This window comes from Cornus florida, unplaced genomic scaffold (genome assembly GCF_030987335.1).
Source record: "Cornus florida cultivar Cherokee Brave unplaced genomic scaffold, ASM3098733v1 CherokeeBrave_3.0.0_Hap2_Chr10, whole genome shotgun sequence".
NCBI classification, from domain to species: domain Eukaryota; kingdom Viridiplantae; phylum Streptophyta; class Magnoliopsida; order Cornales; family Cornaceae; genus Cornus; species Cornus florida.
Genome location: NW_026775580.1, coordinates 116009402 through 116081490, shown reverse-complemented (window position 1 = coordinate 116081490; position 72089 = coordinate 116009402). Strand labels below are relative to the sequence as shown.

At 35.3% G+C, this 72089-nt stretch overlaps 6 protein-coding genes across 7 annotated transcripts in view; 5 read left to right on the top strand and 1 right to left on the bottom strand.

The window, feature by feature from the left end:
- LOC132277962 (pentatricopeptide repeat-containing protein At4g30700) overlaps positions 1–488 on the top strand; it is a 3273-nt gene extending 2785 nt beyond the window's left edge. Inside the window, exon 1 of the mRNA XM_059779799.1 lies at positions 1–488. This exon is cut by the window's left edge and continues 2785 nt beyond it. The gene's annotated coding sequence lies outside the window, so the exon portion shown is untranslated.
- A 3487-nt stretch (positions 489–3975) lies between these two features.
- On the top strand, positions 3976–5658 carry LOC132278452 (uncharacterized). The gene is made up of 3 exons (XM_059780237.1): positions 3976–4017; positions 4543–4659; positions 5167–5658. Exons 1-3 carry the CDS (start codon positions 3976–3978, stop codon positions 5656–5658), a joined length of 651 nt encoding a protein of 216 aa, XP_059636220.1.
- A 14669-nt stretch (positions 5659–20327) lies between these two features.
- On the top strand, positions 20328–22855 carry LOC132277930 (heat shock 70 kDa protein-like). The gene has a single exon (XM_059779771.1). It carries the CDS (start codon positions 20560–20562, stop codon positions 22513–22515), a length of 1956 nt encoding a protein of 651 aa, XP_059635754.1. The 5' UTR covers positions 20328–20559; the 3' UTR covers positions 22516–22855.
- A 25658-nt stretch (positions 22856–48513) lies between these two features.
- Positions 48514–58482, top strand: LOC132277909 (eukaryotic translation initiation factor). 2 transcript variants are annotated; one of them, XM_059779750.1, is made up of 10 exons: positions 48514–48668; positions 48790–48976; positions 50529–50600; positions 51260–51355; positions 52242–52469; positions 55637–55731; positions 56057–56144; positions 56264–56614; positions 56715–56957; positions 57038–58482. In XM_059779750.1, the coding sequence occupies exons 2-10, from the start codon at positions 48806–48808 to the stop codon at positions 58082–58084; spliced, it is 2391 nt and encodes a 796-aa protein (XP_059635733.1). In that variant the 5' UTR covers positions 48514–48668; positions 48790–48805; the 3' UTR covers positions 58085–58482. The 2 variants fall into 2 exon arrangements, with proteins under 2 accessions (XP_059635733.1, XP_059635732.1); XM_059779749.1 differs by having other exon boundaries at positions 48514–48976.
- A 397-nt stretch (positions 58483–58879) lies between these two features.
- Positions 58880–64754, top strand: LOC132277911 (protein MULTIPOLAR SPINDLE 1). The gene is made up of 10 exons (XM_059779751.1): positions 58880–59217; positions 59320–59377; positions 59488–59634; positions 59734–59799; positions 60109–60188; positions 60288–60342; positions 60655–60768; positions 61562–61754; positions 64049–64119; positions 64362–64754. The coding sequence occupies exons 1-10, from the start codon at positions 59047–59049 to the stop codon at positions 64544–64546; spliced, it is 1140 nt and encodes a 379-aa protein (XP_059635734.1). The 5' UTR covers positions 58880–59046; the 3' UTR covers positions 64547–64754.
- Positions 64755–66631: 1877 nt separating this feature from the next.
- LOC132277907 (F-box protein SKIP1) lies at positions 66632–68452 on the bottom strand. Its single transcript, XM_059779747.1, has 2 exons — positions 68042–68452; positions 66632–67425 (listed from the first exon to the last, which is right to left on the bottom strand). Exons 1-2 carry the CDS (start codon positions 68392–68394, stop codon positions 66852–66854), a joined length of 927 nt encoding a protein of 308 aa, XP_059635730.1. The 5' UTR covers positions 68395–68452; the 3' UTR covers positions 66632–66851.
- Between the last annotated feature and the right edge of the window lie 3637 nt (positions 68453–72089).

Genomic DNA, 72089 nt, shown 5'->3' with positions numbered 1-72089 from the left:
GGTTATTGCCAAAACTATACAAAACAAGATCTTATTGTGTCTGTGTTCTGGCATGACACTCCGCGACATTAATAGAAGTTATACTTTTTTCTCACAGCAAAACAAATTATAATTATATCTCATTCAAACCGACTCAACCCATCTCCTCCATTACATCCTACAAACTCTTTCAGCGATGTGTTGCTCAACTTGAATAAGCCCTCTTGGCAGTCAATGTGAAGGGCAAGCTCTTCCTCTTTTACTGGTAGAAAGGAGACCTGACCCGACCCATGCAAGTTTCTTACTGACATTCTTAAACGTTTGACATGTGTTTGGCAGAGATTTGGGGGATCTCAGTTTTGTGACACAGGTGAGCAACTGTACAGAGGCATTTTTCATTCTGCACTCAACTTCCTGTAATATTCTGGTTATTGTTATAGCAAATTTTTTTCCTAACAATTTTTTGGATTATTATTTTGTTTACTCAAAAGGTGCAACTTTCATGGGAATCAGGGTGTTCATCATATAAGTACGCTTTAGGTATATAGATTGGTGCTAGAAACAGAACTGGGGAATTGATTTGCTTCTAGAAACCAATCTGTAATGAATTTGAAGCAATGATGTCTAATCCAGGTTTAAACATGACATAAATTTTATTGCCATATTTGATGGAAACTATGTTTCACTGTTCGATTTTGTATATGCTAAAATATAATGATAAATAGCCTTCTCAGTTTTTATTTTTTTATTTTTGAACAAATTTTTAAATGACAACTGCTCTGCAAATCTGGCAGTGTAGAAAAAATAGGAACAAAGTTGTTTTTCCGTCTTTCCTTCTCTTCATTTCGGCATTAGAGGGAGCTGAAAATGGACTTATGATGCGCTTTTCTTTTAGCATCCGATAGTTTAAGGCTTTAAGCATTTGTTTTTGGAAATCTTGAAAGTGTCCTACTTTGTTTATATGATATAAAGCCTTTCCCAATATGGATGTATTTTTTTGACGACATAGGAGGCACTCACTGTAGCTGCATATAGGGTGCTCAGAGCAAGTTCACTTGGAAGACATGCCTGACCTTTTTAATATTATTTTACACAATGTGGTTGTTAAAGACGCAAACTCGCGTATTCAAGCTTATTAATTTTGTGTTTTGCATTTAAGCTTTTTAACAACTTCCATGCTTTGATTTTTTGCTTTTTTTCCTTAATGTTGTGTGTGTGTGTATATATATATATATTTTCTTTTTCAATAATTGTCATCAACAGGTTTCACCAATTCCATTATCCTTGTATGTTTAGTTCCTTGCATATATGAGCTAAGGGTATGTTGGGCAGCACCGTTTTAAAGCTTTGGAATTGGAATTGGATGCTCCAATTCCAAATCCTGTGTTTGGATACCATAAACTAACATGGGTTTGGGATTACATTTGAATCCCAAGTCAGTGATTTCAATACCACGGCGGAACCATGGATTTGTAATCCCAAAACCAACCCAATCCCTCTCTGGCTCTCTCTCCTCGTCGCTCATTCAACCCTAAGCTCTTGATCTCTCCCGACCACCAACCTCTTGAACTCAATCAATGGCTCATTCCTCAACCCTTCCATGTCTATTCCATCTCAATCCAGCTCCCTATTTCATCTCCAACCCTAATCAGCCTTCAAATCCTAGCTCATCCATCATTATTTTGGAACCCTAGCTCAATCGTACAGTTGAAGACGAGGATCACCAGTAGTAGCAAAGTGTATGTCAATATCTCTATGTACTGATTTTTTCCCTCTTGCTCTTCTTCTTTAAACCCTAACTGTGCATTTGCTTCTTTTCCTAATGGTGCAGAAATCAAAGAAGTCATATACAATAGATTTTCTGTTATCTTTTACTCATTTGGATATATGCAAAGAGTTACCAAGTGAATTTGACCGGTCAAATTTAGAGTTAGACTCTGCTATAATTGTTTATTTATTTATTTTTCATTTTTTTTCCCCCTGTTATTGCTGTTGCTAAGTTTATTTTGTTATTCTTAGTTTCTTAAAAATTTAGAAACCATGATTTTCATCTAAATTTTTGGTGCTATTAATTGTTTCAGCTGAAATTTAGAAGCAACTCAACAACATTTTTTTGGCAGGGTGTGTACTTAGCAAGACTTTCTGTGTTACTTTATAGTTTGTATCATTTAGAACATTAACTGCATTTTTTCCCCTCATTTTATAATGGTTCAGACAGTCAAAATTTTCACAAGAGATTTTCTTTTGCTATTTGGTGAGTTGAAAATTTGCAAAAGGGTACCTAGCGTATTTGACCCATCAATTCTGGAGTAAGATGCCACCATAGCTGCGAGATTTAGTTGTTGTTGTTGTTATATTGCTCTTAATTCTATGTTTCGTTTTTTAAACAGCAATGTGGAGGAGAGTAAGACCTCTCTGCAAGCCCTTGGTTTTAGCTATGATTGTTATTGAATTGAATCTCTTTTGTTAAATATCAATTCTCTAGTGATTATCTGATTGATGATCCTTTGTACCTTTACTAATATTAGAAGAGAGTAATGGTCCCTTTACTTTAGTCCTTTTTTTTTTTTTTTTCTTAGATGGAGTACATTTGTTTAACTAGAGAATTAAGAGAAATCAGTGCATGAAAATGATCTAACTTCAAGGTATCATTCCTTGTACTTTATGACGTGTTGTAGTACATAACACATGTCATTAAGTAAACTTTAATGGCGCTATATCTTACATTTTGTCCTTTTGCTTATAATTTTTCACATTGGAGATGGTTATATCATAAAACATTGACTGACAAAGGAACAAAGTGTGCATTTATGTTGAGTATTTACCTAAAAGAGTAATAATAAAAAAAGAAGAAGTGTGCATCGACTTGGTGTCAAGCTTTTCTCCTGGATTGAAAGCCTGGGGTTAATATTCAATTGCATTAATGGAGCGAAGGGTAGGTTGTAGGAACAACTTTCATGTTTGTCTCTGGAGCTCTAATTAATAGGTATATGGGTGCTCTCAATTGATCACCCCTTTTTTTCCATTCTAAATCTGGAACCCAATTCATCCTGGACATGGGTTTCCAATAACAGAAAGTAATGGACAGAATCCACTAACTCTGTGGTGCTGTTACTATTCATTAAACATCTTCTGACTTCAGAAAATTATTTTTACTTTTTGATATTTCTGTGTGGGTAGAAATTTTCTACTGTTTTACTTTTTCTTTTTCCAAATTAGACAAGAACAGAAAGAAAGAATTAATAGAGAGAAAAAAAAAAAGAAAAAAAAAAAGAAATCTTGTGACTAGTTGACTTGAAAGAACACATCTTTTCAATTTGACACAAATTTGTACATGACTCTTTTGCAATATAATATTGGGCCATTAGCGTAGCTGGTATGAATCCTATAATGAGTATTTGTGGGTGGGTGTGTGTGAGTAATAATTCATATATATATATATATATATATATATATATATATATATATCTGAGATACATTTTAGAATTAATGGGATTATAGTTATCATGTGGAGTTGTTGTGTTCCTCTGGCAACCCTTGGCCCTCATCCATAATCCCCCCTATCCATAATCCCTTTCTTTTCCGATGAAAAGGCCATCAATCCCTCTGAACAGAACAGAGGTCCATCTAAATGAAGCCACACCTGTAACAAGGCTACGAACATGGTTCACTAGTTTAGTTGTTGTTCCTGGTGATATTGCTCACTAGGAAGATGCCCGTCATGTCAGGATATTTGTGTGCTTCAATGATATTGTTTCCTACTATTATTTCCATATTCCATTGGCCACGGCTATTAAGTGGGTGTGTGACATCATCTTTCACTACCCTAAAGTTGTTGGTTATAATAGGTGTGTAAAAATCTGTAGAGCCTTGCGTGATTTGTTGACATTGGTTGTTTCTTGTCACAGAGTGGAAAATTATTTACCTTTATTCCTCTAATATTAATGAAGCCGAGAGAAGAAAAAAGGGAGGTACATTTTCGGGTTTCATGTAGTTATGGCGGCAGTTGCGGTTGTATGGTGGCATGAGAAGTATATGGTTAAGGAGCCCACGCAAGATTTGAGAAGAGAAAGATAATTTTATTTATGCCGCCTTTATTATGGGAGTGTGAGTGTCTGTATTGAACAACTACGCCTTAGCAAGCAAACCTTTGATAATTTATGCAACATTCTGAGAGTGAAGGGAGGGTTACATGATTTGATGCATGTTTGTGTTGAAGAAGCGGTTGCGATGTTTTTATACATCCTTGCCCATAATATACATAATCGGGTTATAAAGTTTCAGTTCATGCACTCGGGAGAGACAGTTAGTAGGCATTTCCATGCAGTGCTTAGAGTAGTAATCAAATTAAGCAAAGACTATTTAGTCCAATTGGAAAATGAAGATGAAGGTTTTGAAGAAGAGAAATGGGCTTGGTTCAGGCATATATCTTAGTTATTAGTCCTTAGGTGATACTTGTTTGTAAATAGTACTTGATTGTATTGACACCCCTACTTGTGATAAGAATGTCTTGGAGCACTAGATGGAACACATATCCCTGTATCTGTTCCACTTGAAGAACAGGAAAGGTACCAAAACAGGAAGAATTTTATTGCAACAAATGTCTTAGGAGCTTGTTCTCGTGACTTGAAATTTGTTTATGTTTTACCTGGTTGGGAAGGATCAGCTGGCGATGGCAAGGTTTTGCGAAATGCACTAGGGAGACAATATCCGTTAGTTGTCCCAACTGCTATGTGTGTGTTTATATATTAGTCTACAATGATATATTGATAAATTAGTGCTTTACATTGTGGGAAAATATTATCTTGTTAATACGGGATACCTAAATGCTCCAGGGCTTTTTGCCTCCATATAGAGGCACCCAGACCTAGGAATTTTGGTGTGTGTGTTGGGAGAGTGGCGCCATTGAAGAAAATGAATTTAAAGATAAATTTGTTTAAAATAAAATAATAATAATAATAAGAAGAAGAAGAAGAAGAAGAACCTAATTACTTAACGAGAAAGAGAGACTGGATTACTCCTAGTATCTTTTAGATTAAAAAAAAATAAGTGGGGGCAAGAGTCTATAATGGAGTATTTTAAAAAATTGAGTGGGGGCATTTTTTAAATTTTAACAAAATACATAGGTAATAATACAAATAAAAAAAAATTCAGTGACAGCATCCGTTCCTACTGGTCCTATGCTAGGTTCATGGCTACCCGTTATCACCTTATGAGTGGTCAACAAGCGGGAGCAACCCAAGAACTTACAAGGAGCTGTTTAATCTTAGACATTCAATTGCCAGAAATGTGATTGAAAGAGCATTTGGATTGCTCAAAAAGCGTTGGGCTATCTTAAGGACTGATTCGTTCTTGAAATTGAAGACACGAGTCAATATCATAAGCGCATGTGCCATCCTCCACAACTTCATCCGAATTGACAAGCCAAATGATCCATTATTAGATGAGGTAGAAGCTGAATTAGCTAGACAATCTGGTCATGGTGATGATGACGTGGTTCATGGTGATGTTGATGTGGAAGTTGGTGAGGAGGATATTGATGTTCATGGTGGTACAATCCCTATAGCTAATACAGATCGTATTAGGACAATCCGGACAACAAATGAATGGACTCAAATAAGAGATGCGCTGGCACAAGCGATGTTTGTTGAATATCAACAAAGAAGAGGAAATTTATGATAAGCGATGTTTGTTGGCACAAGCGATTTCCATCCTCTTCAGGTTCACAATTTAGAAAAAGAAAACAATGCAATTTAGAAAAAGAAGAAAACGCAACTCAGATGCACTGCATGCGGTTTTGGGACGTATGACTAACTCCCTTGAAAAAAATTTCTCTGAACCTCCAAAGTCGAGTACCAAGACCGTGTTAGAATAAGTCTCTAAGGTTTTAGAATGGACAATACTTAGTTACTCACTGGTGAGTAAGGTGAAGCTAATCACCCCTACGTGGTTCAATAATAAAATAACACATTACTTTTAATAATAGAATAATTCATTCCTTTCTCCGTTTTTTCGAATCAACCATTGAATAAACGTATATAGTATTTTTAGGTGTGGATTATTTTATTTTTAAATGTGATGTGTTATTTCATTATGCTATTCACCAGTGAGTAGCTAAGCATTATCCTTTCAGATTTGAACTATGTAAGCAAAAAAATTAATAGTCTAACAATAAATAATTAATATTTAGTTATCCATATATTTGAATGAATAGTTCATATATTTGAATAAATAGTCACCTATATATTTATGTAATACCCCGATAATTTTAAAAGATTTATTAATTAGGATTAATTATTTTATTTTATTTTTCAATGTTTTATTTTATTTTATTGAGTGCTAGATTAATTATCTTAGTTTAATTAAGTTATATTTCGTGATTATGTATGATGATTGATTGTTTGTGTGGTTGATTATTGATTGAATTATTGGTGTGTTGATTTTATTGGTATTATATGACTTAGTTGTAAATTCTTGTTTGTTTATGTGCTTCATGTAATTAGTTATTTTAATTTCTGTATTTAATTAATTATCTTATTTATTTAAATTAATTGGATTGGGCTTAAGGAAAGTTGGACCAAAAGATGTGGTCTTGGACTTGTATGAAACCTTATTGGGTTAATTAATGAAGGTCCGTGGTTATTTAATTATTTAAATGATCACTTTTGTATCAATTATATTTATATATATATATATATATAATTATATATAAATATAATTAATTAATAATTGTTATGGAAAGATATATATATAGATATATATTTATTGATATTTATAAGTATATATGATTTAATTAACTAATGAATTAATTATGGAAGGAATATATATTTATATATAATATATGTTTATAGATATAAATTATTTAAAGGTTATTATTTTAATTCATAATACTAGTTGGAATAGGATTTGGAATTTAAGGTGTATAAAAATACACATAAAGCTTTAGGGTTAAAGGTTTTACACGTTAGAAAAATAAAATAGACAGAGAGAGAGGAAGAAGAAGGGCTGCTGACAAGGAGGAGGTCGGATCTGAAAAGGAGGACGTCGGAAATGGAAGAGATAATTAAAGCTTACAACGTCGGTTTCGTTTCGAAACCTTCAGGCGAGTTTTCTCTAACTTTCCTCTTAGAACTTATAATGATTTCACCTTGAGTATCAAGGCTTTAATTAAATTTATTTGTTTAAAAATTATGGTTAGATCGGAATAATTAAAAAGTATAAACTATTATATTTGATTTTTAGATTATTGGATTTTAATTGATATATATAGGTGTTATGTATATTTTAAAATCAATCTATAGGTGGATTTGTGACCCAAGAGAGTTAATTATGGTTTCTTTATTTTCTAGAATTGTTCTGTAATTTTCTGGAATTTTTCTGATATTTTTAGGAATTTATTAGGATTTATTTTCCTATTATTTGTTAGGAAAATAATTATATATATATATATATATATATATATATATATATATATATATACTAGGTAACTGGGAGCGGCGGCACAATAAAGAATTGATCCAGTGCGGCGCGGTGTAGGATAATAGGGTGTATACGCCAATTAGGGCCATTTGATTAATTAAACTTATGTGAATTGATATGGTGCATCGCGGCGCATAAAACTTTGGTGCGCAGGTGTATCTGGACCATAGAAGTGGTCTGGTCAACTATGGGATTATTTGGTGTATTGCAGACCATGAGAAGATGGTGCACTCGCTGATCTGGACCTTAGATCTATTATAGTTAATAGAAAATAATCTAGTGTGAGCGTGTTCATTTGCGCACTCATTTATGACCATTGGATGCGGCATAAAGGAAGTGATGGATTCAGTGTGGTGAGCTCACGGTAGCTGAAAGAGCTTAGCCAATACCAGCACACAAGGAGGCTTGAATCCAGCGCGTGCAAGTGCATAGTAAGCACGTGGGCGCGCGTGGGAAACTATGTTGGCCTAATTCGACACTAGAAATTAAAACGGTCATAACTTAATCATTTTAAATCGAAATTGGGTCATTCTTGAGCTCAAATTCAAGGATTTTTCGTCTTCTTTCCAATGGTACCAATTTCATTATCAGATTCCCATCCTACTAGGAGATATTTATGTTTTAGTGAGAAAGTGTCGGAAAACTATTTAAACCAATATGGAGTATTTAAAGGAAACTATTTCTGACATATTTAGTTGCACTAATTTGTGTAAATATAATAAATTAATAATTTGTTATGGAAGGAAGTGTATATATATATATATATATATATATATATGTATGTATGTATGTATATTGATTTTAAATAATCAAGGATTATTAAAGAAGGTGTTAAACACATATATACATTAAATAACATATGTGTAGGTATATATATATATAAATCATTTAAGATGATTAATATTATCATTCTTATTTGGCATATCTTAATAGGCTGGTTGTTAAATTAATGATATGCGTATAATATGCATGTGATGGCTATGTATGATTTTGCGTATTGTTAATTTTAAAGTTAATTCATGGTTAAAGTGTGGGCATGGATGAATTGTCAAATGATTAAATATATTACCTAAATATTTGTATGAATAGAATACATATATGGAAAGTATGGATGAATTGCTAATTAAATGTATGAATAAATATACCTGTGGAGGCATGGTTGAATTGCCAATGTATAAATATACATACACGGAGGCATGGTTGAATTGCCAATGTATAAATAAATATACTTATGGAGGCATGGTTGAATTGCCAATATATAAATAAAAATATTTACAATGGCATGGTTGATTTGCCAAAACATAATTACGTTGTTATGTGTTAGATGATTAAAATATCATCTATGGTTGTTGTATGTATGGATTGGATTAGGGTTAGATATTCTTAAATGATAATAGTTTAGTACTTACTGGTTAGTGTATTATTTTACATTAATAAAATAATATTGGGGAAGACGTGGATGATTTGTCAAAACTTGGATTTTGGATATGTGATTTAAACAATTAAAATCATTATCGGGTTGGGATTAAATAGAGTATTTCTTTTATTATAATTTGTTATTTAAATGATTAAACAACTGACTAGGATGGGATTAAGGTCAAAGGAGTTTTTATAAAATGAAATGGTAGATTGGTCTAGGTATGAATATTATTTTAATAATTATTTAATAGGTATGGAAATTTAATAAACCTATTAATAGATGTGATTAGTATAGTATATAAAATTATATATAGACATGTATATCGTGCTTTATTAAAGTTAAAACTTTATTAGGTTTGGTTTTGATCAGAGATGATCTGCTTATTGGTTTTCAGAGGCCTGGTAGAGTGAACTTGCTCGTAGGGTTTAACCCACGATTTATTTTTCAGGTTATTAGAGGTTCCAGTCTCGAGGTTGAGGATCCGCAGCTGGGAGACTGTCATTCGTCAATTCATCTTGTGTACTTTTAAATAGTATTGGATTATTGGATAATGTTTTAAGGGGTCCTTGAGTTATGGGATTTCCGAATTGTAATTGTTGGAGAATCATTAAGTAATATTTATTTATTAGTTTTCTTCAGCGGTTTATTTATTCTTTATTATTCATCTTTGTATTCTGTGCTTGTTAAATACTTTAATTGTTTTGATATCCCTTGATTTTGTGCGCGGACTTGATCAACCCGTGTTTCGAAATTAGGGGGTATCACAATTTAAGAGTTGTGTTGTTTTGTTGAAGAGTCACATATGAAGAGTTGTGTTGGTTGATGGAACCAACACACCTCTTAACGTTTACTGGAACGATCCTAACTCTCATCTATATATATACGTAGAAGTCTGGAATCCATCGTCCAGTATACAGTGAAAGATAAGAGGGTTGAAGGTCGTCTTCTATATGATATAAGTAATATTTCCGCTGAAATTCTCTTTAAACTGAGTTTCTATATTCAGGTATGTCTTTATTAGATTTATGCATTGGAACAATGTATTCTATATATTGTTGAATTTTCTTACATGTGGTATTAGAGCCAACATGGACTCTGATGTATAAATTTGATTTATTTGTTAACAATATATTGTAAATAGTATAGTATGAAATTTATATGCAATACGTGTTTCAGATGCAAAAGAACACAAATATATGTGTGTGTGTGTGTGTGTGTATATATACTTTGTTTTTCATGTATACGCATACACACACACACTATGTATACGGGAAAATATCAAATATTTTAGACAAAAGTGCAAAATAACCCCCCTGAGGTTTACTCCATCGAGCAAAATACCCCCCTGAAGTAAAAAAGTGAGCAACTCAGTCATAGTAGTTCTGAAATGGAGCATATTGCCCCCCTGCAGACGCCGAATTCCTCTTTTCGGTGATATATATAAGTATAATTACATATATGTCCCGTATAATTATCATTTTAGAAAAAATAAAAAACATAAAAATGTAAAATATCGTTTATACCCTTAGTAGTTGTAAAGTCTTGTTTGACAAGATAGTTCAATTGCCCATGACGGAAGATCTCCAAACCTCATAGCCTGCAGCAGAAGGAATATGCAAGTTCAAAAACCTCAACAAAGAAGTATATTGAAGAAAATTGGAGAACGGAAAGACATGTGTGCAAGGTATAAAAATGTATTATGAATAGCCCCATGAAAAATGTAGAAAGCTCTACCAAACAAGTCAAGTTTAGACTATGTCAAACCTGATTCTGAAAAGCTTTAGTAAAGCATCCATCTGCAGCCACAAGTAAAAAATTCAAGAAAAATATAATGAATTAGAACAGCAATATACATATTTTAGTGTGTCTTAATTATGCAATCAAACAAAAAGTAAATAGAGAAAGAGAGGGATGGGTTACTTTTTTTTATTACTGAGATGAGCGAAGATTGTTTCTCTGGAGATAGAAAGACCGTGCATAGCCATAAGCCATTGATTTGGCTGATTTGTTCCCATGATGGAGATCGACTTCCATTGTTCAAATCTTGGAACTGAACTTGGTGGATTTGCTCTTCGTTTTCTTCGCTCTCTGATGATCCTCCAAACAGGTCCCTTAGAATCGTTTGGTGATCATCCATTTCTTAACAAACTCCTGGTATGGTTACGGACTCTCATAAGATAACTTCCACATCCATAAAATCTACGCCTTAGATTTTCATGTGTTGTTACTGTTCTCAAAGGCGATTTCAAACCACAATAGCAATGCAAATTATTGTATCTACCATGATGTGATACATTAACAGAGTTTCTTGATGTCATTGAGGGCTCCATATTCCTACAACAACAATAGAGAGAGAAAAAAATAATAATAATAAAGATATATGATAATAGCATGGACATGTCATACACTATATAAAATACTAAATACCAATATATATATATATATATATATATATATATATATATATATTTAGCAATACAAATAAATATACTGACCTGAGAGAACGAGGGTAAAGAGAGAGAGAGTAGAGGGAAGAAATGGGGTTGAAATGGGTTTGGTATGAGGAGAGGCCAAACATTTATAAACAACATTGAAGGGCATAATGGTCATTATGGAGGGATGTTTTGGCATTCCAATAAAGTAATCAATCACGTGCATCACTTGTTCACTGGAAAGAGGAATCCGGCGTCTGCAGGGGGGCAATATGCTCCATTTCAGAACTACTATGACTGAGTTGCTCACTTTTTTACTTCAGGGGTTATTTTGCTCGAAGGAGTAAACCTTAGGGGGGTATTTTGCACTTTTGCCAATATTTTAATACAATTATATTGTATTACAAACAAGTATGCTCAAGATCTTCAAAATTTATATACATGCAAAGATATTAATATTGATATTGATATATATATATATATACATATATATATAAGATCTTCAAAATTTATATGCATGCAAGATATTGATATTCATATATATATTAATATACGTACGTTATTATTTTGGGACAAATATTTGTATAATAAAATAATGCATATACATGTACTGAAATATGATATATATGAACCATTCTTTAGAAGGATGTTTTAACGTGAATGTGTTAGACAACAACGTGAATGCCATTAATATTTATGGGACAATAACATTTTTGGGTGTTCTTGGCACACCAACGTTTTGGTTTCTGGGTGTTTATATCTGTCAAAATGAATATTTCTCATTGGTTAATACTTTATGTCTAATAATCATATGCAGACAGAGTCATGTATGATTGTTTATGAGAGTTTTAGGTTGTTAATCACATTCAACGTACCATTACATGCTTTCTGTTCGGGTTGCAGATGTTCTCAAAAGTCATAACTTGTGGAGTTCAAATTACTAATCATGTCTGTTGGTTCAAATCCAAAAGACATGTTTGCTGATTCAAAATTACTAGTCATTTTGGGTATTCATGTCTCTATAAGAGTGTCACAGTTGTTTAAGAATGTGTTGAACAAGAACGTGAGTGTCATTTTGGGATGTGCATGACAACACCGTTTCTTGGGTATCATATATATCACGTTAGATAGCAACATAAATCTCTGACATTCATGTACTAATCTTTCGGTTTTGAGGCCGTTTCGACTGTTGTAAATAAAACAGTACCACCCATACAACGTACCCTTGCATGTTTTAATTTGGGTCACAAATGTTCATTCATGTCTTTTGAGTTTCAATTAAAGGTCATGTCTTATGGAGTTGGAATGAATAGTCATATAGGTTCATTCGTAAATATATGAGTTTTAATCAAAGGTCATGCCTTTTATATTTGACCAATAGTCATGTCTCTCCATCAATAGTTATGCGTGGTGCATGCATCCGTACATACGCTTTATGATCTCTGCACCAAGAATCATGTATATAGTATCCTAAATGTGTTCTATTATATTAGAGTGTGGGTGATTATTCTAATATATATATATTACATGACTGATATAAGATTCATAATTTAATTTTAGTCCCGAAATTCTTTATTTTATAACATGTATAAATTTAGTGCTTTAATAATTTTCATAAATATGACATTTTTCTTAAGTTATCATCATCACTAGTTGAATATTTTATATCTTTGATGATATATGTGGCACAATCAACGATTAATTTAAAGTTTTATAGTATATAAGTTTATGAAATTATATATGTTATTGAAATTAAATACATAATTATGTATGTGCCTCATGTTATAAATTGTTACAAATTGTTGCATAATATGTATATGTATATGTTTTGATTTATTCGGGAAAATTGAATCATATTTTCAATTATAAGTACAAGTGTCATTAAGTTTGATTGAGTGTTTAGTCACTAAAATGGCACATTCGTGAAAATTTTAATGATATTTGTAACTAGTGGCAAATTTTTTATTTTGTTAAAGTTAAAGGATTGTGTTGGCATTTAGTAAAGATGAGCAATGATCAAGCCCAAAGGTGGGTCATTGAGTTTGTTTAAGCGGATTGAGGTAATTAGTGTAAAACTCACTACACCCAAAGGGGTATAAGTTGTTATTGTGTTTTTTTATGATTAATTAGTTTCAAAAGGTGAAAATTATTTCACCAGTGGAAAACTAACATATGATAATTTTGGCCCAAAGGAAAGATTATTACATGTTATGCTGATCCCATTCAGAGTTAATTGTTTTGAGGTATCATTTAATTAATTCTGGAAAGTTTAGTTGAAACTGTAAATATGTGGCCTTAGTTATTTTCAAAGTCAGTGAGAGTAAAATTCATCTTTAGTGTTAAATGTGGATGATAGTGACATTATTGTACATGAGATTAAACAATTTAACTTCTCAAACATTTGAAATGAAGATCTTGGTGAAGCCTTTTATTGGCATTAAGTTTCACCGAAATGAATCTTGTGAAATTCTTGAATTGTCACAAAGAACCTACTTAGATAAAGTTCTGAAAGTATTTGACATATAACACTGTAGAGGTAGAATTGCAACCATTATAAAAGTTGAGAGATTTGGCAATCCAATTACCAAAAAAATATCTAAAGCAGTATTAGGTAAAAGGTATTTCCTACGCCTTTGGGAACCTAATGTATGCTTAGGTTTTGCATATGGTTAACTATAATATAGCATTTGCTATTGTAAAGTTAGGCAGATATCACATTGATCCTGGTTTGGATCCATAGTAAGCAACAAAGAAATTTATAAGGTATCTGCAAATAATCAAGAACCATATCTTTTTAGGAGTGGTGAAATCTGACTTTGCTGGTTGTCAAGACAGTATACAAATCCACTTCAAATATATTATGATAAGTGATAGAAGCGGAGTTTATTTGCATGTTATAAGGCCATATTTCATGCTTTATAAAATATCAATTTTGGATTTCAGGTAAATAATTCCGCTATAGTCTTGTATTAAAGAAATAACAAGAGTTCAAGTTGGTTTAAAATATGACTGTTAATACCTTGTTGTGAAATAGAGGATTTAGAACCAGCTAGTGTCTGATTGAGCACATTGATACACAACAAAACATTGTTAATCCCATGACTAAGGGTTTGCCGCTAATGTTGTACAGTAAGCATGCATATTTCTCTTTGACATACATAAATTTACTTAGTGGGAGATTGTATTTGGCTAAAGTAAAGACAGTTTTATTTTGTGATCACATTTATTATCCTCATTTGCTATATATTTTCCATATTGGTGCACATGTGTATGAAAAATTGTGATTTAAGTGTTCTGTTTTGAAACATGGTGTGTCCTTATTGAGATACGGTAGGACCGATGCATTGTATAAATATTGTGTTGAATATATGCATATGCGGTATATATGTGACTTTGGAGTTGAGTTTGTTAGTGTTAGTGACCATTGGTGTCTTATATCATTGATGATATAATAACGTCATTGATCCCATATTAGTAGACTCAAATGTACTCCAAATTGATGGAGTACACTCAATTATCATTTTGATTTTGACGTGATCAGAATTAATTACACTAAGTGGGAGAATGTAAGCAAAAAAATTAATAGTCTAACAATAATTAATTAATATTTAGTTATTCATATATTTGAATGGATAGTCACCTATATATTTAAGAGTTGTATTACTTTGTTGAAGAGTCACATATGAAGAGTTGTGTTGGTTGATAGAATCAACACACCTCTTAACGTCTACTAGATCCCAACCCTCATCTATACATATGCATAAAAGTCTGGAATTCATCATTCGGTATACAGTAAAAAGATAAGAGGGTTGAAGGTTTGCCGGGCGCTTGTGGGTTCTCCTCGCCGGTGCCGGGAAAAGAAGATAAGTAGGCGAAATCACAATGTTTTAACCGTAAGATTCACCCACGTGACCTGACGCAGTCGAACCTACCTTTGAATGAAAGCAAGCACCCGTACTTCTCTCCTTGTTATGAACCATTGTCTCCGATATGATATGAGTAATGTTTTTGTTATAATTATCTTCAAATTAATTTTTTATATTTAGGCGTGTCTTTAGATTTATGCATTGAACCATATATTCCATATATTGTTAAATTTTCTTACAAACCATACATAACTGTTATTGGGAGTAGAATTATTGAGACGTGATCAGCTCAAAGTTCGAGACATTTTGTGATCTTCTGGATGAGCTGAAACGAAAATATATAATAGAGGAATGCTATTGTCGACTGCCGCTGTCAGTCGTGTGAGGTGTCAGCAGCCTATTGGCTCCTGACTTTTGATATTTTTTATTTTCTGTTTTTTTGAGCCTCACGCCTTTTGATTCATTTTTTTATTTATTATTTTTTATGTTTCTTTGTCGATTCTCTCTCTTCTCCCTCCCCTGATATCTTTCTCTCTCTATGTCGATTCTCTTTTTTTATTACAAGAACTTGGGCAGGAACTGGCATACAATGGATCGGCGAGCATATGACGGCCGACAAAATTCGGAAGTGGGTTCGAGTCCCTGTGTGAGATCGTTCGAGTTGCGGAGAGTCACCAGCGAAACGGCGGTTGTCAACGTCTACGGTGATGGATTCAGTTGAGCCACAGTCGATGAAGTGGTGGTCAATCGGAGAGAAGGAGGCTGCGATTGCAAGGTTGATGAGAACAGATCCGGTTGTGGTGGATCGAGCTCGCGGCGGATTCTGGCGGAGACAAGAAGACGGCTGTGAGAACATATCCGGCGGTTGTGTGATGAGCTTTGGTCGGCGCGGTGAGCTTGGAGATGGAGAGCTCGACGACGGTTCACGGGTCCTATCTTGGACCTGTCTCAGTGTGCGAATCTCTTCGTTTTGCAGTTCGGGACAATCAGTTCACCGGTGTCATGCCTCCGACTCTGTGTTCTCTTCCCAAATTGGTGAATGTCTCGTTGCACCAATGTCTGTAATTTGGGGAAAGAATTTAGACATGGAGAGAGAAAGAGATCAGGGGAGGGAGAAAAGAGAGAATCGACAAAGAAACAGAAAAAAATAATTAAAAAATGGGTAAAGTGCAAATAACCCCCCTGTACTATTGACAAATTGCAACTAACCCCCCTAAACTAAAAAAAACCCCCTAAACTATGAATTTGTTGCATTTCAGTCCATTCCGGTGACCGACTTAACCGGAAAAATAAAAAGTCTGAATTGCCCTTATGATTATATATATATATATAAAGAAATAAAATAATAAATAAACATATATATATATATATATATATATATATATATATATTTCTGGTTTTAAACTGAATTTATATATATGTGTTTATATATATATATAACATTGGAGATTGAAGAGAGAGAGAAGCATCAGGCTGGAGATTGAATCATGAAGAAAATGAAGGAAAAAGATGGTGGCGGCGGCGGCGATTATGGTGACGGAAGAGGAGGTAAGTCGGCGATTATGGTGACGATGCGGAGTCGACGCGTCAAAACCCAAATCATCCTCGTCGCCGCTGGGATCTCACTGCCGTCATCTCCTGCGCCTGCCCCGCCACCGTCTCTTGCGGTGACAGCTGGAACGAGCTCGGATGGTGGAGAGGACCGGCGAGCAAGGTGGGCTGAACGGCAATGGGCTGGTTCGGCCATGGTTAACTCGCGGCGATGGGCTGGTTGCGGCTTAGCTGCACAGCGGCCGAGCTTCGCCTCATCCACCAACCTCCCTGTTCCGATCGGGACGGTCACCCACTTCTCGTTTTCATCGACCCCAAATTACTCCGCAATCATTCTCCACAAGTGCTTCCACTTGAACAGATCGCCGTTGCTGCAATTGAAAGCTTCGTTGCTCGCATACGGATCCATCGCCGCTCATACTAGTGCTCCGCTATCAGACCGGAATTCGACGCCACCGAGTAGCAGTTCCATACCGCCTTCGTTCCCGAGGGAGAACCAGAGATTGTGATTGAAGGGGGTGATGGCAGTGGGTTAGTGGGGGTTTGGTTTCACGGTGTGTGATGGGTTTGATGGAGAGAAGGTTAGGCTGTGGTTGGTGATGACGGGTGATGGTGGTGGCGGGATTGGGGTGGTGGCTGTGGGTTTGTGTACTGGTTCGATTGGGTTTGGTGGTGTGCCGTTGAGATGCCGATGGAGGTGGTAGTGATGGTGGTGGGTTTGATTTCGTTTAACGGTGTGTTTTGGCATGAGTTCAGGAGGGTTTCGTGGTGGTTATGTTGGTGGTTGCGGACGGTGGTGGTGGTTATGTTGGTGGTTGCAGAAGGTGGTGGTGGTCGTAGACGACGGTGGTGGTGGTTATAGGATAATTTGGTATTTTCATATATAGAAGGGCATTATTGTCCAAAAAACTTAATTTGTCTGTCGCGTGTGAATCACGCGCTCATTTTTGGACGGCCGGTCACCGGATGGGGTGATCTGCAACTTTTTTGTATAGTTTGAGGGGTTTTTTGCATTTTTGGTAGTTCAGGGGGTTAGTTGCAAATTTCTCCATAGTTCAGGGGGGTTATTTGCACTTTACCCTTAAAAAATTAATCAAAAGGCGTGAGGCTCAAAAAAAACAGAAAATAAAAAATAGCAAAAGTCAGCAGCCTATTGGCTGCTGACATCGACTGTCGCTAGCATCTCTTTATATAATAATACATTTTTTTTTTTTTTTTTATTCAGAACTTAATGATAATTTTGAATCATTGATGATTTTTTTTTGTCTCATTTTGAGGAGCCATGGAACTCCTTTGGGACGTTATGTGTTGGTTTTGCTTGTTAAAATGGAACTCTTGACTATGCTATGCTGCTAGTAACTTGAGCCGGTTGTACTCTCTTTCTCTATAAGAGCATATATATATATATATATATATATGTTTTAATCTATTTTTTGGAGCTCGTTGAAAAATGGTGTGGATTAGGTCTCAAACAGAAATTATTAGGTGACGTGAATCTCACTGGTTTTATATTAAGTTGTTTAATGATTTCGTTACTTCTCAAAGACACCTTCTTCTTTTATTGAATAGTATCATTGAAATCAGTTTAATTGAAGTAACATAAATTAGTTAAGATGAAAGGTTGCAGAAGAAAGATAAATATGATCACGCGTAATATAGTATGTTGGTTGAAGAAATATCATTGTTCTTCAACTTTAAAAAATATATAATTTTCTTTATATGAGTCCTGATCACACTTTTTATATAAACTGTTAGATTTTTAATGGTTATTTTACAAACCTATCTATGATTTTTTCTTTTAATACAAAATCACTCTCACCCTATTTTTAGTTTCTATAATTAATTTTACCATTACCACCTATTGTAACAATAAAAGGTAATTATCAAAATAAAAATAGAAACCTTTGAAAAAAAATTAATTCCCGTATATTTAAATTTTTCTTTGAAAGAAAAACAATACCCGCATCTTGCTAAAAGGCTTGATAGTGTCTGGGGTACCTGGTTTTTCTTCAGTTTTTTTTTTTTAAAACCAACTTTAAATGAGAAATCAAAGAGTAAGATCACTTGGGAGAGTAATGGGGTTGGTGGGTATGATAAATTAGACTTGAAACTTAATGTTTTCTTGGTTAAGCATGATATGGAGAATATGTATATGTGGGTTTTCAAGGAGAGGCTTGAAAATACATTGGAAAGATGCAGCTGAGATGTTAAGCGGTGTGCACTATTCCGGGATTTAGAGGTGTTTCATGTTGTTTCAGAACCAAAACTCTCATGGAAAACAGTATTATTGTTATAGTTATTTGTGCATGTATGTGTGGATAACAATATTATACAACTAAATAATGGAATCATATGACATTGACTTTATTCAAAATTGTTAAAGCTTAAACTAAATAAAACGAAAACAAAAATTTTCATCTCTTCATAAAGGGATGAAACTTAACAAAATTTAAAAACATTTAATCCTCAAACCCTTAAAGTAAACTCTTCAACGACAAATAAAAGTAAAGTTACGGGAATTAATTTTTTTTCAAAGGTTTCTATTTTTATTTGATAATTACCTTTTATTGTTACAGTAGGTGGTAATGGTAAAATTAATTATAGAAACTAAAAATAAGGTGAAAGTGATTTTGTGTTAAAAGGAAAGACCATAGGTGGGTTTGTAAAATGACCGTTAGATTTAATCTAACGGCCTATATAAAAAGTGTGGATTATTTTTCTTGCTCCACGGGGAGCAAGAGATCAGGACACTTCTTTATGTATAGTCCTGTAAAAATAAAAATGATAATTTATGGTCATAAAACCTTTTCATTAATAATATATATGACATTGATATAGATATTTGAAAGTTATGTAAAAAACATAATTTTCTTGTAAAACCTCTTTTAAAACAATTTTCACATTTTACTTGCTTTTTGTAAATTTTCTCATTTAGAGAGTGTATCTATTCAGGGAATTTAAAGAAAAAGTAAATAAGAAAGAAAAAGAACGAACTGACCTTTATTTTGTATATAAAAAGTAAAAAAGAAAGAAATATACCTATGAGATTTTGAACTATTTTAGTAATTTATCTAGAGACCAAATTAAGAATTGAGTTCACTTTAACTGGATAAAAATATCATTGTACTAAATCCAGGTGAAATATATATGACCAACTTTTTAACAGCTTAATCTCTAGACCTATAAAATTGGTTACAAAATATTTAGAGAAATGGCTTATTTTGAATTTGATAAAAATTAATTTAAGCCATCTCGTCAAATACAAAATTATGTTTTAAGTGGACTACAAATATGTCAGCGGATTTATTTTTATTTATCTTTCAACACTCTGAGAATGAACAATGTAGAAACATCTGAAATTTAGAAAAACACATTGTAGAAGAATCTATAAAACATAAGAAATAGCCACGTATAATTACAACTTGGCACCTCATCTACCTCTCCCCCACGTCCGAAAACCCCACCGTTTACCGCTAAAAAAAGTAAAAACTCATTGTATTCCCAAAATACCCCACCGCTCATCCAACAGAGTTAGAAATTGCGGTAACTTGCACACAATTGAGAGTGCTTTTATGTAACTTTAGCGCTGTGACACAACTCCAGAACTCTCCAGCGCGCTCTTCTACTCGCAGTCCCGAATATTCTCAGTCCTTCCTCAAAACACCTATATCTATATGTATATATATAGCAATTGAATCCGGACTCAACTCATCTTTGTAATACCGTGTTCGAAAGCAATCGATCAGCAGAAAAAACTCTTCTTTCAAATTCTTACTTTTTTTTCTCTCTTTAATTTCAAACAAAGAGCAGGTTTTTGTTTGAAGCTTCATCAATGGCTGCAAAAACTGAAGGCAAGGCCATCGGCATCGACTTGGGCACAACCTACAGCTGCGTCGGCGTATGGCTAAACGACCGCGTTGAGATCATCCCCAACGACCAGGGCAACCGGACCACGCCGTCCTACGTCGCCTTTACCGACACTGAGAGGCTAATCGGTGATGCGGCCAAGAATCAAGTCGCCATGAATCCATCCAACACTGTGTTCGACGCTAAAAGACTCATCGGCCGGCGTTTCTCGGACCCCTCTGTTCAGAACGACATGAAGCTATGGCCTTTCAAGATCGTACCAGGTCCCGGAGACAAACCCATGATCGTCGTCCGTTACAAAGGCGAAGAGAAAATGTTCTCCCCGGAAGAGATTTCGTCGATGATATTGTCGTATATGAGGGAGATTTCCGAAGCATTTCTGGGTCAGCCCATAAAGAACGCGGTGGTCACTGTGCCGGCGTATTTCAACGATTCCCAGAGGCAAGCCACGAAGGACGCCGGTCAGATTGCGGGGCTCAATGTGTTGAGGATCATCAACGAGCCCACTGCGGCAGCAATAGCCTATGGTTTGGACAAGAAAGCGCAGCGAAAGGGTGAGCAAAATGTGCTCATCTTCGATCTCGGTGGTGGCACTTTTGATGTGTCGCTATTGACGATCGAAGAAGGGATATTTGAGGTCAAGGCCACCGCCGGAGACACCCATTTGGGCGGCGAAGATTTCGACAATCGGCTTGTCAATCATTTCGTTGCAGAGTTCAAGAGGAAGCACAAGAAGGACATCGGTGGAAATGCAAGGGCGTTGAGGAGGCTGAGGACTGCCTGCGAGAGGGCAAAGAGGACTTTATCATCAACCACACAGACGACCATCGAAATCGATTCCTTGTATGAAGGAATTGATTTCTATGCCACGATTACTCGTGCCAGGTTCGAGGAATTGTGCATGGATTTGTTCCTCAAGTGTATGGAGCCTGTGGAGAAGTGTCTTCGCGACTCCAAGATTGACAAAAGTCAGGTCCATGAAGTGGTTCTTGTTGGTGGCTCGACCAGGATTCCCAAAGTTCAGCAACTCTTGCAGGACTTCTTCAATGGAAAGGAGCTCTGCAAAAGTATCAATCCCGACGAGGCTGTGGCGTACGGTGCTGCAGTCCAGGCGGCAATTTTGACTGGGGAAGGGGACCAGAAGGTGCAGGACTTGCTACTGCTTGATGTTGCGCCTCTCAGTCTCGGGCTGGAAACAGCCGGTGGTGTAATGACCACTTTGATTCCGAGAAACACAACAATTCCGACCAAGAAAGAGCAGATTTTCTCTACTTACTCGGATAATCAGCCCGGTGTGTTAATCCAGGTGTATGAAGGTGAAAGAGCTCGGACCAAGGACAACAACCTTCTCGGGAAATTCGAGCTCACTGGTATTCCTCCGGCTCCGAGAGGGGTGCCACAGATCAATGTCACCTTTGATATAGATGCAAATGGTATACTGAATGTATCAGCAGAGGATAAGACTGCAGGGGTGAAGAACAGGATTACAATTACAAACGATAAAGGTAGGTTGAGCAAAGAAGACATTGAGAAGATGGTGCAAGATGCAGAGAGGTACAAGGCTGAAGATGAGGAAGTTAAGAAGAAAATTGATGCCAAGAATGCACTGGAGAATTATGCTTACAATATGAGGAATACAGTGAAGGACGAGAAGTTTGGGACCGAGTTGAGTCCGAGTGATAAGGAGAAGATTGAGAAGGCTGTGGATGAGGCGATAGAATGGTTGGAGAAGAACCAATTGGCTGAGGTTGATGAGCTTGAGGACAAGTTGAAGGAACTTGAGGGGATCTGCAATCCAATTATTGCAAAAATGTATCAGGGTGGTGCCGGTGATATGCCCATGGGCGGCGATGACATGCCCGGTGGTGGTTCTAGTGGATCTGCTGGTGGCGCTGGCCCAAAAATTGAAGAGGTTGATTAAATCTGTCGTGGAGGTGGGTTTGGGACAAGCTTTAGTGGGTCTCTGTTTTGAGTGCTGCTTTGTTTCTTGGGCCCACTTTGTGTTTAGTTTGGAAGATATGTTTTGTTTGCTTTTTATTCCATACTTCAGGTTTTGTTCTCTTATTTTGATTAGGTTTCTTTTCTAAAAATCAATGTATATAGAGTTATGAGCTACTAGTATGTAAGAAAGTTTCAACTAATAAAGTAGTTTTTTTTTTTTTTTTTTTTTTTTCGATTACATATGGACTCACTTGCAGTTGTGAATTGCTACACATATATATATATTTGTCAATGGCTACATTGCTCACATTACTTTGTAGTGTATGTGAATAAATCACAAACCTTACCCCAAATACCTCTCAAATCTCCTCTTTATGTTCACTGCCACTTCCTTTATGTTCTTTTATAGTCACTTTCAAATCCCTAAAGAAGAGTATATATAGAAGCCATATGAGACGTGAAGCACCGTGTATTTTATATGTAGGATGTTGGAACCATTTTTAAGTTTTCAGTTTAGAGCAACTGTTGGATGATTGTTCATTGGGTGTGTGTATACAAGCAAGTTAAAAGAGAGAATCTTTGTAGTACAATCTATTACGAGAGAGTATACATTTAGATTCTTTAAAATATCCTACATAAAGAAGATCCAGTTCGTATGATTTTCTATATAACCAATTAGGGACAACGTCGATAGATTGAAAAGAACCTAGCACGAGTTCAATTTTTCTTTATTGTACTATTCGCATCACTAGATGGTATCTACTCAACAATTAGTAAGTAATTCGAATTCAGTTGGACTTCTTTTTATGCGTATCACTAGATAGTATCTACTGAACGATAAGTAATTCGAATTCAGTTGGGCTTCTTTTCTCCCTTAGGATGTATAGTATTTTCTAGGAAAATTAGGCAGTAAAATACAAGGGTATACAAAAAATAGTTAGAACTGGAGAAACAGTTCGAAGGATAAATAAATTTTTTTACATATAAATATATTACTATAAATATATATATATATATATATATATATATATATATATATATTTACTATATTATTATATTCCAACATGTGCATAAATAATTTCTAGTAATATATGTAATATATATATATTAACCGGTGTAGGGGTTCTTTTTAATTGGATGATAAACAATAATATAATAGTGATATGAGGAATACAAATATAAAGGAAAACAGAAGAGATGCTCAGTGTAGGAGGAGGAGAATAAGATCAACTATCAAGATAAAGATGGCGGTAGGACAAGCATACAATATCTTATGACAGCTTTCCTTTTCTGGGGTTGGGTATTCCTTCATAGGCCAGTGCTATTTATAAATCTGGATTTAATTGGTTATTACCTAATGGTCCCTTCCGTGCATGGTCCCTCGCATGCATTACTCCCAATCTGGATTACGTGAGTAATCCTGGAGATTTAGGAGTCTGAAGGGTCTACTCCTTTCCTCGAGCCTTGTCCTATGTTGCCATGTCACTTCTCCCTTAATCAAGGGCATTAAATGTTGCTTGCCCGTCGGTTGGTCAAGCCTGACACAACATTAATTGTAATTTTAAGGTTTGCTGTCATGACATGTATAATCCCATCATCTTGTTAATTGGGCCTTACTGAGAGCGAAGGCACCTCTTGACTTCTCATCCACCAATCCAAGATCCTCTCAAGCATAGATTCCTATAGCACGAAGACCCTACATTCGTCTCGTGCTATATGCAATCCCCTGATGGCGAGCCCTTAGAGCTCCAGCCTTTCAAAGCAATATTGTCTGGTGTAACACCAGGACTCGAGGTATTCGAGAGTTGGTCTCTCGAGACTAGATGGGCCTGGTGTGGTGCCAGGGTTTAGGATGCTCGATGATCGGCTTCTCGAGGTTTATTGGGCCTGGAGTGATTCCAGGGCTTTGAATGCTCGAAGTTTGATCTTTTGAGGCTTGTTGGACCTGGAGCGATGCCAGGGTTTTGAGTGCTCGAAGTTCGATCTTTTGAGACTTTAGGGGCCTGGAGTGATGCTAGGGTTTAGAGTGTTCGAAGTTCGATCTTTCGAGGTTTGGTGGGTCTGGAGCGATGCCAGGGCTTAGAGTGCTAGAAATTTGATCTTTCGAGGCTTAATGGGCCTGGAGCGATGCTAGGGCTTAGAGTGCTCGAAGTTTGATCTTTCGAGGCTTGATGGGTCTGGAGCGATGCCAGGGTTTAGGGTGCTCGAAGTTTAATTTTTCGAGGCTTGATGGGCTTAAAACGATGCCAGGGCTTAGGGTGCTCGAAGTTTGATCCTTCGAGCCTTTTGACTTTTCAAATTACCACGGAGGATTTGGTTAGGGTTGTATTGACTTGTCAACATACCACATAAGTTTCTAATAAATGACACCCACAACTGGTGTGTATTATTATTTGTTGAATTTTTATTTATATGTCGATAAATAATTTTTACTATATTTATAGTAATATACGTACTATATATATATATATATATATATATATATATATATATATATATATATATATTAAGGAAAATAATAATTTTAACGACATTTAATGACTTAAAACCGACACAACTAAAAAATACTAACGTGGCAAGTCACGTAATACCACATAATAACCATAAATGTTCTCTCTTGTTCTCTCTCCTCTGGTAGTGGCGACCTAGTGATAGAGATCCATCTTTGCATTATCCCAAAATCTCAGAGATCTTCTTAGTTTCCTTTTCTGCTCTTTCTATTATATCTTTTTTCTCTGTACAAGTTACTCATGTGTACATATTTTTGCTTAAAATTCTTTCTCTTTATAAAATATCTTTTCCATTAAAAGACTTTGTTACAGGAAATGAAATTTTTGACGGCTTTCTCATAATCTTCAACTATAGTTTTCACCCCAAGAAAGAAAAAAAGGAAGGGAAAAAAAAAAAAAAAAAAAAAAAAGAAGTTGGGTTTGCATATTTATTTTGTTTCTTTTTTCCGTCATTTGGATTTTTTTGGATATCAAGAACAATAATTCAGAATTGAAGAACTGGGGTTCATGAGTTAACCGGGTCTCCATAACTCATTTGGAAAAAAATGAAAATAGAGAAAGTTTAGAAAGGGAATACATATGAATATATATATATATATATATATATATATATATATATGTAAACATTTATATATAGAGAGAGAGAGGGGATGAAAAGACTTAGGGGCGTGGGTGAAGAGGAGAGAGGCGTGTTTGTTTCTATTAAGGGCTCCACTAATTACAACATGACACTTGGAAATCAAGGAGGAGTTGGTACTAAATAGGTTTTTTTAAGTCGGGTGAAATAGCAGTGCTCATTTTTTAATGGACCAGCATGTGCTCGGGGTCAGCTGACTCGGCCTAGACAATAATTACCATTTACATTAGGGTTAAAATCACAAAAATCCCTCTATACTTTCAAAATCGTGCGTAAAACTCCCAGTTGAATCAAATAGGTCCCTGAACTAATAAAATTTGTCAAATTATCCCAAACCCGTAACCGACTCGATAACTAAACTGTGAAATGACAAATTTGACATTACTATTTAATGTTAAATTAAAACTTAAAGATAATTTTTTAAATAACATTTTACCTTTTCATTATTTAATCCAAATTAACCAACACGGCAGCGTTTTTTATTTCACGTACAACTTATATAAATTGTACGTGAATCCATATGTATATAAGTTGTACGTGAAATAAAAAACGCTGTCGTGTTATATATATATATATATATATATATATATATATATATCAATAATCAAATTTTTTCGAACTTAAATTTATCGCTGCCAAAAAAAAAAAACCCACCTTAAACCAGAACTGTTACCATATTATATTACTCGAAAGGAAAGAGCAAATTTATGTAATTTGACCGAATGAATAGGGATCTAATTTGAGAGCCCGAGAGTGTAACACCGGCGAAGGGATATATCTCTATACCTATAAACAGGTCAAATTTTAGAAAAAAAATTCGGCAACCCCCATTGGGAGAAAAAGGGTCATATGTTCTTGCTTAATCGGTGCCGGGTTTCTTGGGTGTGCTACAGAAAGTCGGTGAGTGTCTTGCCGCCGATATGGACACCTCCTTTAAACTTGAAGAACACAAAACCATATGTGATTGGAACGAAATATGGAGGGAGTAGATCGACGTATTCGGGGGAGAAGAGGTGTGGGGTTGTTAGATGTGGCGGTGAATGCAATCAACAGGAGAAAACAGGGGAGGGAGAACACGTTGTTATTGTTGCTGTTGTGGAAGACCGGTAAGTGAGTCTTTGATAGACTACGATCCTGCGTAGTTGGAGAACGAGTCCAACCACTGTGAAGGTAGCCTTCGTTACGATAGTCTCGAACAGCCGATTAGTTGATATATATAGCCACAATATCTAATTTAGTGGGGGTGGAGAGAGCAAGTTGCACCCCTCTTTTCTCAATTGCCATGGATGGTTCCCCAATTGTTGGAAGATTGTAAGAGGATTAAAGACTTGGGGTCAAGGGCAATAATAAAACAATCTGGCGTGTGGTTTTATTGGTAGTTTAGTTGCATAATGTCGATTGTTGCTACCATTTTTTTGTTAAATCTCAATATTTACTCTGTTTAAGGAAAAAAAAAATTGCTTGCTTTATTTTTTTTTATGGGTCTGGTTTTAGAGAGAGAAAGGTATAGAGAGGGCTGAAGAGGAATAAGATCACCATTTTAAGGGTTAAGGCGGCATTTTTGTAATAATTTTTAAATTTTAATTTAATATTAAATAGTAAGGTTAAATTTGATATTTTACAACCCATTTAACGGGTGACGAATTTGGGGTAATTTGATAAGTTTTGTTAGTTCATGACCTATTTGATTCAACCGGGGGTTTTATGCGCTACTTTGGAAGTATGGGGGGTTTTGTGATTTTAACCCTATTTTAAATGTTACAATCCATCCAATGGATGGAACGTGTTTGGGTTATGGAAAAGGATTCAATTTCTCATTGCTATATTTGTTATTACAACACTTTCACTTTAGGAGTGCAAACAATTTTTTTTTTTTTTTTAAAAGAATATTATTACTTTGAGAATACACAATTGTTTGTGTTTAGGAGCACTAAATTGGTGTTTTTAATTTATAATTGAAGAAATTTAATACAAATTTTGTACTAAATTTCTCTTATTCCAAATCTAAGCCACTCATTCGGTATTCCAAAACAAAGCATGTCATTATTTCAAAAGTACAACATCATTACTTAAGGAAAGTGATAATTGTGACGACAGTGTTTTCTATTTCCCTTTTCGATTTTCCGTCGTGAATTTTTTTAATTAATTAATTATTTGATTTATTCTTTTCTTGTATGTGATACCCCTCGGATCCGAGACACGGGTTGATCAAGTCCGACCCGAGTCCGAGGGATATCAAACAATTAAAGTATTTTAAATCGAACACGGAATACAAAATTGTTTAAGAAATAAAAATTTAAAAGCTGAAAGGAACTAGAAATAAATATCTTCCAAATATAATTATAAAAATCCAAACTTCAAAACCTCTGTAAGTTTACAACTCGGGAATCCATCTATTGGACCCCTTATAAAATTTTCAAATAGGAGTTTAAATCATAGAAATAAATTCTACAGCTAACATAGAGAAGATTCCTACATAGTCGGAGGAATGAATATCTGTATCTGCTCTGCACATCCAAGCTCTAACCCTGGAACTGACGAATACCTGAAAAATAAAGGAATGGGTCAGGCCCACATGCAAGTCCTGATCTACTACAATCCAAACAGTAATCCGATACGCAGATACATCCTAGGAAGACTCAACCATATCTAGAGTAGTCCATATATGTATATAGTGCACACTAATAGGACGCTCGCTAGTCCAATAGGTTTGTCTCAGCCTGAATAGAAGGCAACATGCAAATACGCACCCTAAGGTGGGCATGAGTACCTAGACCTACCAGGGAACAATACCTATGTCCAGTTATCCATCCCAAGCGATATACGCTCCCTAACCAACGACTCTGAGACTCATGCCCATATCGTGGTACCATAACATATATATATAATCCGTCTAACCCAAGGTATGCCATTTTATTGTTTATTGAATTGACATAAGAATTTTAATCCAGTTTAATCATTCAACTTAATCAGTCGATCTGACTTAAACACAACCAACATTTAATCCAGGTAGTCATTCAACTTAATCAGTCGATCCGACTACACACAAACACAATTAATCCAGATAGTCTTTCAACTTAATCAGTCGATCTGACTAAACAAGGTTTAGGATTCAATATTTTACAATCCTTCCCTTAAATCCAATAGGTTAGGTTTGCGTTTTGAGCTAAACCATCCCTAGTATGACACCGTCCCATACCGGTCCATATACATCCATATAAGTAGGACTTAACCTCTTTATGGTTAATCCAACTCATTCCAAATTAGGTAGGATTTAGTGCTTGAACTAATCCATACCTAGTATGTCACCGTCCCATACCGGTACATACAATCCTCCAATTAACATAGTCGATAAAACAGTAATAGATGCAAACCAACTATACTCCAGAATAAGCATTTAATATAACCTATCAAGTTTAGGATCAAATTATGCACCCAATATAAAGTTTAGAAATCCTAAACCAATTCCTTTAAGCTGATAAAAATTTACTGAGCATTTAAGTCCTCCAAACTGCGTAGTTAATTGAACCACACTATATAATCAACATCCATCCTCCAAAATATGTATCATTATAATTTGATACATATATATCAATAATAAGCATTCATTATAGAGCTTAAACAAAATCAATATTTCAATAATGTAATCTGCAAAATAAGTATAAACATTCACATCCTCCAAGTTGTCCGTATCTGCCGTAGTTGAATAACAAGGTGAAAATTAACTTGATTCAACACAAATTCAGTTAAATTTAAGTAATTAATGTTACTTATAATCCTATTTATATATGTTTAACCCTAATTAAATCATATACAAACGATCCTCTAAATTCTCTAGTGTAAACAGTTTAATATTCAAGGTGCAACCGGTAAATTCCTTGCCTAATTGTGCATTGTCCAATCCTTAATTAATTTTTGAATTTATGTTTCTGTATTGTTTAATGGATCTACAACACTTGTATCCATCCATTAATTAAATTCAAACCATTTAAAACACCCCACGTAGCCAAACAGTACACTAAACCAAAACTGAGCGCATCCGGGTGAGAGCACTGCTCAAATTGCCTCAAGAGCCGGCTCTGGACTATTGGAGCCGGCTCCAAAACAGCCAGGAGCCGGCTCCAATCCTTTAGGAGCCGGCTCCAAAGGCTTAGAGGCGGCTCCTAGGTTTTCTGGAGCCTGCTCTTGCTCCTTTGGACACCGTCCTCCGTTCTTGCTTCATCTTCTTCGACTCCGGTAACTAACAGAGCCTCTGGAATGTTTTAATCAGTTGTTCTAGGGTCCACTCATAGTTATAGATTAATCCTAACCCACTGATATGCAACCATGATTTGAACTAGACTCAAGTTTGGAAGCCACAATTACAGAACGTTCAAATAGCAACCTTAAGCAACTTACAACAGATTTATTTTGTAAAAATCAAAACTGTTTTAAGATCTTGTTCCAGGCTTTAAACTCACTCCTAGATTAGTTACAAAGCATCCCACATATAATTTACAACCTTAGTTTACCACAACCTGAATCACAACTATAGAAAAAAACAGATTAACAGAGAAGCAGAAATAGGCAAAACAGTTATCTTACGAGTATTTAAATCAGACTCTTATATGCATAAATCCATGATATTATATTTGTTTACAATTGTTTTAGCCTTTATTAAGTCCCTGAAGTCCTCCTAGGCATGCACAGAACACAGATTAAAGAGATAGAACAGAACAGAAACTTGCCTTCAGTTTCAGGCTGTGGAACTGCAGACCTCTGTCAACTCCGGCAACGATGGTTGTCTTAACTCCCTCTGTTGCTCCTAATTCAATCCCCAACCTTCTCCTTGAATTCTTTCTTCAATCCCGAAAGGTTCTCTTTGAAACTCTCTACAACTCTCTGTTTTTCCCTCTCTGAAAACCTGATACGTGAATGCAGGTTGTGTGATGTTTGTTTGCTAAACCCTAAACCCACATGAAGAAATATATTTATAGGCTTAATTCTCTAACCCTAATCCGTATATAGCTAGAGCCCTAATGCAAACCCTTAGTCGGCCCATGCAATTGTCCAAGTTACAATACATGGCGACTTAATACAACCTAGGTCGGCTACAGTAACTCCAACCCTAACTGATATATACGTAAATCAACTTAATTATATAATTTAACCTTTAAATAACTTCCACAGAAATATAATCCTAATCGAAAATAAATTAACATTTAACTTAACCCAATTCAAAATAATCCAATAACAAAACAATAATATTAATAAAAGAAAATAATTAATTCAAATAAAAGGACAAACAAGTAGATAATCAATTATCAAGCAAATAATCCAATAAAATGACACATAATAAAATAAAATGCAATTAAATACAATAATTAAATTCCAGAACTATCCTTTTAAAATTAGGGGTATTACATTGTAACCTTGGGGTTTTGAGTTCGGATTGGACTTCCGACTTCACGTGCATCTCTATTGTTTTATTTCCATGAAATACATGTTTTTACTTTTGTAGAAAAGCATGCTAGTTGCTTACTTTTCCGTAAAGGATATGGATGCATAGTTTCCTCAGAAACATTTTGGTTTTTTGGGATAATTGTGTAATTATTATTTTGTAATTCTTTTTCCATTTTGTAATTTAATTTGCAAGATATTTGGAGGAAGGGTTTTTTTTGCAATTTTCAAAAAGAGTGTGACACTTCCACTTGTAGGCAATTGTGTGGTGACACTTGGATGCCTTGGATAATGACACGCGGATGGTAGAGATTCACCCACTTGGTGGCCTGTGATTGGTACACTTGTTGGCCTTGAATGAGTACAAGTGTAAGGCTTAAATTAAGCCTTGAGAGGATGCTTAAGATAGTGACAAGTGTAGGCTTAGGATGTAATCTTGTGAAGGGGCCTAGATTGTGTTTTGCCTTTGTGTGTGAAAAAGGTAGTGTGTGAGTGTGTGTTTTTTACCAACAATGTGAGTGGAGGAATACATATATTTTTTTTTTGGCTAAGTTTTCTTCCTCTCTCTCTTGCCTCCATTGATGAACACTTTGACCTAGCTTTGTGACCTTGATTTTGGTCTCTTTCTTCTCACCTTTTGGCTTAGTCTTTAGAAGACAAAAGCTTCCTCTTATCCTCCTCTAGAAACCCTTGAATGGTTTTTGATTTAAAGCTTGTTTGCCTTGGCTTATAGAGATTCAATTCTCTATTGAGGTAGGGGAGTTTATATTTTAAGTGTTTTAGTGTTGTTGGGGTTTAATATATGTTGATTACATGCTTTTGAGTTGATGTATTGCATATTAGTGGAAGTTCTATATGTATGACTTAAGGTTTTATAATTCAAAGCATGTTTAGTATATTTATATATTATGAAGAAATATATTATATTTAGTAACTTATTAATTTCTATAGAATTATCTTGTAGAATGATGTATTCTTGTAGAATATTAATTGTGTATATCTTGGAAGCTTAATATTATGTTGTTGTATACTTAATATTTGTAGCTTGTATAATGGTAACACGATGTAATTGATTTATAGTATACTTGTAGTTACCTTGGAAAATCTTTGTTTGACTTAACGTTTAATGGTTAAAAGCATGCTTAGTAAATATATATGTATTTACTTGTTATAAGTAAATTGTTCCATTTACTTGATTATTAGATTTTAGAGACTTGCCTTGTTGAAATGATAAACTCTAGTGGAATATCAATTATGTTTACCTTAATGAGCTTATTACTAGGTGGTTGTATGCTTAGTAAATGAAACTTGCAAAGGGTAACTTGATTTAGTTGTTTTATACTATGATCTTAGCGTGTAACGAATTGCATATTGAAGATTCGACATATTGTATACAATTGCAAGTGTAACGAATCACACATCGAAGATTCGACATAGTGTATGCCATTTTAGACATGAAACCTTAAGACATGGCTTGTGTGGTTTAATCCTATTTGTGCTTGGTAGGTAGCTTCAAGCATTGTTGTTAAATATATGTTATGAAGTTGTTGATTTTGGAAAGCTTGTGGGGACATAAAATATGTGATGGCTTGGGTTTGGCTCTAGTATGGGAAACAAGAGTTTTCCTATATCATAAGTGCGCACTAGGAAGTACCTTATGGGTTGTAATTGCCCGAAACAACTTACTTAGTCTAGAGACCACATGTCTTAACTTTTCCACCTATTTGATTTTGCATTCAATTCAAAGTTGTTAATTGTTGATTAATTGTAGCTTGTGACTTGGTGCATGAGATTTCATTTTTGGTTTAGTATACTTGAGTTTGTATACTTGTATGCCATGCATATCAATATTGCTTAGTATACTTGTGAATGTAAATATATTTGTATATATATTGCGTTTCCGTTTCAATATTGTTTAGTGTACTTGTAGATGTATATTTGTTTATATTGAGTATTTAGTTCCAATATTGTTAGTATATGTGATACCCTCGGATTTCCGGATGCGGGTTGGCCAGGCCCACGCCCGATAACCCGAGGATATCAAATCAATTAGCAATTTAACGAACACAGAATACAATATAGAAAACTGGAATGAATAAAATTTTACTGAAAAGAACTAAAATGAAAATCCTTTAATAGAAAAACCTCCTAACAAACTTTCTATACAAGAACTAGTTTGAATACACCCACTTTTCCTATACATCTAATACAACTCGGGAATCCATCTCGTGGACCCCTACTAAAAATTCCAATACTGAACATGAACAACTGTAAAGAAAAATAAATGCTCATAACGAGAAGAAAAAATACTCCTACGTCGTCAGTGGAGTGAATAATTGTATCTGCTCAGCACGATCAATCTCTAAGCTTAGAACTGACGAACACCTGTAAAAATAAGAGTGGGTCAGGCCCACATGCAAGTTCTATCCTAACTGCAATCTATACAGTGACCCGATACGCAGATACACCCTATATATCTCAGCAATAGCTATCTAGTCCATACATATATAAAAAACCACACTAAGGGACATTCACTGGATTATGTAGGGGGTCTCAACATGAATAGAAGGCAACATGCAAAAACGCACCCAAAGGTGGGCATGAGTACCTAGACCTAACAGGGTACAACTCAACCCACTATATCCAGCTACGCATCCACTGCATACACGCACCCTAACCAACGAGTCTGAAACTCAAGCTCGTCTCGTGGTACCATAATCATATATTTAAAATTCGTCCAAACGAAAGTATGTCATACAATTCTTTGTTGATCTGACATAAAACGTATAATCAGTTAACCACTCAACTTATTCAGTTGATATGAGTTAACTCCAACCACAGTAAATCCAAATGGTCACTCAACCTACTCAGTTGATCTGACCTCAACCACAAACATCAATTAATCCAGATAGTCTCACAACTTACTCAGTTGATCTGACTTAAACAAAATTAGGATTCAATATTTTACAATCCTTTCCTTTAATCCAATAGGTTAGGTTTATGCGTTTTGATCTAAACCATCCCTAGTATGACACCGTCCCATACCGGTGCATACAATCCTCCATATCCATGTAATTGACAGAATATATATTAACTCCGCAATTGAAATCCAAAACCATGTAAAAATTACAGACTATAATAAATAGTACAGCAACATAATATCCAAAACCAAAAGCCAAGTAATTGCAGAATAGTTCATATAATACTTCAGCAATTTCACTTCAAAACTATTATCCAGTTAATTGTAGAATAATATATACAATTTCACAATTAACATCCAAAACCATGTAAATTACAACATATAAATTAAAGTTTAGCAATTCACAGTCTAAACCAATATTCAACTAATTGCAGAACTGTGTTTAAAATTCAGCAATTCAAATCCAAGCTTATAACCACATAGTTGCAGGAACCGATTTAATAATCCAACAACTAACATCCAATGTATGTAAAGATCAATTATGATAAACCATTGACTTCACCATGCATTTAAAATAAGTTTTACAATCATAATATTGTCCAAGAAATTGCTTAAAATTAATCATAGCAAAACAGTTCCTTTTATCCGTCAATGGCATGCTAAGTTGCTTACTTGAAAACTGTTTTATTGTTTTAGCACCGAGTCATAAACCATGCCACAAGTGATCTATTTAACACTTAATCATTAAGTTAAGACCCTAATATACTCCCAGTATAGTTTAGAAACACTTAAAACCATCCAAACAATGCCCAAAAACTTCTGAAAATACACCCGTGGAAGAGCTTGCTCCTAAAATGGAAGAGCAGGCTCCAAAATAACCTAGAACCGGCTCTAAAGGAACTTAGAGCCGCCTCTTGCTGGGGTAGAGCCTGCTCTACTCTCCTAGAGCCGGCTCTACTCATGGGGGAGCCGGCTCCTCCCTCCATGGAGCCGGCTCTCTCCCCCTGTGAGAGCTTCGATCCGTTTCTGATTCAGTTCCGTCCTTCTGCTTCTTCTCCGGCTTATTTCTACCCTTCCGTTGGTTTCTAAAACTGATCCTAAGGGTCTTATTAATATCCACTAGCATTCCCAAGGTTTGATTACAACCATTTGAATCAATTACATAGATCAAGTTTGCCACCGGACTAGACATGCTTTAGAGACAACACTGAAACTATTTTGCAATAACAGTTCTATTCCAACCCCTCTGTTACTCTTCCATTTCAGATCTTAAGAGTCCTATAACACCCCATAATCATCCCCATGAATTATTTACAGAGGTTAAAAATAATTACAGAAACTAAAATTGCTAACAACATAACACGCTTAAAACAAAAAATTGAAACAAAACTTGCAAGCATTAAACAGAATTAATTTTTAACATGTAAAGATCATCAATATAACTTATATTAAGCATGTACGTTCCAATTCATAATTACTTAAACCCTAGAGACTCTCTAAGTGCACAGAACACAAGCCAAAGAGAAGGAGAAAGGAAAGAAACTTATCTCTTTAAAGGTTTTGATTTGAAACCTTTCACCATCTTCTTTTTAGGTTTTTCCGGCGACATTAGTTCATTGAACCTCCTCTGCCACCCTTGGTTTAGCCCACAAACATCCCTTAACCTTCCTCCTTAGTCCAGCCTACAATCCTTGGCCAAAAACTCCCAACTGTGTCTCTCAGTTTCTCTCAAAACTCTTTGTATTTTCAGTGTGCCGTGAATAGGGTTACCCAACCCTAGGGAGACGTATGATATATATATTTATAGACTTTACTCAAAACCTAATTCCAATTAACCCTGGTCGGCCCAACATAAATCTCAAACGAATTAAAACAAAACCCTAGATGATAATCACACACTTAATTTATTAAAACAGTTATGATATGCTAGAAAAATAATTAATAATTACAAAAAAAAAACAAAAATACAATTAAAGACAACAAGCTATTTAAATACAATAATTAAATAAAATAACAATTTGATACATAAACATACAATCACAAAATCAATAGACAAAAAATGCACATAGAATGAAATTTAAATCCCAATTTTATCCTTTTTAATTTTAGGGGTATTATAGTATACTTGAGCATGTATACTTATATATTACAGTTTTCATTTCAATCTTGTGTAGCTTGAGATGATCCCTTAGTCACTTTGTGACACAGACGTTAGGTGGAATGATTCCTTGTATTGATCTATATTAAACTTGCATGGTACTTGAAACTTTAGGGTATACGCATGCACTTCTTCCTACGAGTAACTTGTTTACTCATCCTAATTGTTTGGGTTATTTTTCAGGTACGGATACCTTGGTTTGGGATGCATAACATCCCTAGGTTATCTTGTTTAATTTGGAGTGCTTTGATGTATTTTCATGAACATGCAAATGTTAGCATGTATCGTTTCGCCTTTTTAAGTTGTAATGCATAGTTAGACTTAATATGTCATTTTTGCCTTGAAACATGTAACATGTACCTAAGTACACTTTTTGACTCTTATTTTATGTGTTTGATATGTGCCCAATGGCCAAATTTCATTGGAATTACATGTATGCACTAAGTATTGGAATTTACTTTTTAAAGGTAATATTGTTAAACTAAGGGTTTTAATATGCCATTTTTGCATCGGACCATGTATTGTGTGTGCAAATTACTTTTTAAGGCTCATTTTAATATGTATGAGGCGTGGCCAAGGGCCAAACACCTTTTCGATCTCATGTATGTCCATAGTTTCCATTTTTTTTTACGTTTTTAGGCCAATTTGTGGAAATTGAGGTTTGGCATGTTACATTTTGCTAGGGGTTCATTTAAAGGCCATAGGCCATTGCAACACACTCAAATAGGCATATTACGTTTGCGTGCATAGCCCTTTTTGCACACAATATCATTTAGCACAAAATGAGCACTTGACGCAAATTGCATTTTTAAGGTTTTATGCAAAAATCTAGTTTAAGGGCATTTCGGAAATTTTTTTTGAAAAATAATATTTTCTTTTGACATGGTCAGCTAGAAACATGATTTTAAAAGGGGTTTATTCTTTGTGATTTTCCAAAAAAAATTGTTTTGATATTGAAAATAGCTCTCTATTTTGGATTTTCTAATCCGAGTCTGTAGATCTCGATGGATCCAAATCAGGCGATTCTTGAGTCAACTTTATTAATTTTTCGTTGTCTTTTGTGATACCCCTCGGATTCGAGACACGGGTTGATCAGGCCCAGGCCCAAACCCAAACCCGAGGGAATATCAAACAATTAATATTTTAAAAACGAATACAGATGACAAAATGAATTAAGAATAAATATTACAAGCAAGAAGAAACTAAAATAAAACTCTTTAAAATAAAAAATTGAATCCCAATAATCCAAACACCTCTAATAGACTAAACAACTCGGGAATCCATCTCTAGTGGACCCCTAATAATCCAAACTGAAAATAATGATAACTGAAAGGAACATCCAAAAATAAACTATGGAGAGAGTCCTGCATCCTCGGAATAGTGAGTAGTAGTCTCTTGTGATACCCCCGGACTTTCGGATACGGGTTGGCCAGGCCCACACCCGATTACTCGAGAATATCAAACCAATTAGCAATAAACGAACACAGAATACAATTAAGAAAACAGAAATAAGTAAATTGCTGAAAAGAAACTAGAATGATAAACTAAAACTGAAAACCTCAGAATAAAATTTTATAAATAAATAAATATTCTGATACATCTAACTTCTCTAATTCTAATACAACTCGGGAATCCATCTGGTGGACCCCTAATAAAACCAACACTGAGAAATGAACCACTAGAAAGGAATCCAATGCTAAATCATACATGAATAGCCTATGTCGTTGGTAGAGTGAGTAGTCGTCTTTACTCAGCACGAACAAGCTCTAAGACCTGATACCGTCCGTTACCTGAAAAATAATAGTGGGTCAGGCCCACGAACAAATTCTATCCTAACTACAATCCAAACAGAAACCCGATACGCAGATACATCATAGATGTCTCAAACATATCTATATAGTCCGTAAATAGATATATACATATAACCACACTACAGAACTCTCATTAGGCTATGCTGAGGGTTTCAACCTGAATAGAAGGCGACATGCAAAAACGCTCCTAAGTGGGCATGACTACCTAAGCCTAACAGGGCAACCAACATAGCTAGCTACGCATCCTACTGCATATACGCTCCCTAATCGTCAACTATGAAACTCAAGCCCAGATCGCGGTACCATAATTTATATATATAAATACCCATCCAAACCAATGTAATGCCGCTCAACAGTTTGTTGCCATGACATGACATAAAAATTAGGAATTAAATGTTTTAATTAAATCCCTATCCTTCCTATTAACAGAAGATATAAACAATCAATCCATATGTTGTTCAACTGTTTTAGTTGACAGGACACGAAATCATGTAGGATTTAACTGTTTTAGTTAATCCATTCTGTATGTATGAATGGATAGGAATTAGTATTGTGACCTAATCCATCCCTTCGTATGACACCGTCCCATACCGGTGCATACATGCAAATGATCCGTAAATGATGCAATATTATAAGCAGTACATCAAATAAAGTCCACATTATCCATATTGTTGATAAACACAGAATTTAAACAAGTCATCAACTAAAAATCCAGAATCCATCCATGTATTAAACGAGACAAAGTTTATTAATTCGTCAAGTTATATTCCAGCATCCATCCAGATAATTGATAGAAAATATATATTTAATTCTTCAATTAATTCCTAGCCAACGTCCAATTAGATTGACAGAACCTAAGTACTAGTTCAGCAATTTAAGTCCAAACTTTAATCCAAATTATTGCAGTGTAGCGCTTAAAATTACCGCAACTAAAGTTCCAAGCTTAAATCCATGCATTGCAGAAAAGTATTATGTATTTCAACAATTAATATCTAGGATATGCATAGATCACACTTGTTAATTAAATGATCCTAGAATGCACCTACAACCAGATTTATAAATATATACATACTCCATTAAATTGCTAAAACTAAATTAAGCAATTAAACATCTTCCATTCGTTAACAACCTGCACTGCTATATGCCTTCCTACAGTTAAATCCCTGAGTACAAAGGCATTAATTTATTAAAAGTGACTCTAGCATAGCATGATATAATGTTTGGAATCCATGTTCCAACTCTTTTTAATTTATAGACCCAGTTTGCACAATTAAATCCTTTCGGTCTGCTAAGTCAGTAAACTGCCTGCGACTTGACTTAGACTTTCCTACAGTTTAAAACATTAGCCTATAAATTAATTTAATGCATCCTAGGGCTTTAATACTCTATGATTTTAATGTTACAAACCATTCCAGTAGCCTAAACACAGTTCTGAAACCCACAGTTGAACCAAACAAGACCCAAACTGCTTCAGAACACATAAAAGATCATAGAGCCTGCTCTTAGAGACAAAGAGCAGGCTCTAACCTGCCTAGAGCCGGCTCCTACAACCCTTGGAGCCGGCTCTAATAGAGTGGGAGCCGGCTTTTTGCTCCCAGAGTTGGCTCTCCCTCTTGAGAACCTTCTCTGCCCACTTTTCTTGCTCTGTTGCTCCGTTTTGACTATTAGCTTCATCTTCGGCTATTCCCAACCTTCGATTCATCTTTAATACTGAGTTTAAGAATCCTATTTACGCTCCAAGAGCCGGCTCTCCCTCTTGAGAACCTTCTCTGCCCACTTTTCTTGCTCTGTTGCTCCGTTTTGACTATTAGCTTCGTTTCCGGCTATTCCCAACCTTTGGTTCATCTTTAATACTGAGTTTAAGAATCCTATTTACACCCAATATCATCCCCATGACTTGTTCATAATAGTTCAATTCAATTACAGTGTTTAAAACCTTAACCGATTAAACATGCTTCCACTCCAAACTGCAAACCAGAGGTACAAGAATTTTAACAGAATAATTCCACACATATAGACATCTGATTTAGCATATAACAAGCATGTATAATTTAATTAATGATCAATTAAAACCCTAGAGACAGTCTAAGGATGCACAGAACACAGGCAACGGGAGAGAGAAAGAAAAGAACTTACCTTTACAGTTTTGGATTCAAAACTCTGTTGCCGTCGTTCTAAGTTTTTTTGGCGATCCAATTCACTATTAAATCTCCTATTGCTCCATCTTCCCTTCTCCTGCGTCCATCCTTCAAGTCACGGCCAAACCCTCACCAAAGTTGCTCTGTTTATTTCTCACAACCTCTCTTCGTTCTTCTCTGTTCTCTCTCAACGTAAATAAGGTCTGTGTTTACTAAAACCCTAAGGTGACATACTGTTCTATATATATATATAAACTTAACTGAAACCCTACTCCCTGTAGGATTAAAACAGAGCCCTAATCTAAATCCTAGTCGGCCCATAAACAAAGCTTACGTTTAAAATCTATGTCGGCTACACTTAGGTGACGTCTAAAAACTCACTAACCTTAATTACAATAATTTAAACCCAATAATGAAAATAATGCAACAAATAATAATTTAAACCCAAATAATTACAAATAGGTCTAATTATTAAAGTAAGAAAAAATTTAATTAATTCTAATGTCACAATTAACAATATTAACAATTTAATTCAAATAGACACAATTAAAGAAAACAATTCATTTAAATAAAACAATTAATTAAAATACCACTACTCAAATAAACAATTTGACACATAAGTACATAGTCACAAAAATCAATTTATAAATACACATAGAACCAAATTTAAATTTCAATTTTATCCTTTTGAAAACTAAGGGTATTACATCTCTGCTCAGCACGACCAGACCTAAGTCTGGAACTGACGAATACTTGAAAAAAAAATAGAAATGGGTCAGGCCCACGAACAAGTTCTAACCTATTACAATCCAAGCAGAAACTCGATACGCATATAGATCCTAAGCAATTCAACAATAGCTAATAGTCCGATACATAATTATATCCACACTATAGGACTCTCACTGGATTACGGAGGGGTCTCAACCTGAATAGAGGGCAACATGCGAAAACGCACCCAAAGGTGAGCATGAATACCTAGACCTAACAGGGTATACCTCAACCTCATATATCCAGCTACGTATCCTATTGCATATACGCTCCCTAACCGACGACTCTGAGACGCAAGCTCAGATCGCAGTACCATAATATATACTTAAAGTCCGTCCTAACCATAAAAAGTCCAATTAGTCATTCAGCTTGTGCAGCTTCTTTGACTTAACATAACTCACGAGTAATCCGAGTAGTCATTCAGCTTATGCAGCTTCTTTGACTCAATTATAAGTAGGATTTATTTTGATATCCATTCCCTTACTCCGTGTAGGTAGGATTTAGTATTTTAAAACTAATCCAAACCTAGGCATGCCACCGTCCCATACCGGAGCATGTAATCCAACATCCACAGTTGACAACACATGTAATAAATGTAATTATCAACTATATAGTATATCCAACAATAATCCAACATCCACAGTTGACAATGTGAGTAATAAAAATAATTATCAACTATACAGAATATCCAACAATCGACAGTAAATCACTCAATTGTAAACATCAATTGCTTCACATTAAACATGTTAAAACTTTGTTATTTAACAAGTCTATTCAACACTCCTCCACACAGTTCCATGATGGATAATACAAACCATGTATATAACCCTTAATTAAATCCAAGTAAGCATGACAGATTTTTTTACAAATTTACATACTTATCCTATAATACTACACAGGTGTTCTGGAGTGAATAAAACAGTTAATATAAGTATACATCTTTCATCCATTATAAGCATGTAGTTCATTTTATACTCCTGCATGCTTATAGTCCATTACAGAACCATGATCATAGCCTAACTCCATTCCCAAATAAAACTGCTACACCTAAAGTGGTGTAGTTTAAATCCTAAGTCTCTAAAACAGTCTACCAGTTTTCTTAGAAATTGTAAAACGTCCAAACAATAAAATTAATTGGTTGAATATGTATTAACAAGCCCTCTGAAGACATAAGTTAAACTCAGACATCAACCACAATTCCCATTCATAGCTCCTACACACATCTACCATGTCAGAAACCAACCCAGAACTTACAAAAACTAAAAAAAAACTAAACAAACGCAAGGAGAGCAGGCTCCCACAAAGTGGAGCCGCCTCCAATCATGGTAGAGCTGGCTCCAAACATGGTAGAGCCGGCTCCTAACCATGTAGAGCCGGCTCCATCATCCCTTAGAGCCGCCTCTTTTTCCCCCTCTCCCCTGTCTGCTTATTTCGTCTCCGGTTGACTCCACCACTTCCGTCCCTCTCTGTTGCAGCTTCTAACACTTTTATTTATGTTCAGTCCTACCCAGAGAGAACCCATCTACCTCCTTTATGCATTGATTACCAGTAATTTAAAAGAACAATTACACAGTTGAACACAAGACAAACAGTTTACAACAAGTTTCAACACATACTGATGTAATGAGTTCTAAACATGCATAGTCAATTATTTTCATTTAATGATTTCCTGGAACTACTTAGGCATGCAAAGAACACGAGTAAAAGGGAAAGAGATGAGGTTAGAACTTGCCTTTAGCATTTCCTTGTTGCCCTCCTAACTTCTCCCCTTGGCAGACCTTTCAATACTCTACTCTCAACCCTCTGTTTATGTGTTTACAAAACTTAGGTTACGTCTATGAACTAAGTGCTTTGATTGTAACCCTAGACCTATATTATTATGATGTATTTATAAGCTTTAATCCCTAAAACACTAATCCTTGTAAGATTAGAGACAGAGCCCAACTCGGCCCATAAACCATCCTGTGATATAAACAACGTCGGCTACCCATATAAAGTTTACACCTAATGTGACTGAATATATGCAACAATAAACAGACACGTTAAGGCAAAACAATAATGAAATTTAATTAAATAAACTCAAATAAAACAATTAATTAATTAACTTAAACAATTAATGCAATTAAAATTAATTAAACAAATAATCAAGTAAACTGACAAATCATTCAAATAATAATAAGTAATTCAAATAAATCAAAGAATCACAATTAACCATTAAAAATTGCAATTAAATAATTAATGAAATTTCAGAACTATCCTTTGTAAAATTAGGGGTATTACATCTTTCCAATGGTGTGCTTGGTAGCACCCATATCTGTTTTAAAATGATCATTTTGCCCATAGGGTTAAACATTTCCGTTTTTAAAAAGTCGTTCCCGCACTTTATTTCTTGGGTTCCATGACTTCATGGAAAGTCACATTTGGGTCCTGGGATGATATACATCCCTAGAGACTTCGTTTATGTTTTTCATTTCCCATTCCGGATTCATTATCGGGTCAATCTTCGCATCATCACAGGACGCACTGGCTTGTAAAACCAAGGTTGTCACAATATTGGCGCTCCAACAAACTCCTCCGTGCTCCATCTATTTCTTTTAGTAAATGAAATGTCTATGTTGCCCTCCTATTTTCTAATTCAATCATGAAACCATTTATCTTGAGTTGTGCTCCATTATCTCTTGTCCTCCTCATTCTCATTCTGACATCTTCTTTCATGAGATATTTTCACAAACTAGTTTATGCAAAAATAACAAGTCAAAACAAATCATCAAATTTAATTCTTCTAATTTGTAAACCATAACTTTATAAATTTACATACCGTTTATTAAGATGGATTGAATGTTTTTTCTTTTATTTTTTTATCTGGCAATGGTTATAGAATTATGAGTTAGTGGGGGTTAGGGGGAAGAGGATTCGAACCTAGGAGCAGATGGGGCACTTAAAGCTTGTTCCTTTACCACAGGCAATACCGCCACGCACATGGATTGAATGATTGATGATCACTGATAGTGAATCTAACATACGACATTTTTCTCATGCTTATAATAATTGCTATTATTCTTGGAGCTAGAATGCAATGGGTATTTGATAATTGTATTTATGCTTAATTCATTATATATAATGCAATTTTACAGATTGGTGAGATTACTTCATCTATCTGTGAAGCCCGTATTTGTGTGCATAAAAAAAATTCAATCAAAGGTATTTATGAGCGTCAGAAATTTAATTGAATTAGAAAACTAAATATATATATTTTTTAAAGAAAACTAAATAGATAAAAACATCTAAATAAACAAAGAAAATGGCATGGAGGTCATTTTCTTTTTTTTTTTGGGTAAAATAAAGTTGAAGTGCTAGCAAAGATTGTTGGAATGCCTATGTCACCTCCCTTAAATAATGCAAATTTTGTGTATTGCTCAAAATAATTACATTTTTCATGTTATAAAAATTTTACATTTTCAAAATAAAAGTGTTGTATATTTATAAGAAAATACAATACAAATTTTTTTATTTATCCTCATACCCACTAAGGATTTCCAATATTGGAAAATGCACCAAATAGTTAGTCTTGATGGTAAAATAAGAAGTTAAATAATAAAAAAAGAGTTGATTAACCCAATAAGAAAAAAAGAACCACTATTAAGACAGCTTAACTTGTCAACAAGGAACCACCGCCACCACTATTATTAATGTATATCTTCCTCTCACGTAGGGTTGTAAATGAAGCGAGTTATTTATGAATAGTTTGGGTTCCACTCATTTAAGGCTTAACTTGGACTTATTCGTTAAGCAAACGAGCCGAACTCGAGTTCAATTTCTAAACTCATTTAATAAATGAGCCGAATTTAAATAATATTGGGCTCAACTCATTTAGGTTCATGCATTTGAGTTTGTCTAGACTCGTATATATTTGTTAACATAGACATGTATAGGTTCATGATTGTGTTCATATGCATAGGTTTGTATAAGCTGATGAATGTAAGCTTGTATAAGTTCATGAACGACGTAAAATGATATTGAATCCGAACTCGAATGAATTTTATTATTAAATTAACCGAATCCTAACTTTTCAAAATAATAACGAGTTGAGCCCGAACTTAACCTTTCAAGGTTGTTATTGTTGGGAAACGTGCAAGTTTTAAAAACTTTTCGAGGGATTTTGATTCATAGATCTTGATTCATCACATAGAGACAAGTTTTATGCAAAAATAAAAATATGATGTATCATTCAATTAATGGATTGAATACTTACATCAAAGGTCTGAGTAAACCTTAAAACTTTCCTCTAAAGTGAATGTTCTCACTTATTGTAGATCCCTTACCAAGATGCCTTCTCCTTGGATCTCCATCTTCTTGGTAATTATTTTGCCTTTAGGAATCACTCATAAGCCTCCATGAATTACCTTGGAAAACTAGGCTTGTGGGAGCCTCTATTAGATGAGACCATAAACCCTAATTTTCTAGAGAGAGAAAATTTATTCCTTTTTCCTTCTCATAAAAATCACCCCCTAAAATATACATAGACCATGTATATTTATAGGCAACATAAAAATAAAGAAAAGGAAACAACAAATCCTTCTCCATCTCTAATTCATGTGTCTCAAATCTAATATGATTTCAATATCAAGTTGGGCTATGAGTGAGAATCCATTGGGCCTATTATTTTATTGGCTACAATGAATTAATAATTGGCCCGGTCCATGGACCCAATTCAATTAATTCATAAATTAATTTCTACTCCACTAAAAGAAATTAATTGAACTCCAATTAAATAATAAATAACCTCTAAGTCAATATTGCACTTTGACCCCTCTATGCATAATTAGTTATCGGATAAATATAGCCATCAATCCGACTACTTAATTAATATATTTATTTTGGTACCTTTGATTATTTCTGACTCGATCACAATAAAACATTTGTTTGACAAAAATAATAATTTAAATAAATAAATATATAATAAATCATTTTGTCTAAAAACACACGAAGGCCTTCGAATTTACTTTGTGATCAACCATAATCAATACAAAATAAATACAAGTAGCAATGATGCAAATATTGAAAATATAACCCTCTAACTATTAATTACATAACTACCCAGAGTGTCGGTCTAAGGATCCCGAAGAATCCGCCGAACAAATCAAAGTAATTATTAAGTAATAAAAGAGTCTATACTTTTCTCATGCTTAAGAGTCAAATGCCATGACGGTGATAGGGAGTAATTGCATACGACGGCTCTCGCAATATATCTCAACCTAACGCGGATCCAGTTCAAGTCTTAATTAATTATGAGTCCATCCATAATTACTGACTATGAACAATTTATAATTACTATTTATATATCATGCATTGATTGTCATCATATACATATATATAAATATTTCTTGTAATTATATGGACACTATCAATTTCATAGTGAATCGAAACATAATACATTGAATTCACCAATTATATAAATCATAAATATTTCAGATATGTCAGGAACATATATCACTACAATCCAGATAGGAATTTACTATGCCAGGGCATATAAATCCCAACAGTTATGATCTCGAATTGACCTCGAGCTAAGTCTATAACCGAACGAGTCAAGTTTTAATCAAATTGAGTTTAAATTAAGTCTATAAACGAACGAGTCAAGTTTGAACAGACTCAAACTCGACTCGATTCATTTGTAATTTTAATTTTGCATTAATTTTATTTTGATAATTTTGGTTACTCCAATTTTGTCCTTTTAAAATAGACACCTAAATTTAAATTGGTGTTCATGGGTCTTGCGTGATTTACATCCTTAATATTATATAACAAGTGTTGCGTAAACTTTAAAGTGTGAATTGGGTTCCGTTTAAAAAAAAAAAAAGTGAATTGGGTTCCCAACCCGTACGTATTTTCAACTAGAGGAGGCCTAATAAAAAGGTTGTAGAAAGTAGAGTAGTAAAGCCAGAGCGGACGTAACCGCCACGTGTGTGTCAATGGACTTCACTGTCGCTCGCGGATTTAACTAGATGGTGCCACGAGTGCGCCGAACCTCGATAAGATTGGGTGGTCGGGTGTGGGGTCCATTTGTTGTAACTGGTAAAAAGTAGGGCAAACAAAGAGTTAGAAGACGCCGCATTTTTGTTTGGAAACGTTGAAGTTTTTGGCAAAGAAGCCACTTGAAAGGGTAAGTAAGTATCTAGTTGTGGTGAAAGTACTACTAATTCCTCAACTGTGGTGAAAATACCACCATGCCATTGCTTTTTCTTATATTTCTTGTCTTCACCTAAGCATTTTTTTTTTTGTTTTTTCCATTCTTTTTGGCATTTTTTTGTTTTCTCTTTTTCGTTCTTTTGGAAAAAATATGGCTTGGTCTAAATCTAGTCCAAGTTAAAGCCCATTCTTTTGGAACAAATGCAATCTGGGTTTGAGTTAAAAAATTGTAGTTAAATTCAAATGTTACTTGAGGTTAACTTCAATTGATGTTACAAGTAATTTAAAATTGCCACATGAAATTTTTGACCTGAAAAAATGTGCCATTGACATGAACATTTGAAAGTAATTAAAATTGATTTTGAATAAAATTTTCTCAATTTTAGCTCAAATTCGTTAATTTGAGTATATGATGGTTCTAAGTATTCTAATTTTTTTGATGTCATTAATTAAGTTAGTTAGCTTGAGTTGAGTTGAAGTCCGTTTAACATAGCTTGAGTTGAGTTGAAGTCCGTTTAACATAATTGTGCACACATATATCTTTGTATATTCATGAATTTTTTGTTATTCACTCATTTTTTTATTAAACAATGTTGAGAATAATCACTTAGTGGTGATTGGACAATCACAATATACAAGGAATTTGCATGATTGATTTTAAATCAGTCACATCAATTGTTATATTTTTTATTTTTTATTATTATTATTTTTTTTATGTATTAAATTAGTTAAAAATCAACCGCAAGAGTTCCTCAAGTGTTGGGCAACTATTATTGGGCTGCTACTAGCATAACTCTTTTTTATTATTTTCTTTATAAGTTCACTCAAAAGTCAAAACTTTGATTGTCTTCTTGATTTAATTACATTTTTATTATTAGTTTTATTATGATTTTGATAATAGTTTTATGATTCTTACACACTTGACATGGTATATTTGTCTATTTGGTTGTCATTTCTCTAATTTTGATAAGAGAAGCCATTGAAAATCATGCCCATCATTTATAATTTTGTAGAGCCAAGATCACTAAAATAAATAATTAAATCTTGAGTTTAGTGTAATCTTGTACCATAAAATTATAGAAAATTATATGAGGATCGTTATAGGAAAAAATAAATACCCGCTAAATGTTATTTATAACACCAAATAACTTTTTTCTCTCTTAATTTAGAAATAATTTGACTTTCACAACAACATGTTTTTACGAATTAATAACATTAAAAAATATATATATATATATTATGTTGGGTTTGGCCAACTGAAGTTTCACGAGAATATGAGGGCAAATTGGTCAACTAAAACGAAAGAATATCTAATACCTCAATAAAGTTAGGACACTGACGTAATTTAAAAATAGAGCGACAACTATAGTAAAAACCTAAATAAGAAGAGTGAAAAATTCCACAGTGACCACCAAATAAAGGAGGGTCTTTCTCTCTCCTTTGGCACCTCAAACCTCTCTCTTCACTTTTTGCTCTTCGGAGAGGAGAGAGAGAAATTCCAGAACTCTCCCGTCCTGCTCAATCTCCCATCCTTTCCCCAAGGGAATCTCTATCACTCTCTATGTACACTTTCTTTCTCTAAAAAAAATATATCTTCAATCAATCTGATTCAGTGTATTCGAATCGCTGATTCTGTTGTTTTTCCTATATCTTTTTTGATCGACGGCGGCGATTGGCTTTAAAGACTGAGAGATCGAGTTATGCAGTCTGATCAGACGGTGTTGAGCTTGAGACCTGGTGGTGGTGGAGGCAATCGAGGCAGTAGAGTCCTGGGCCCTCGCTTCGAGTCTTCGGCTTTCGCTTCTTCTCTCTCATCTGATCTTCCGGTTCTTCGCCCTCATGGCGGTGCTCCTCCTTCTTTCTCTATCAAGGTAAATTCTTTCTCTTTCCTTCCATGGATCTACGGGTTTCATCCGTTCTTATCACGCTTTTGGATGCTTTTTAGCTCTTACATGGTTCTTGTTCGTGTTTTCAACTGTTTCATGTCATCGGATTTCGTGTGTGTGTGTGTGTATATATATATATATATCATCTATATCTTTGTGATTGACTAATTTGTTTTATGTTTTCTAAATGATACTCTGCGACGTCATTGATTTAGACACGTTTTAGCTTAACAAAAAGAGAAGGTTTAGCTATAACTTATGTTTCTTCTATTGAGGAAGTGATTTGATTTTTATGTGAAATGGATTCTAGTGCAATCTTGGGTTACATTATCTGCAACCTGATAGTTCATGTTTAGTTTCTGTTATATATTGCATTCCGAATTCAGATATTGATTATCTTATATTAGTTGAATGTTGTTATATTTTTTAAGTCATATAGACTAATGGCATGTGTGTGTGTGTGTTTTTTTTTTCTTTTTCTGTGTAGTTCTGTAAGTTTTGTTTATAAGTTCGCAGGAAGGGAAAAGAGAGAACACTGTCACTCATAAAAAATTAAAAATTAAAAAAAGAAAAGAAAAAGAAAAACACTGGTTTTTCGTAGGAAAAAACTATAACTATTTAAGTCTTCCAATAAGTTTCCAAAATTGTGTGGGCTTTAAAAAGGTGTCAGTGGGATCGATCAAGAATTCTTTAAGTTAATGTACTAATGATTGGCGGGGCTTATTATAAGTGCACCCACTGTAAATATGGAGATGGAGAAACGCATGGGCTTTAGGTAGGCATGCCATGAGTATCAAGTTGTTGTTAAAGGACTTGCAGGCGTGCAAGCTCCACAAGGGATCATTTATGAAAGAAAGTTGAGGTGTTCATGCTTGTGATGGGAGGTATGAAAAATAAGGACCAACTTTGTCATTGATCCCATCCAATATTAGGAAATGGTTGACAAAGCAATTGGTAGCATGCAATTGGTTCATTTTTATAATGTGCCATAGAAGAGTAGATGCATTTTCATAATTGGTATAATGTGATTGTTGCATGACTTTGCTATTGCAGGTGTTTGTTTTATTCGGGAGTGGCTGTTTAGGATGCCTTTGCATTGTTAAAAATGTCTTTAGTTTTTCTGAACTGACATGTATATCAGCATCATTCGTGCATATTATCACCGTGAATGCTCCAAATTTCTAAGCAACATTATTCTGCATATGACTTGTTGCATGTCAGGTACTGACTGTACTATACTTGGATGCTCATTGAATTAATTAGAATTATTGGTTACCTGTCTACTAAGTATTTTAGGCTTCCTTATTGATTTCAGTTAGACACTTAGCTGATGTGAAATAATTGTGCACTTTCTTTGACATTGAGTGTAGCAAAAACTTATCGAATGATGTTTTACTCAGCTTATCATTGAAATAAGTTATTCCATGTTTATTTTCTTGATTTAAAGATGATGATGTTGATTAATTATTTGTTTTTGTAAACTAACTAGTGGTTGTAGAATTTGACTCCTCTTGGTTCTGTACTTTTCTTGTCGTAGACTGGAGACTCCCGGTTTGAGGGTCGTGAGCGTGTTCGGTATGCTCGAGACGAGCTTTTACAACTTAGAGAGGTAATTTTTAATCTTTTTTTTCGTAATTCTTATATGCAATACTAGCTTGGTGGCATTCTGGCATTGGAGGAGATGTTACTGTTAGTTCATAAATGCTTTATTTGCATAGTTGTTTATTGGTCGGTTGCAAAATTGTAGGGAAACATGAGAAGTGGACTAGATATCTATTTATACATTTATGGATCTTCCTTATATATTGCCCGTGCTATTTGCCTTATTTACTGTGATATCCTTATCTGCCGTTTGCCAATGAAAAAATAGAACTCTATAATTTGTTATATTCCTATTCACTAAATACATCTTTTCTTTCCTTGTCCTTTCCTTTGTATTTATGTTCTTCTATTTATTTCCTCGGGTTCTCATGGACATTTGCAACTTGCAAAGAAGCAGATTTTAGTATTTTTTTATTTATTATATCAGACAATCACTTCCAACGGTGCTTATTGTTTTCTTCCTGATGAATAACATCATAGCAAGAGTGGTAATGGTTCCATATATTATACATTTCCTTCTGACCTGCAATGTTCTTAATTGTCATGTGAAGCAAACAATTTATCCTTTGTTTACATACTAATTTCAATCTTACTTGGTAACGGAGGCGTGCAAAGGTTTCCTCAGGCCGGACGGAGAGTAATCTGATTATGCTTATTTTCTTATAGATTGTTAATATCCCCGAGGACATTCTGAAGATCAAACAAGAAGTTGAAGCTGAATTTTTTGGTGAAGATCAAAACTGGGTTCGTGGAGAAAGTAATGTGAGTTTCTGTTATACTTTGATGCTTGTAGTGTGTATATACGTATGTATTCTTTCAGGGGTGCGGATATGGGACCTTATGAACAAAATGATCAATTTGTTGCAACAAGTTTTAGATCTTTATGCTTGTCTTTGGCTCTTTGTTTTTGCCAAGTAGTGACGGAGCCAGGCTGGCCCATTAATTGTTTTTAATAGATATAGGCATATTAATGCTCCACCTAAAATTATTTTATTTTTTCTAAAAATCTCTCTAATTCTTTCTTACTCTTCTTCCTCTTCATTTTTTTGGCCCCCCATGGGGTCCAGGCTGTCCCATTAAAATTTTAAAAAGATATATGCATATAACTTGTAAAATATTACATAATGCTCTCCTAAAAAAATTTTTCCTAAAAATATCTGTAATTCTTTCTTTCTTACTCTTCTTCTTCATCTTCAATTTTATTAAATAAATTTGCATTCCTTTTCTTGAATCAAATCCTAACTTTTTTAAAAAGGTTATTTTTACCATACATGCTTAAAGATAGTCTTCTAAGATTAATCCTATATATATAATATTCCAACAAGCTCCTTTTTTGGGTAAGTAGGAATCATCTTACAAATTTGTTGTGAATTTACAAAAAGAAACATTGTATAGTACTACCTTGGTTGATTTCTGTGGCCATAATCAAACCAATGCCCCAATATTGATTGTCGGTCAATATTGTATATTAAAAAATCAACATACCCAATATTTAACCAACACAACCACCACACCATTCTTTTATTAGATATTTCACTACACCGTCGTCACTCAGTTTAGTTGATTTTTTATTTTCTTTTATAGTTTATCTCTATTATCTTACCTTCTGTGACATTTCTCTACCTTCTGTGACATTTCTCCTTTGTAGCTGCAAAATCAATCACAGGGTCGATATTCGGAGCCAGACAATCGTGACTGGCGTGGTCGATCTGCACAATTTCCTACATCTGGAGAAGAGAGGTCCTGGGAAGCTATTCGAGAGAATAAGGAGTTTGGTGGTCGATTTGACTCTAGACAGCAGGAAACGATTCAATATAATCGTCAAGACCAACTCAACTCCCAGTTTGCGAGGACACAAACCTCTTCAAACCAAGGGGTAACACAATGTTCTTCAGCTAATTCAATGGTCTATTTACTTCACACCCATATTTTTTGTAGTTGACATTTAGTCTCATGGAATTATTTTGGTGCCTGGATTAATGTGTATAAATATTTTTGGTTGCCTAAAATTGCAACTACACGGAAGTTAATTTTTACTGGTGAGTTCAATGATTCTCATGACACAACATTTGATGAAGCAGTTCAATTGTGTTGTGTCTTCTTTTTACTCCCTCCGTCCCAAAATAAGTCCCTATCTTTCCTTTTTGGGATATCCCAGAGTAGGTATTCCTCTTGTAAGATCAGGGTAAAAAAATTGAAGCTTTCCTAAATTATCATCAAGTTTATTAATTTTTTTTGTAATAATTTTTCTCTTCTAAATTAATGATATTTACCTTTAATTTTTAGAGGACTAGTTTTGGAAATGCAAAGGGGGAAGCATTAAATGCATGTTTCCTTAAATGGTAGGAGTCCCAAAAGGGACACTTATTTCGTGTTGGATTATTTGACATCTTGGAATTTTAGTAATTGTTCAGTTAATAGAGCTAGCATACTGCATACCATGTGATCCTTATTTAGTGCCTATTTGTTTCATAATACATCATCCATGTTTACTGCATACCAGGTGATTATGTGACATTTTTGTTTCATCATGCACGTCTAAAATTTAATGGCTGCTAGACCTTCTCCTAGTTCATTATGCAGCCTTGAGCTTTGGTTCACCAAAATAAAGGAGGACAACCTGATGGATTTGAATTTTTTATTGGTTTAGTAAAAAAATACTTTTTGTGGCAATTCAGTTTTGTTTACCAAACAAAAGAATTTTGCTGGGAATTTTTTACTTGTTTTTGAATGAGATGTCAAGTCAAATGTTGGCTTAAATCTCATCCTCCTTTGGAAATTCCAAATAACTCATCCTCCTGTCTAGTTGGATATATTATTTGTTCATGGTTGAGATATGGGTTGGATTTACCTTGTGGTCTAAGTCTCGCATTTTGCGAATATAATAATTTTAGTTTATTTATTAAAGTAGATCACTTCGATTATAAGAATATTCGTTTTGGATTTGGTAGAACAAATTTTTTTGGAAGAGATTGTTGTGGTGGATATACGGGCTATTGACAGTTTTACTTTTATGTGTTGCTCCTAAAATGGTGTGTGTTGGTGATGATGGGACTAATGTAGAGAAAGTGGTGCAGCAGTGATGTTACCAGTGGTGATGATAAATAGTATTGTGACGTAAAAAATTAGTGATGTGGAGGTGTTACTTGGGGCATGGCAGCATTTTTATGGATGTGTTACTTGTGATAGGGGTGTGGGCTGTGTTGTAGAAGTGGTGAAGATGGTGATATTAGTTCCAGACTTAGTTATGGTGTTGCTTCAACGAAAATGGTGGCATCTTTTATTATGAATGGCGAACCGGTATTAGTGGCGCTAAAGGTAGTGGGTGCCAGTGTTAGTATTTGTGTTTGCAAGGCGTTTTAGGCTTTCAGTTGTGCAATTGTGGTGGTGGTGATCTGGGAGTAATTGAGCATTGGTCTTGTTACTTGCTAGTCTGGGAGCTCTGGTTTATCAAGGCAGTATAGGAATCGGAATTAATTAGAGACGTTAGATGTGACGTCCCACATCGCTTGGGGGGAAAAGTTCCTGGCATTTATATTTGTGGACCACCGTTAACCATGCAGACGCGTTTTGAGCAAAACCGTGAGCCCGAGAGGAGAGAGTGCAAAGCGGACAATATTTACATGGTTCAAGACAGTCTGTGACAAATGGTATTTGAGCCAATCCCCAACCGGAAATGGGGGGCGTGCACAAGCCTATGCGCATCAAGCGAGGACGCTAGTTCCCAAGAGGGGGTGATTGTGACGTCCCACATCACCTTTTTGGGGGGTTGAATTCCTGACATTTTAGCGAAACCGTGAGCACTGAGAAGAGTGTATTCAAAGTGGACAAATATCTACATGGTGCGGGGTGGGTTGTGACATTAGATGTCTTACTTAGGATGCTGTTGTCTTTGTGTGGTTTGTTTATATGTTCAGAATGTTGATTGAGATGGAAGGTCAATGGAGAGTGGAGGATTTGGATGGCTTCGTTGTACTGTGGTGTTTTTAAGTAGGCATCAAAGTTTTCTTGGAAAGTAATTTGGTATTAGTATCATAAAAAATGTCTTCCTTGGCGCACAATCATAGCAGATTTGGAGACGATCTTGTGAACCAATAATCTATGCTGTTCTAGTGGAAGATGAGGAGACTCTTGACCATCTATGTGTGGTGGCTATTAATCTTTGGTGTGTTTTGCTCTCTTGTCGGGGTATATTGGATTTTGCCAAAATTGGTTGGGTGAGGTGCTGGGAAGTTTGTAATGGATGTGCAAGTAGAAGAGTGAGACAGGATTGAAGAACTATGCTATTATGTCTTATTCGGCATCGAAGGAGTATTGCTGACATTGAGATGTTCGGTCACAAATTGAAAAAAATGATGTTTAGTTTGCCCGAGTTGTGGCTTTGGGAGAATTCTCCAACCCCTTAAGATTATTTTGCCTATTTTAAAAATCATAGAAGGGTTTTGATGGGAGATTGGCCCTATATACTTTGCACGTTCATAAATTTGCTCCCTTGGTGGTCTGAGTGGAGGTGGCATGACAATGAATGATGGTGATGATGTTGGAGAGGTAGTGGTATCAGTTGCAAGCCCCCCCACTCACAAAAACCACCACATCCTCCCCTCTCACCTTATAGCACAAATTATATTTGATGCAGCAGTCTCTTTCCTTATGGTGTTTTAAGCCTATTTCATTTTCAAAACTTATAGGAAGTGACCCTTTATCTGAGAAAAGGGCACCACGAACTCATTATTTAAGATGGCCCAAAAATTAATAAATAGCTTTGAATGTTTTCATCTCCATCTCCAATTTTACAAACTAAATGCACCATTGAAAGTAGAGGTATTACTAAATGTAGCTTTGAATGTTTAGGTGGGCTTGTTTTGGAAATATTCTTCTAACCTCTTCTGACTTTTGGTGATTTCGATATTATCTTTTAGTTGTCAATGTTAGGTGGCTCTGTTTTGTTAAATTGTGGTGTGCTTGCCATGCAAATTTTGGCCCTTGTGCATGTATAGTTGCTTTTTGGAATTAATATCGACTCACGTCTTGTCTTTGAACCAGGTAGGACCTACTGCTCTAATTAAGGCTGAGGTTCCATGGTCTGCTCGAAGGGGGAATCTTTCCGATAAGGAACGTGTCTTAAAGACAGTAAAGGGGTAATTTATGTTGAAGATCTATTATTTGATTTCCTAATATCTGCATTGGCAACCTTTTGGCAACAATTGATTCCTGAATGTAGTCTGAAAAGTAGTGAAGATCCTGAAATTTTAAAGACGCTCCTTGAATTAGGTGAATGTGAAAAAGATAACCAGAAAAAGAATTACTGGCTCTGGAAACTAATAATATCATACAGAACTGCATTCACGTCATTTGACAGCAGTCTTTAATTGATGATTGAATATAACTAAAGATAAGTATTTCTAGATGACTTGCATTTTAGGCCAAAAACCCATGCTGAGTAGTCTTTTGTTTGACGCGCAGTATACTCAACAAGCTAACCCCAGAGAAGTTTGATCTTCTCAAGGATCAGCTAATTGAATCTGGGATCACATCAGCTGATATTTTGAAGGTTCCTCTTTTTCATACATATTTGTGCCTGATCTATATATATATATAATTTTTCTATAATGATGTTATTTTTTTTTATTGCGACTGTAAAATCTAATGTTGTTTCTGCTAGTGATGCAGGGAGTTATCTCCTTGATATTTGACAAGGCCGTGCTGGAACCCACATTTTGCCCAATGTATGCTCTTTTGTGTTCCTATCTCAATGAAAAGCTCCCCCCCTTTCCATCTGATGAACCAGGAGGGAAAGAAATCACCTTTAAGCGAGTCCTCTTGAATAATTGCCAGGAGGCATTTGAAGGTGCTGACAAACTACGGGCAGAACTAAGGCAGATGACTGCACCAGAGCAAGAGATGGAACGGAGAGATAAAGAAAGAATGATGAAGCTTCGCACTCTTGGAAACATCCGTCTAATTGGGGAGCTTTTGAAGCAGAGGATGGTGATGGAAAAGATTGTTCATCACATTGTTCAGGTTCTTGTTGGAGCTCATCTTAGACCTACTCTGTTTTACATTATTTTGAAATTTCTTGATTATTTCTGTATGCTTTATAATTATTTGTTATTTAAAACAGGAGCTTTTAGGACATGATAGTAAGACTTGTCCCGAGGAGGAAAACGTTGAGGCTATATGTCAGTTCTTCAACACCATAGGTAAACAGCTTGATGAAAGCCCTAAATCACGGCGTATTAATGATATTTACTTCAATCGATTGAAAGAATTATCAACGAACCCCCAGCTGGCTCCACGTCTGAGGTTCATGGTTCGGGATGTTCTCGATCTTCGTTCAAATAACTGGGTCCCCAGGAGGGAGGAGGTAAACTCTCATGGCTCATCAACTGCTATTATTAGATTTGTTGTTGGTCTAAATTTGTAGTCTTTTCCTTAACTATACAGATTAAAGCCAAAACCATCACTGAAATCCATTCGGAGGCGGAAAAGAATCTGGGGTTGCGTCCTGGTGCTACAGCAAGCATGAGAAATAGTCGTATTGTTTCTGGTGGTCCGGGGAGTATTAGTCCTGGGGGCTTCCCCATTAACCGTCCTGGAGCTGGGGGTATGATGCCTGGAATGCCAGGAACCAGGAAGATGCCGGGGATGCCCGGAGTTGATAATGACAATTGGGAAGTTCCTAGGTCCCGGTCAACGTCAAGGGGTGATGTTTCAACTATTCAGTCCATTGGACGTGTCCAGCCACCATTGATTGGCAAGCCTACATCATTAAACTCAAAATTGCTTCCTCAGGGTAGTGGTGGTCTTGTAAGTGGTAGGACTAGTGCACTGTTGCAAGGCAGTGGTGGCACTCCTGTCCGTTCGCCTAACCTTGGTTTTGGTATGGATCCTGCATCCCAAGTTCCTGCGCCTTCCAAACCTGTTCCAACTTTGTCTGCGCTTCCAGTTGCTGAGAAACCTATGGCTCCTGCAGCAAGGTTGAATCTGGATGAACTTAGGAGAAAAACACTCTCTCTTCTGGAGGAATATTTTAGTGTCCGCATTTTAGATGAAGCATTACAGTGTGTGGAGGAATTGAACTCCCCAGCTTACCACCCCGAGGTTGTCAAAGAAGCCATTTCCCTGGCGCTGGAGAAAAGCCCGCCCTGCGTGGAGCCAGTTGCAAAACTTCTGGAGTACTTGATTGCCAAGAAGGTCCTCACGGCTAGGGACATAGGGACTGGATGTTTGCTGTATGGTTCAACATTGGATGATATCGGCATTGATTTACCAAAAGCACCTAATAATTTTGGCGAGATCATTGGGAAACTAATTTTGGCTGGGGGATTGGACTTTAAGGTTTTGAAGGAGGTGCTGAATAAGGTGGAGGATGAGGGGTTCCGGAAAACAATATTTGTAGCTGCAATGAGGATTATCACTTCCAGTTCTACCGAACGAGGGATATTGGATTCACAAGCATCTGATATTGAGGCCTGTGAGAGCCTACTGTAGCGAGCCTAGATATCAAAATCGTTGGATATTTTCAACTTCTGTAATTTCATAAATGGAACGTTTGCCATCATTTTCACTTTTCACAAATGCACCTTCCATTTACACCCCCCATTGGAGACAAGCACAACTGTATTACATTATGTGATAAAAGGTGGAGCTGCTGAGAACAGGTGATTTTGCTGTATATTGTCGGAGGTCATACTGGGGTCTTCATCAAAGAGATTTTGCTCTCGAGTGTGGCTAAATCATATGCCAAAGTAGCTCGGGACACGTGGCCTCACATGAGACCTAGTTGTTTTGTATTTGATTAGTTTTTTGTTTTTTAATTTTTATTCTGGACTGGAGTTATTTACTGTTCAAGTTCATAAATGACATAGCTTTACCATTGCATTGCATTACCTTGAAAGGAGAATAGAATTTTGTATTATGCTTTTTCCTTGTAGCATGTGAACAAATTTCCCTTTGGCATCCATTATTCTTTTGCGGGGTGGCCTGTTTTACTTTTACGTTTGGTTGATATTTAAGTTGTCTTTTATTTGGTTGGTGCGGTAGATATTTTGCTTGTAATTTGAAATGTTTTCAACTCCTACTTGGTCTTTGAGATTCTCTAGTTAGAAATTTTTTGTCATTATACATCTGACAAAAAAGCTTGAGCATGATGGACAAGTTCTACCTGACAAAAACAAAATTTTTTCACCCTTTTCATTTTATTTTTCTTCTAACAATACACTCCATTATTTTTACCAATTCTTAATCAAAATCGAGTTTCTGAATAAGCGTAAATATAAGTACAATAAAATCCACACAAATACAGTGTAAATGATAAAACTTGATTCCGCCGCGAAACGATCTGTCTATAACAACCCAGCAATGGCACTGTGGTGTAAAAAAAGCGGCAATCTACATTAACAGACTTTGAATAAGTGCAATCAAAAGCTACCGCGTATTTGAAGAGAGAGAGAATGTCGTCATCGGAGAAGCAGCAAAGGGATAGTAATTCGAATGAATCTATGAAGATGGCAATAGCAGTGGCATTTCTTCGATCAAAGCTGGGCCAAAACCCGCCTTCTACAGATCATCCATCTTCGTCCTCTGCTTTCTCTAAATCCGACGCTCAGAAATGGAAGCGCAAGGTCCACTTCTCTTCTAATCCTTTTACTCTCTCTCTTAGATCGAATCTCTCTCTTAGATCGAATTTAAAACCCTAATTTCGTCGTCATTGATGGACTTTTCAGGCGAAGGAGCGTAAACAAGAGCTTTTGAGGCTCAAAGAAGATCTCAAGGAGGCCGAAGGTTCGTAATTCTCTTCTCTTTCTCTCTCTCTCTCTATATATATATACACGAATGCATCTTGGTCTTTGTGTTTTAATGAGCTTTATATTGTTTTTTCTCTTTTGTTACAGATGGTTTACATTATGATTTGTTTCCGGGAAGTGCGTCTTGCAAGTGTTATTTCTTTGATAATTTGGGCAAATTGAGCCCTAATCGGTTTGGAGACGGTTGTGATCGGAGATTTAATGATGTTTTGCGCCGGAGATTTCTCAGACAAGGTCACAATACATTTCTGCTGCTCCTCATAATCTTCATCTTCTTATCCAATATCATGTATGTTGCTTTGAGAACCAAATGCTTTTGATTTTACTTTGCAGTTCGACTGAAGGAAAGGAGGAGGAGAAGAAGAACAGATGGTTCCACTCAGCCGCAACCTTTCTTTGGTATATGAACTACTTGGTTATACTAGCACTTTCGTTTTAGTTTACTTGGAAGTTTGATAATTTGTACTGCAGAGCCCAGTGCTTGGAAAATTGTACAATTTTCTTATCTTGTAATGATACCTAGGTTTTGTTTTCCCCTAAAATATTTAGCAGTAATTTTATGAGTTTTTGGTGTTGCCTGGGACTCGGAAAAGAATTGTGCGCTGGGTAAAGGTGGAAAGTTGACACGCTAGTGCTCAAATAGTTTAAGCAGAAATATACAATTTCTTTTTCTTAGTTTTATTTCTAATGTATTCTATATAATTGCAGATTATAATACTGAAAATGAAGCGGAGCAGCTTAGAGACTCAGTTGATTTTCTCGTGGAGCTTTGTGACAGTGTTTCTCCTGTCAGAGTGCATTACTCCTGGCTCCATCATCTGCTTTCCTTCCACCATTCGCACTTGCTTTCTTATTCTAAAAACACATTTTCAATTTCTGTTTTGCAGGTGGAGGCTGCCAATTTTACAAATTGGTCGCACCAAGCTGTAGACTTCATTCTAGGTAGTGACCATCACCTTCTTTATACTACCAGACTTTTTTTTGAACTATATCAGTGTATTAAAATTTGGTTTTATGATCTATCTTGTTAATGTATTGTTCTCCTTACAGTAAACCATGGATTATTTTTTTTGTGGTTTTCATTTCTATAAATTTTCAATGATATGTCGACGAATTTCATTTCTGCTTTTAGTTAAAATTTGCTTTACTATAAAGGGCTGCAGCATAGGCCATCACTCACCATACACGCACGAGTTTAATTTTCTTTTTAATGTTTCATGTCCTTTTAATGGTGTTATTTGCTTTATTGTGAAGCTGCATTGAAGAATCTTTCATCAACGGGAAAGAACTTAGAATCACTTGAAGGACTTGTCAGCAGCTTAATTGTGCGTTTGGTTAGGAGAATGTGTACTACCTTACAGGAAGATGGTAAACATTTAGATGTATTTTTTTTATTTTATTTTATTTTTTTAATTTTTAATTTTTTATTTAAGCTGTTTTAAACTTTTTTTGTCATAGTAGTTAGGTAAAAAGGTTTGAAGGCGATGTATCCTATTTCTAGCGTAGTCGTGCCTTCTCCCCAATTTGCAGTTCACAATTCTTCGTATCTGCAAGAATTGCATGCTTGGGAGTTGGGAATAGGCTAGTAAACAGCTAAGACATTTAGTGGTTCGAGTTTATTCCTACCAGCACCTGCTAGAGCACTGGGCAGTTGCCTTCTTTTTCAGATTTTTACTAATATTTTGCATACCATGCTTTCTTTTTGGTGATCAGAAGTTGATTAAAAGTTTCTACTACAAAAATTCTCACAATTTGATTTTGGTAGATTAAAATCTTCTCTAAATACTATTGTGATAAGAATCATCTTCCTTTTCTATTCTGTATTACATGAATAAAGAAAACAGTTCTTTCAAGAATTTATAGTTTATAGACTATTTTCTACAATTTATTTTTTTGTGGCAGTTGTATTTTTGGTTGATAAATATAAGCTGCATAAAATGAGATAGAACAAACTTGCCTTTGTAATTTCCTTTTCCTTTCACTTTATTACTGTTCTGTTTAATAGTTTCACATGCCTTGCTTGGGCTTACATCTAGTAATAGTATACTATCGTTGTCATTTTTTCCTCTCTATTCGTCTATCTAACTGCCATAAATTCAGCTCTTTTATTTTATCATGATCAATTATCCTTTTGTTTTCTGTTTCCAACATTCTGTTTCAGAATTACATCAATTTGACACTGATGCCCAAATCTTGGTTCAGCACTTAATCCGTAAGCTTGGAAGTGAGCCCTTTGTTGGACAGCGTGTGATACTTTCAGTTTCTCAAAGAATCTCTGCATTAGCCGAAAGTTTGCTATTTATGGATCCATTTGATGATGCTTTTCCCAACATGCATTGTTGCATGTACATGATGTAAGTGTCTTAAAATCATATATTTTTCAATTATTATCTCCTCGATGCCTAGACAACCATTTAAATTTTCTCCTTGTTGGAGACTGAACTTTAATAACCTGGCAATCATATTACTTTTTTTCTACAGATTTTGTTCGTACGTCACGTTATGTTTAAAATCACTCTTCATTAATTGAAATCTCTTTTATGAAGATTTTCTGCTTATGGCTGCAATTCCTTATTCGTTCTTAAATTTCTGTGGTTCTTTTTTTTCAATAGGGTTATTGGTTTTCTCCACTAGATTACAATCCTTGAATGCAAAATGTGGAGCTGTAGTTTATGTTTATTTTTTAATAAAAAAAAAACGAAAAAAAAAACATATTTTTCCTTTCTTTCTTTTCTTGTTTTGTCATGTACATGTGGAATTCAAGAATTGACTTATAATGTTTAGTTAGTTTGTCTGAAGATAATGCACCTACGTAGTTTTGACATTGGGAATCCACAATTATCGTGGGCAATTGTTTGATGTTGATCGTATCTCAGATCATCATTCCATCTCTTCATACTTGACAATTTCATGAGTTTAAATTACCTCATCGTACAGTATGTAACTTGTATAACAGTTCAATTTGTCTTCTTTTTTTTTTTTTTTCCCTCAATTCATGCTCTTATTCACTGTTTTATTTCAGATTCTCATAGCCTGTCATTTGTAGGGTTTCATTTCTGATTTAGTGTAGTTGGTCATTTGTGGATTGTTTCAAATATGCATTGATCTGCTTATGCATAGTAAGTCTAAGCTCCATCGTACATGTATGGATATGCGTAAGGATTATAGTATTATACAGATTTTCTCAATTCGCTAGAAACCGTTTAGATGTCCTGTTGTGACTGTGAAAGCAGTTACCTTTGTCGTGACGTTCCTGGATAATAATTTCTCAAAGCATTTTTCTGCATCTTTTATCCTTACCGGCATTGTTCTTATGTGTTACCGAACAAAGATGCCATATGATTATTGAAAATACTTGCTTGCTCATATCAGGTTCTGCCCCTGATTTGGTTTAGAGCGTGTTATTTTACTGCCATCAATTATTTTTCTGCTCTAATCTGGGTGTCTTTAAGTGTACCATTTTTTTCCTTTGTCTACTCGTTCTGTTATACATAATGGCTATTGTTTTTATGGTCCTGCGGCTCCTGCCATGATCATATTTCTATCCATGCAAGTTTTTGAGTATTATCCTATTGCTGTTTGTAGGTAAAAGATTCTGGTCTTTACCACATGTTAGCCACATAGGTAATTATTAACCATAATACATCATGGCATGTCACCTGGGGGTTTTCAAGGAGGGAATGCTGACTAAGAATGATGTCACGGGGGACCTATATATAGTGATTGGGTTACCACATGCATATTGGAGTCACCGCGTGTGGACTCATTCTCTTTATACCCGTGGATAATCACTTCTAGTGAGCAGGTATTTATGTACTCCAGGAGAGAGGTGGAAAGAGCCAATGAGACACGTGTCATTCTCTGGAAATGATACCACTCTAGACACACGTCCCCATCTTATTGGTTGTCTTTCACATGTGACTTCATCTATAAAAAACCTTCCAACTTATCAAATAAGAGTCCTCCTCTGTATAGAATAGCCCACTCCATTCTCACCCCTTGTTTCCTTTTTTGGTATAACATGTAACCTTCTATCACGAATCCCCCCTTCTACATTGTTCTTCTATCATCCTCTTCCAATTGTTGATGTTCTACGCCCAATTTGGCACCTACTATCCTCATTGACTCATCTTTTCTTCATCTTTTAGCTGGAATCCGACCTTTCTTCCCTGTCCTTCCGTTACTGAATTTTATCAGTGTTGAGTAGCTTGATAATTTGTTCCCTCAAGATTTTGCCTTCTGGTTAATGTTTCGACCTCTCTCTCCTAAGTATAGTTATCCACTTTCTGACCATCTCCACAGAAAGGCTGATTATGGTAGCAGCTAACATTCTTTCTTTGGGTTATTATTATCCTTTCTTCAAGCCAATAAAATATTATTAGTTCATTTGATGTTTACAAGATTGCTTTTCTATATTTAATTGCTTTGGTAATTAGCTTTTTCTTGTTTAATATGTAAATGACAAGATCCTGTGTGTGTCAGTACCAACTAGGAAAAAAAAAAAAAAAATGACAAGATCCAGTTCATTAAGGTGATGGCCACCATGCACTCTTGTATTTAAATTTGAAACCATATGGCCAACTTTGAGTGAGAATACTAAAATTTATTGTTTCCAGGAAAGTTGTCTCATTTGTTTTGTGGGTGGCAGGATCCAGCTTATCGAGTTCTTAATATCAGACTACTTACTAACTTGGTCAAGCAATGAAGATTTTGAGACAAGTACGAGTCCATTTTGGTCTATGTTAATCGACTTATTATTATTTTTCATTGTACTGTTATCAACCAATATAGCATTTCTCATACATATAAGCCCGAGAAGCACAGTGCCTAGTTTATAATTGAAAAATGAAGTGTAATTGCTAGTACTTGTCAGTTGTAAGAGGAGAAGCATTTTCTTTCAGAGATATTTAAAACTGGAATAATAAACAAATGGGAAAATGAATTTGTATGGTGATTTGCAGGGCTGTTTGAAGAGTTGTTGACATCAGTTCTTCATGCACGGAAAGCATTAGAACTCCTGGAAAGCAGGAGCGGGCTTTATGTGCTATACATGGATCGAGTGATTGGGGAAGTGGCTAAACAAGTGGGTCAGGTTTCATCACTTCAGAAGCTCAACCCGGATATTCTGAATAACTTGTTCCGCTAATTGCATCTGTGAATACATCAGCAATATAAGCCACATGGTTATAACTTTTCCACTTTGTCTAGTAATAGTAAATCTTTTGTCTGCCATTTTTTTTTTTTCTTTGAGAAGTTTCTGCTCGACCGTAACTGTAGTATTGGATTTGTTGAACCTGATTCACTAAAGGATATTTGGTCTCAGCATCACTGCTAGTAAGCTACCTTTGTGCCTATTGTACGAGTATTGTCACGACACAAACGTTCTTTATTCAAATTCTATAAGTTGTGAAAAGTTTTCACCTTAGAAAGGGTTTCTTTTTCGGAAGTCTTGTCTTTTGCCATTGTTGCTTGGATGTAGTGCATGTTTATCTCTTTATCATCCACTCTTGTCTTGCCGAATTAGGCGACTTTGGTGGTGCACTTAGCAACACTGTTGCCCCCACCCACGCACCCACCCACTTGATACATACATCTTTCTTTGAGACAGGGTACCTAATTTTGAATGTCCCATGCGTAATCCACTTAGTGGCCCATCCCAACCACCGCCACTTATGCCAATCTCTTAGTCCTCTCTCAATTTTGGTTGTCCTTCTCCAGCAAATTATCCGTTTGTTTGTTTAGCAGACATGATACGTTTCTTACTTTCTGCATCACTCATAATCCTCCTCTTACTATCAAAATCTTTTCCAAGTTCAGCTCATGAAGATTTTTCCACGTCACTGACTCGAATTCTGAGCCACCCACTGCAACAGGGGAAACTACAACCCATAGATGGTGGTGGCCAGCCTTGTTGTTTCCACAATCGAAAGTTTGGAGTCGAAATCAAGAGGAAGAGCCGCTTTGTTCCTGGTACACGTCCCAAAACGTCAACAGCGATTCCAACACAAATATCTTCACTCCAAATGTGTACCCTTCTTGGTTACGTAGTCGTTTTCTCTGGTTTCTTCTTCCTCTAATGATGTCTACTAATATATTGCTTCCGTGAATCTTTTATCTTTCTTCTGTGTTTTATTGGATGATTTTAAGATTTCAAATTGCAGAGGTGTGTACTCATGCAACAGAGGACCGCTTTCACTAAAGCTTCAATTCTATTCCTAAGGCGCCGATTAAATGTAATTAAATTTTTTTTTTTCAATGCTTTAATTTACCAGCTAGACTATATTCATATATTTGTTTATTTAAGAATTGTAATGTAAGTGGTTTAATCTATTATATTTGCCATTAGAATATAGAAAGCATGAAGTATTCAAACACCATGGAGGTTGGTATTCTTTTTAGCCTTATAGAGAGAGATCTGGAAAGAAGCCTTACGATGGTCTATATAAGAGCATTCCCAGCGCATAAGGATTTAGATAATATTGAAGGAAAATAGAGATTCAAGAGGTTTAGTGTCACATTTGGCACTTGTGGTCCCCCTTATATTTTATACTCAATTCTTCGAATGTGTAGAATCAAGTAGTCATTATACACTTGAAATGGTGGGCCTTGTGTGTACTTTTAATACTATAAAATAAATTGATTGGTGTATTAGTAGCATGTTACAAATTTTAAAATAATAAAATAAAAGTGTAGAGTAGAGTATAAAAGATTAGTGCACAACTAGATAAATAACCCTTCAAAAAATGTGTAGAACCATGTCACCACAATTATTGACATGGACACTTTGTGAAAGTGTAGAATGAGAATGGAGATGCTGCACTGGGAATGCTCTAAAAATGAAGGCAGAACTATCCATATATGTTACACAACAGAACAGTCCAAATTGTTCAGTTTTTCACCAAAATCGTACATTGACAGTAGAAATGTTGCTCATATTGCATTCGAGAAACCAAACAATGATGACAACATATTTCTTGTTCACGCAACATTAAACACGGGAAAAAATGAAATTCATGTCATTAGTAAACCCAAAAACCACCTTAAATATCCATCACGAACAATAAAGTCGAGCCCTAAGAATTCAAAAACCATAAGGAAGATACCCAAGACATAAAGGAAACCCCAAGAGATTTAGGCCCCCAAAGCATGATCAACAGAGATTTAAAATGGTAAAGCTGTAAGAAGACAAGATTTTCAGAAAAATAACTCACTCTAGTTAAGGCCATACATCTGATAACCAAACATCGAAATGTAAATTATTACGGAGTAATAAATAGAGCAAACCAGTACACAACATACATCATAGTACAAAGATGCTACATAACTTAAACAAGAGTCATATTTCATATGGATAAAAGATGAAAGTGGTGCAATAAACATGATATTTACAAAGGATTGTCCAATAACAATCACTTAATTGACGACCAATTTTTGTTTTCTTGCTTGCCTGATCAAATACGGAAGACATCGGTCTGGAATCGCTCATCGTACAACCTCCAATGGCCATATCTCTCCGTGTGGAAGACTGATCTAGGGATATAGAAATTAGGCTTTATAATAGTCTTCAAATGCTTCATACTGGAGGATGCATTTGCAATATCCCGACCTGTCACATTTGTGCACCCTGATACATCCAAATACTCAATGTTGAGACAGCCTTCAGAAATCAATGCAAGGCCTCGGGCGGATAACTTGGAGAACCGAAGTTCAAGGTGCATCAGATGGGGCATAAATTTTGCAATTGCAGAAGCTTCCGAATCCCCATCTTGAGGGCAGGCATCCAAATACTCCTTTGGGACAATTCCTATGTGTTGGGAAGGATCCATCCAATTCATCAGGTTCCGTTTCATAATTTTAAGGTTATGGCAGTTTCTTCCTAATAAAGCCATAGATTCATGAGATATTTCGTAGCAGTAGCTGATGTCAACTTCCCTAAGCTTGGGACACCCAGAAGCAATCTTAGCAACACAAGCATCAGTAACATTTGGGCAGCTCTTGATTGAAAGAACCTGAAGGCTTGGGCACCTTTGAAAAAGGAAATATATATATATATATATATATATATCAATTTCATCATTCAATCTCAAACAACAATAGCAACAAACAATGGTATATTTCGTCATTCGAACCTAACCTTAATGCAACAGTCACTACAAATTTGAAAAACGAAATTCAAGTGTTAATCCCCATATCCATCATTTCAGACCCAACCGAAAATACACACAAAAATCAATGACAGAAACCAAAACTAAGCAAAACTCAACTGCACACCTTTAAAAGCAAATTCGCCGGTAATATGATCAGAAAGAAAAACAAAAATAAAATAAAGCAGACAAAACTTCTAACTTGGAAAACATAATTAGGGAATGCCAAAATTTAATATCGAAATCTTAGCCCAACCGAGCAATAATAAATTGTTAAATTAGAAACACTAAAGACACCAATTGTTCATCCCAAACTGTGAAATATGCAACCAATTCAAACCCAAACAATAATCAAATGCAAAAAAAAATTCAAAACACATGATATAAGCAATCAAAACAAAGCCAAATTTCAATCAATAGTCAACCAAAAGAATTTTAAAATTCTAATTCAAATGAATACTATCAATCAAATCCCAGTCCTAAAAAAAATCACTTACCTCTCAGCTACCAGGGAGAGCGAGCGATCAGAAGAGTGTCTGACGCGAATTTCAGTAAGAGACCCATTGCTCCAAGCGATGACAGATCGCAGCATGGCGTCGATCTTTCTCTCGAAGTGTGGTGTCCACCAGAGAGGTGACTCGGTCGCCAATTCGAAGTGAGTTTCAAGATCGAAGATGGAGTAGAGACACGGGTCTGTAGAGGCGTCAAGCCACGATTTGCAGACGAACATGGCTCCTTTCCATCGGTCCTCCAAGTTGAGCCGCGAGAGGATGTTGATCAAGCACTCACGAGTTAACTCGGTCCATTGGGAGCTGAGTCCGCACTCAGACCCTTCTCCTTCGTCACCCATTTCGTAGCACGGTATCAAAATTCATGACATGGGGGAAGCTGTTTGAGTTTTGTCCATAGCATCGAGTCAGCAGATTAGATAACGTTGAAGCCCACCAGAAAGTGAGTAGTCGTGGGACCCACCTTTTTTCTTAAATTTGTATGTTTTACTTTTTATCAATAATAAAATGATATTTTGTGAAACATGCAGGAGTCTATTTTTTTTATAAAATAAAAAATCTTGACAACTTATCAGTTGTTTTTTCTACCTGTTTAGAATTCAAGTTCCCAACAAACTTTTGATAAGGTACATAATTTTTATCTTGGGATTTTTTTAAAATAGAAATGGAAAAATTAAATTAAAATATCATGATCCGGCAGAAAACCACCTCATTTTTTTTTTTTACCAAACAAGTCTTTATAATCTAAATTTAAAGATAAAAGATTTGTTCTATATAATTTATTTTAAATAATTATTGAAATGCCTTATTGAGGTGGCTCTTGATAGCAAAATGGTTTTATTAATGTTTAAGTGAAAGAAATCCAAGATTTGTGTTGCAAAAAACTTGAGTCAAAACAGCGACACTTGTTATTGAGAAAGATTATACGACTCAACACGAAACAACTATTGTTACCAAATTCTCGTTTAAATTTTTATAAGGTTCGATTTTAAGTCCAACTAAAAAAAAAATTAGGTCCACTGAGACCGAAGTTATTTGAAAAGTAATAATATACGGACTCAATTAGAGCCAACAGTTGCAGAGACAGAGCCCAGAGCAAATCTAAGTAGGTAAGCCCAAACGCAAAGCAACCCATGAGCATGAAAGATGCCAAAACTAGTCCGTTGCTGCCACAAAGCACAAACAACTCCCACCCGTGAGCCAACAATGGTTAAGCAGGCAGAAGTTGATAACCAAATGCCGAGTTGGGGATTTCAATAGGAAGATGAAGATCCCATTCCCCAAGGATGTGCCTAGCATTAATGGAATCCTTTACTGAGCAATAATAATAGGTGGGAAGAGCTTCCCACCAACTGTCTTGTCTTGAGAAGGATGAACCCTTCAAATATCGACCAAAGCTGCAAGACATAATTTCCGAACAAGATTTCTGGTGTTGGACTTGTCTCCCGAGCAATGAATTAACCCCAGGTTGATGGCCTTGTATAAAACGCACGTGTTCCTTGCTATATAGCCTTAATCACCCCCAATATGAATACCAATATTTTTTTTTCAACATCAGTGCTTGGTTGCTGCCAATCAACTTCATGTAACTTAACAACAGTTACGTAGTCTGTGATGGGCTATCATTATAAGTAAAACTTTAGTTTTATTGACTAGACATATTGTTGGAAATGCACAACATTGGACAATTTGAACCTCATCTTTCAACTTTCAATATCTATGCTGATTTCCCTCTTTAAGCACTTCAACTAAACCGGAAACATAGCAAAGCATCAAATGAGAAGCAACTTCAGATGTAAGAAAATGGATCCCTTCTATACCAACTCAACACATGCAAAAGATGGATCGAATCCAAATTGAATCAAGGGTGTTCCAGAACAGAGGAAATTTCGATAAGTCTTGTTATAGATCAGGATTGGATTGCATTTATTGAGGCCTTGAGGTTCTCCTCCATCTTGGAGGGAAGTATATCAATTCTATTAGCAATGAAACCCTAAAAAGATAACATTGAAGAAAAAACATAGCAGCAAAGCTACACTATCACTTCATTGAGGGTGGTTAGTTTAGGACCCCTGGCACCACAGAGGAATAAAAAACTAGGCACAGCCTCTAAGGCATAATAAAAAGATAAAACCCATAGCCAGAGCATTCATTTTTACAAGGCAGAGAACTTGAACATTCAAACTCAATTTCAGGTTGGATAATACAAGTCATTTAGAATTATGATCACACATTCTGACCATGTAAACAAGATTCGTATGAACAAGTCAGTAGAATCATCTTCTGGATACTAATTGTTGAAATGTCATGTATATTATTCCCTAAATATATACATGCATTCATCATCATCGACCATAACAAAACCTTAAATCCCCCAACTACTACTACTTTCTTCTAGACTTACACAGCTCCTTACTTAAACATTGCTAGTCATCGTTACAAATTAACAAAGTGGCCTCTCTGGACAGCATTCCCAAGTCTAACCAAGGTATAATCATATACTCTCTGCTGAAGAGACATCTCCCAGAGAGCAATGCCCCATCACTAGGTGATCTGACTGATCACATGTGCTGTGCCTCTCTTTAAAGACTAGTCCCATTGTGAAAAACTGCAGGTCCTCATCAAATCAGATCAAACAACAAATCCTTTTCTGTTTCCTATTGATAAACAAAAGATCCGTTTTAGAACTAAAAATTTACATGCAGGATGATCTGCCAGGTCTGTTTACATGATTTAATTAGATTTTGGGAATTGAAAAGAATGGGTTGAAGGATATTGGTATACAGTTTTAGCTTACTGTAAAATTAACTGCAATTTTTGAGGTCTTGCCCTAATTTTCTTTAGATAGGAGGGAAGAGAGGGAGAAGGAAAGGGCCGTGAAGATCGGAGGTTCTATATCTCATAAGAAGGAAAACGAAAAGAAAGGAAGACAAGAGGGAATGATTTTCCCTTTGGCCCAGCTGAATCCTTTTCACCCCTCTTTTTTATACCTCATACCAAATGGAATTCTGGAGCCTAAGTTCTGTGTCATTTCTTTTTTCTTTGGCCCAACAGCATAGCTACACAACAAGGGTAGCCCTACTACCAATAAACTCCATCATTTCATGTCCCTATAGGTACTTGAACTGTACACCAAAGTTCAAATTTTTTTGTTATAATTTGTTCCTTAGCAATATTTGAAATTTGAGCCAACTCATACAAGGTTCATATAATTGAATAATTGAAGTTAGGGGCAAAACCCAGGTGCCTATATATATAGTGGAGACACCCTGTCATATGATACTGCATTATCAAGTCTAGTGATGCTCTTGGACCTTAAAGCAATGATAAAGTGTGAAACATGTGCAGTCTTGACTATTGGCCAGTCCAAAAGCGGAATTTACAAGATTTGGAGAATTAATTTCAAAAACATTACAATTAACAAAGTAACTACAATGAAGGAAACTACCATACTAAATATCTTGTCACTCGTCTCTCCTGTAGTCCTGTGATAAATGAGTTTGAATGCAAGATATATGCATATTCAAACATTACAGATCTTCGCCTTTCACCTTTCATAAGTGCATTTCCCAGCAAAACAAACAGAGCATCAAAAACTTCTCCAGGGAAATAATATGAACTCCATAAATTGCAAAAAATTTTAATTGAAAACAATTGAGAACACCAAGGAACCTGAAAAGGACTCACATAGACTGGATATGCTACTTATGGCTACAAGTTGAAGAAGTTTGGGATGCCATTAAGCATAAAATGACATAAAAATCCTGTATATCTCCTAAACAACCTCAACCTCAATCCCAAACGAGAAATCAAACCTCAAATGAGTAACCTAACTTCTCAATCAAATAAATCCAAATATACCCACCAAAGCATGTAAGTTCAGCAAGGGCTAGGCAACAGAAAATGGAAGACAACTATAAGTAAGCAAAGAGAGTTAAGAGCTTAATCTTTGCATTTCCAATCCCTATAATCTTCAAGACCAACAAAAAAGTACACATTTTCCCAAAACCTATATACTTCAACTAGGGCTATCAAT

What these genes read in the sequence shown, in the direction of transcription:
- LOC132277930 (XM_059779771.1), top strand. Translation starts at nt 20,560, where the DNA reads ATGGCTGCAAAAACTGAAGGCAAGGCCATCGGCATCGACTTGGGCACA.
- LOC132278452 (XM_059780237.1), top strand. Translation starts at nt 3,976, where the DNA reads ATGGCGGCAGTTGCGGTTGTATGGTGGCATGAGAAGTATATG. An exon ending in GGTGGCATGAGAAGTATATG is followed by an intron (nt 4,018 to 4,542) that starts GTTAAGGAGCCC and finishes CTTGAAGAACAG; the next exon opens with GAAAGGTACCAAAACAGGAA. An exon ending in GATCAGCTGGCGATGGCAAG is followed by an intron (nt 4,660 to 5,166) that starts GTTTTGCGAAAT and finishes GTCCTATGCTAG; the next exon opens with GTTCATGGCTACCCGTTATC.
- LOC132277909 (XM_059779750.1), top strand. Translation starts at nt 48,806, where the DNA reads ATGCAGTCTGATCAGACGGTGTTGAGCTTGAGACCTGGTGGTGGTGGA. An exon ending in GTCTTAAAGACAGTAAAGGG is followed by an intron (nt 55,732 to 56,056) that starts GTAATTTATGTT and finishes TTTGACGCGCAG; the next exon opens with TATACTCAACAAGCTAACCC. An exon ending in GGGTCCCCAGGAGGGAGGAG is followed by an intron (nt 56,958 to 57,037) that starts GTAAACTCTCAT and finishes TTAACTATACAG; the next exon opens with ATTAAAGCCAAAACCATCAC.
- LOC132277911 (XM_059779751.1), top strand. Translation starts at nt 59,047, where the DNA reads ATGTCGTCATCGGAGAAGCAGCAAAGGGATAGTAATTCGAATGAATCT. An exon ending in AGCTGTAGACTTCATTCTAG is followed by an intron (nt 60,343 to 60,654) that starts GTAGTGACCATC and finishes TTTATTGTGAAG; the next exon opens with CTGCATTGAAGAATCTTTCA. An exon ending in CAATGAAGATTTTGAGACAA is followed by an intron (nt 64,120 to 64,361) that starts GTACGAGTCCAT and finishes GGTGATTTGCAG; the next exon opens with GGCTGTTTGAAGAGTTGTTG.
- LOC132277907 (XM_059779747.1), bottom strand. Translation starts at nt 68,394, where the DNA reads ATGGGTGACGAAGGAGAAGGGTCTGAGTGCGGACTCAGCTCCCAATGG. An exon ending in CTCTCCCTGGTAGCTGAGAG is followed by an intron (nt 67,426 to 68,041) that starts GTAAGTGATTTT and finishes CCTTTTTCAAAG; the next exon opens with GTGCCCAAGCCTTCAGGTTC.